This window comes from Oncorhynchus clarkii, chromosome 32 (genome assembly GCF_045791955.1).
Source record: "Oncorhynchus clarkii lewisi isolate Uvic-CL-2024 chromosome 32, UVic_Ocla_1.0, whole genome shotgun sequence".
Classification (NCBI taxonomy): domain Eukaryota; kingdom Metazoa; phylum Chordata; class Actinopteri; order Salmoniformes; family Salmonidae; genus Oncorhynchus; species Oncorhynchus clarkii.
Window position 1 is genome coordinate 5,509,076 of NC_092178.1, and position 72,089 is coordinate 5,581,164.

Genomic DNA, 72,089 nt, shown 5'->3' on the forward strand with positions numbered 1-72,089 from the left:
AGTGCTGCTCAACTCAACTGTGGATGGAGCACCTCATGTAGCCAGTGGTAAACCTACATGTAGATTTCAGAACCGTATGGTAGTCTGTGTATGCCCGTTTATCGTTACTGGTGTGCTGCATCTCTGGCTAGGACTGAGTATATGAAGTTTGTAAAAAAAAAAAATATATATAATTTTAAAAGAATGAATTCCCACAAAGCACAATACTGTCTGAATTAGTATTTATTAAATGTGACAACTCTTTAAATAAGTACATCGATGAATACCAGTTCACAACAGTTTCTGTCAACAAAGATATTTCAAACTTTTACTTACATTCAATATTTACATAATGCACAGGAGGCAGCGTTTTATACATAATGCACAGGAGGCAGCGTTTTATACAAGGTGTGGTCTGAGCTCTCTGTGTCCGTGATCTATAGTGATATTCCCATTTGGATCAGAGCTGAAACATTTGGCTACCACTGCCTCAGAGGCAGGCGGGACTGTCTCCATCTCCGGAGACAGAAGCAGGCGGGACTGTCTCCATCTCCAATCCAATCAATAGAAAATCACCCGTTTTCCTATTTGTAGGAGACTGATCATGTGGGGGGGGCATCTGGTGACTGAAGCTGGATTTGTCACCTTTCTCCCTCTTCCGGCTCTCAAGATGTCCGCCAACTCTGGGTCCAGGGGAGTATTCAGTTACAGATCCAGGCAGATCCCTCCGTTTCATTCCGTTCGCTTCCATAGTCAGAAACCTTTTTTTTTTTTGCAACAGTAATGAATACACCCCAAGTGCATTAGGCCATTCCTCTGTCTAATGTCCTTGACCAGAACTTGACCACAAGAGCCATCCAACAGGACTTCCCTTTCAGAACGGTTGAAGGCACTGCTCAACGTGTATTCACTGTGTGTTTGTGTAACATATGACATAATGTAGGATTATCTTGTCCACAGTACTCTCCCCCCCCCGTAGGTCAATTTAGATACGTGACATGGTAGACACTTTCAATACATTAAACTCAAGACTTCACTCCATTTTCCAATACTTTGACTTTTGTATTCTTCCCTTTTCTTTAAAAGACATCTCCATTTCTTCGTAAAGAGACAAGGTTGAGAATTCAATGTTGTTTTTTTAAATAAAATGGATTTTAAAAATGAAACGTTTTTGAGCTCAATACACAAAGTGAGAAAATTTTAGTACACATCCGGAATGCAACAGCAACCTGAAAGGACTTCTCTTAAATCAGACAAATACATTTTTTACTCATATACTTTAACCTTTCTAGATTAGTACTAGCTGTCGTTATGGGTTTGCCCAACACTAAGTTAATGACTAGCTGTAAAAAAAAAAAAACGTTAATACATGATTGTACAGGCTGTGTAAAATAGTTTGGTTAACAATTATTGTGCTATAGTGGTTCTGGTTTAATGGTGAGACTAAGAACCAGTGTTTTTGAAACATCTTTTACCTACAGTTGGGACCAAATCTCTTCTGGGCATTACTGGGGTGTATTCATTGGTGCACACCGTAGCTAAATGTTTTGCAACAAAGGAGTTACTATTGGACAAATTCAGGTAGGTCCCTCCCCTTGGCATCCTAGTGAATACACCCCTGTTGAATGAGCCAATGAAACGTGAGGAAGGAAACCTTGTGAAACACAAAAAGGAATCCATGATAAGAGAACTCCATTGTAGTGTCAAACAGTCTTAAACATTGTGAATCTTTCAATGCTAGATAGGGTTCTGACTTGTTTTGTACTTGACAGTACCAAACTGAAGTCTGTAGAAACACGTGTTGTAGAAATGTTCTCTCTCTAAATGTTCTATCTCTCTCTACCAAAATAATTAGTCTGGCTTTTTTTGTATTTTTAACCTTTTTAACCGAAATGTAAACCGAAAAGGGAAAAAAAAAGCAAACCATAGGGCCATTTTGTTGACGGTCATCTTCACCATAGAAAGACGGTCATCTTCACCATAGAAAGACGGTCATCTTCACCATAGAAAGACGGTCATCTTCACCATAGAAAGACGGTCGTTCAAGTTTCACACTTGAGGGGGGAGTAGTAGATTGTTCTAAAATGTTTTGGGCTTTTGAAACTAGTACCCACGCTAGATTAAGTTACGACAGAAATATTCAACATTGGCAAAATACACACACACAAAAAAAAAATGGTACACATCACATTAAGGTTTTGTGCAACATTCATGGACAACAACTAAAGGCTGTGTTTTACAGTAGTCCATTGAGTCTCCATAGAGTGCACTTTGAAATCGGTTGCCTTTTGAGACAGCACCCAAAACAATTTCTGAGTTTGTCACAGCTTAAGTGGGCTGGGAAGTGAACCAGGAAGGTCACTCCGTTTTTAGGATTCCTTGCCCTGGCACATCGTCATGACGACATGTGCTCTGAGAGACACGTGAGCAGCAGTGTGATTGGATGGTAGCAGTATCTCCGTCGTGATAGGTCCAGACTCTCATTAGCCCCACCCCGGTGCAAGCAACCGTGTCACTCCAGTGGTCCATGAGTGTTCTAGAATCTACACCATGTTGGTCAGTTCTGTGGAGTCTGTTTCTGAGTCTACTTCATTTTCCCTGTGAGAACAGAACAGAGACCAGGTGTTAGACATGGTACATACAAGCAGCCCATAAAATATCTGAACAGTTCACAACAAAATGTACTTTGGGTAGCCTGGGTACGAGGCATGTCAAGGAGCGGAATTTGGCATCGTTTCCAGATCATACATCTATCCAATCCTTTCAGATATACAGGAAATGCTTGGGGTACAAGGCCCCCGAGTTCCCAAGCCAGACACGGCAGTCTTACCGTTGCTCCTGAAGAAGCTTCCTGTTGCACTGCCTCCTCTCTTCGTCGATTGGATAAGAGCGGAATAAGACCAGGCCAATCAGAATGAGTCCTATGGGCGCCGCGGAGACCAGAACCTTCAGGGTTATATCCACGTTCTCAGGCTGGGTGCAACCTCGAGTCATATACCCTGCAAAACTACACACACACACACACACACACAGAGGTTGATAGTACAAATTAATGTAACCTCATGGCTGATCAACACGCTAACAAGGAGGTTAATGTGACATACACACACTACTAATTTAGATGTGAGAGCCAGGGGAATCATATGGAGTGGATGTGAGAGCCAGGGGAATCATATGGAGTGGATGTGAGAGGCAGGGGAATCATATGGAGTGGATGTGAGAGCCAGGGGAATCATGTGGAGTGGATGTGAGAGCCAGGGGAATCATATGGAGTGGATGTGAGAGCCAGAAGAATCCTATGGAGACTGTAGGGTTTGGCTTATCCTCACACCAACAACATTTACCTATGTACAGTACAACAGGGGCCAGTGTGTTTTCCTTCCAGTGTGTGTGTGTGTGTGTGTGTGTGGGGTAAACTTACTCCAAGCTGAGAGTGGAGATCCCCAGGGAGATTCCAGAGGCAAACTTGGTGAAGAAGACATAGAAAGAATAAAAGATGGCTTCGTGACCCCGAGAGTCTGGGTTCTGGACCTGGAAGTCATCTACCACGTCTGGCAGCATGGACCTAGAGACAGAGACAGGGAGTCAGTAACATCCTCCACGTCTGGCAGCATGGACCTAGAGACAGAGACAGGGAGTCAGTAACATCCACCACATCTGGCAACATGTGGCAGCATGGACCTAGAGACAGACATCTACCACGTCTGCCAGCATGGACCTAGAGACAGAGACATCCACCACATCTGGTAACATGGACCTAGAGACAGACATCTACCACATCTGGTAGCATGGACCTAGAGACAGACATCTACCACATCTGGTAGCATGGACCTAGAGACAGACATCTACCACATCTGGTAGCATGGACCTAGAGACAGACATCTACCACGTCTGGCAGCATGGACCTAGAGACAGAGACATCCACCACATCTGGCAGCATGGACCTAGAGACAGAGACATCCTCCACGTCTGGCAGCATGGACCTAGAGACAGAGACATCCACCACATCTGGCAGCATGGACCTAGAGACAGAGACAGAGACATCCACCATGTCTGGCAACATGGACCTAGAGAGAGACAGTGACATCCACCAACAACCAAACACTAGACACACATAAGAGTGTAGGGGTTAGAAACATAACCGGAGAGGAGGAGACGACAGCCAGAGGGTCCGGTAAGGTAAGAGAGGAAAAACTCCAACTCACCACGGCAACAGGAAGGCAGCAGCGACACCGACACCGGCAGCGAACGACACCATGTAGGTAATGATGAGGTTACTCTTCACACACACCACCAGGATCATGAAGGGGATCACAGACTGTAGACAGGACAGAAACCCCGTATTAGAAACACCACCATCATTATAAACTCAGAGACCCTGGTCCAATAAAAAGCATGTCTCCATGGATTAAGGCAGGGGGTTTCGCCAAACTCGGGTCCTGGGGCCCCCCCACCTGGGTGGTACGTTTTTGTTTTTTTGCCCGAGCACAACACAGCTGATTCAAATCAACGCTTGATGAGAAGTTGGCTATTTGAAAATCAGCTGTGCAAGGCTAGAGCAGAAACCAGGGAGGGGGAGGAGAGTCCCCAGGACCGAGATTGGTAAACCCTGGACTATGGCATGGTGCTGTGCGATCATTCTGCGTAGTCTTACCGAGGTGCCGATGTACACGGCGTTCTTCTTGCCAAACTTGGTGAGGAACCACTGCCAGAAAGGTATGGTGAGCATCGCAGCGAGCTGGAGACAAAGAGGTGTGTCGTTTTCAGTCAAAACACGTCATATAGAAATAGTTGTGTCCATCTTTGAGATGTCCTTTTTCCTGCTTTGACCTAGCCGGGGTTCCAGTCCATGTCTCCTTTTGCCCTATTCCCAAATGTAGGGCACTACTTTTGACCAGGGAACACAGTGGGGCAAAAAAATATTTAGTCAGCCACCAATTGTGCAAGTTCTCCCACTTAAAAAGAGGAGGCCTGTAATTTTCATCATTAGGTACACTTCAACTATGACAGACAAAATGAGAAAAAAAAATCCTGAAAAGGTTGTGGACGGGTGTATTTTATACTGATAACAAGTTCAAACAGGTCCCATTAATACAGGTAACGAGTGGAGGACAAGAGGAGCCTCTTAAAGAAGAAGTTACAGGTCTGTGAGAGCCAGAAATCTTGCTTGTTTGTAGGTGACCAAATACTTATTTTCCACCATAATTTGCAAATTAATTCATTAAAAATCCTACAATGTGATTTTCTGGATTTTTTTTCCCTCATTTTGTCTGTCATAGTTGAAGTGTACCTATGATGAAAATTACAGGCCTCTCATCTTTTTAAGTGGGAGAACTTGCACAATTGGTGGCTGACTAAATCATTTTTTGCCCCACTGTGTGTATTGTATCAGGGAATAGGGTGCCATTTGGGAGGCAACGTTGTGGAATGTTCAGTCTCTGGAACATCTGTCGAGGAAGACTCCCAAACACTCCCCCAAAACACTCTCCAAAACACTCCCCCAAACACTTCTCCCAAACACTCTCCCAAACACTCCCCCAAACACTTCTCCCAAACACTCTCCCAAACACTCTCCCAAACACTCCCCCAAACACTCTCCCAAACACTCCCCCAAACACTCTCCCAAACACTCCCCCAAACACTCCCCCAAACACTCTCCCAAACACTCTCCAAAACACTCCCCCAAACACTTCTCCCAAACACTCTCCCAAACACTCCCCCAAACACTTCTCCCAAACACTCCCCCAAACACTCTCCCAAACACTCCCCCAAACACTCCCCCAAACACTCTCCCAAACACTCTCCCAAACACTCTCCCAAACAAAAAGCAGCAGTTCAGTCTTGTAAATCCTAAACACTAACAAGTATTCTTAATGTTTTACATTTTACAAAATGCAAAAACTGCTTCCCAAAACATTCCAAATGAAGTTAAGGTCAGCTGTTTTTAAACCTCAAAATCAAATAATTTGTGGGTAACAATTAAATACCTTACTGTGACTGTTTAATTAAAACGGTCAAAAATAAACTAAATTAACAAAAAAAAAAAAATGTTGTTGCTAGGACTGTGTGGGTGTGGTCTGAGTAGGGAGGGGGAAAACTGAAGAATAGCCGTCATTGGCAGAGGGGTTCAGAATGCTTTCTTATTGGTCTATTAACCAATTTACCGCCTGGTGATGTCACCATGGAAGGCCAAAACTCCATCCCACCAAAACAGGCAGAAACCCCCGGTGGTCTTTTCAATCAGCTCTTACACTAAAAATGGATTATTATTTTCAAAACGTCACAGTATTAGTGCCAAGGAGCATAAAGGTACAGCTCCCTAAACCTGCTCTAGTAAAATGCAACACACTCAGTCAATCTGAGTCATTTCAGAGACACAGTGCACTATATAAAACTCAGGAATGTTTTATTATATATATTTATTGTACCTTTAACTAGGTAAGTCAGTTAAAGAACAAATTCTTATTTTACAATGACGGCCTAGGAACATTGGGTTAACTGCCTTGTTCAGGGGCAGAACAGAACAGGTTTGTACCTTGTCAGCTTGGGGATTTGAACTTGCAACCTTCCTGTTACTAGTCCCACGCTCTAACCACTAGGCTACCTGCCTCCCCCCTCTCTAACCACTAGGCTACCTGCCTCCCCCCTCTCTAACCACTAGGCTACCTGCCTCCCCCCTCTCTAACCACTAGGCTACCTGCCTCCCCCCTCTCTAACCACTAGGCTACCTGCCTCCCCCCTCTCTAACCACTAGGCTACCTGCCTCCCCCCTCTCTAACCACTAGGCTACCTGCCTCCCCCCCTCTCTAACCACTAGGCTACCTGCCTCCCCCCCTCTCTAACCACTAGGCTACCTGCCTCCCCCCTCTCTAACCACTAGGCTACCTGCCTCCCCCCCTCTCTAACCACTAGGCTACCTGCCTCCCCCCCTCTCTAACCACTAGGCTACCTGCCTCACCCCCCCTCTCTAACCACTAGGCTACCTGCCTCACCCCCCCTCTCTAACCACTAGGCTACCTGCCTCCCCACCCTCTCTAACCACTAGGCTACCTGCCTCCCCCCTCTCTAACCACTAGGCTACCTGCCTCCCCCCTCTCTAACCACTAGGCTACCTGCCTCCCCCCTCTCTAACCACTAGGCTACGCTGGGGGCCATTTGAGGACACTGACCAGAGACAAGGTCTTTTTGTCTTGTCTACTCATGAACCAACGTCCTCTGCATTGGGGACAAGGTCTCGTTTGTTTAACCCCCATCCGTGTTCCCTCTACCCAGTCCAATCTGCCAACCCTATTGGAGTTACACTATTACCAAACAGTGTAGCAATGAAGACTGTGCCCTTGACCAGAGAAGAGCCAAGCTACCTGGAGTGACACCATTAGGGAGGCCAGAGAGACGTGGTGAAAGGCCAGAGAGACGTGCTGAAAGGCCAGAGAGACGTGGTGAGAGGCCAGAGAGACGTGGTGAGAGGCCAGAGAGACGTGGTGAGAGGCCAGAGAGACGTGCTGAGGCCAGAGAGACGTGGTGAGAGGCCAGAGAGACGTGCTGAAAGGCCAGAGAGACGTGGTGAAAGGCCAGAGAGACATGCTGATAGCCAGAGAGACGTGGTGAAAGGCCAGAGAGACGTGCTGATGGCCAGAGAGACGTGGTGAAAGGCCAGAGAGACGTGGTGAAAGGCCAGAGAGACGTGGTGAAAGGCCAGAGAGACGTGCTGAGGCCAGAGAGACGTGGTGAAAGGCCAGAGAGACGTGGTGAAAGGCCAGAGAGACGTGGTGAGGCCAGAGAGACGTGCTGATGGCCAGAGAGACGTGGTGAAAGGCCAGAGAGACGTGGTGAAAGGCCAGAGAGACGTGGTGAAAGGCCAGAGAGACGTGCTGAGGCCAGAGAGACGTGGTGAAAGGCCAGAGAGACGTGCTGAAAGGCCAGAGAGACGTGGTGAGGCCAGAGAGACGTGCTGATGGCCAGAGAGACGTGGTGAAAGGCCAGAGAGACGTGGTGAAAGGCCAGAGAGACGTGCTGAGGCCAGAGAGACGTGGTGAAAGGCCAGAGAGACGTGGTGAAAGGCCAGAGAGACGTGGTGAAAGGCCAGAGAGACGTGGTGAAAGGCCAGAGAGACGTGGTGAAAGGCCAGAGAGACGTGCTGAAAGGCCAGAGAGACGTGCTGAAAGGCCAGAGAGACGTGCTGAAAGGCCAGAGAGACGAGCTGAAAGGCCAGAGAGACGAGCTGAAAGGCCAGAGAGACGTGCTGAAAGGCCAGAGAGACGTGCTGAAAGGCCAGAGAGACGTGCTGAAAGGCCAGAGAGACGTGCTGAAAGGCCAGAGAGACGTGCTGAAAGGCCAGAGAGACGTGCTGAAAGGCCAGAGAGACGTGCTGAAAGGCCAGAGAGACGTGCTGAGGCCAGAGAGACGTGCTGAAAGGCCAGAGAGACGTGCTGAAAGGCCAGAGAGACGTGGTGAAAGGCCAGAGAGACGTGCTGATGGCCAGAGAGACGTGGTGAAAGGCCAGAGAGACGTGCTGATGGCCAGAGAGACGTGGTGAAAGGCCAGAGAGACGTGCTGAGGCCAGAGAGATGTGGTGAAAGGCCAGAGAGACGTGGTGAAAGGCCAGAGAGACGTGGTGAAAGGCCAGAGAGACGTGGTGAAAGGCCAGAGAGATGCTGAATAACATTGAGCTTAAGAATGAAGAAAACAGGTTAAGAACCCGCAATGGCCTTCGAAGGGGTGAATATAGAATAAAGCTGCTCTGAAGTCAGTTTAGTGTGTCTAATAGTAAAGGATTAGGGGAGGGTAAACTGATCCTAGACCTGTGCCTAATGGTAAGGATTTGGGCAGGGTAAACTGATCCTAGACCTGTGCCTAATGGTAAGGATTTGGGCAGGGTAAACTGATCCTAGACCTGTGCCTAGTGGTAAGGATTTGGGCAGGGTAAACTGATCCTAGACCTGTGCCTAGTGGTAAGGATTTGGGCAGGGTAAACTGATCCTAGATCTGTGCCTAATGGTAAGGATTTGGGCAGGGTAAACTGATCCTAGACCTGTGCCTAATGGTAAGGATTTGGGCAGGGTAAACTGATCCTAGACCTGTGCCTAATGGTAAGGATTTGGGCAGGGTATGCATATTTTTCTAAGTAAATTGACTGAGAAGTCATTTCCAGCAACAACCTTGGGAATAGTTACAGGGAAGAATGAGCCAATTGTAAACTGGGGATGATTAGGTGACCATGATGGTATGAAGGCCAGATTGGGAATTTAGCCAAGACTCCGAGGTTAACTCCTCTACTGTTACGATATGTGCCATGGGATCTTTAGTGACCACCGAGTCAGGACACCAGGATATAAGAGTCATGGGATCTTTAGTGACAAGAGTCAGGATACCCGTTTAACATCTGAAAGACAGCACCCTAAACAGGGCAATGTCCCTAATCACTGCCCTGGAAAACAATGATTACTTATTTTTTTACATCAGAGGAAAGAATGCCTCCTATACCACTTCCAGCAGCATCTGCTGTCACATCCAGGGACCAACCCTGCTCATCTTCAGAGGCAAGCCAGCAGAGGCATGTAGGGCGGTATGCTGCTGGCTAGATCTGTGCCTAATGGTGAAGGTAAGGATTAGGGGAGGGTACACTGATCCTAGATCTGTCACTAATGTAAGGATTAGGGGAGGGTAAACTGATCCTAGAACTGTGCCTACGCTCCACTTCAAAGTATGTGCCTCAGGAGTTAACTCAATAAAACCATAATTGAAGGACCTTTTAGGAGTTAATTAAGACTTTACATAAAAGGAAAAGGACATTAAGACAGGTCCACTCTATCCCTTTTATTTATTGAATTAGAGAATTAGCACTAAGAGTTCCCCCCCATAGTTCACAGGCCTACTGTGCTGCAGTCAGGTCATGTGTCAGGCTGACTGCCACACTTACCAACTGCATTCCTGTTAGGATAAAGACGTCATTAAGTCCTTTTAATCATATGACAGAAGAGAGGGATAAATAAGGATGTCAGGGAGGGGGAGGGGGGGGACAGAGAGCGACTTTCATAGCCGTGGTAAACGTCTGTGGGAACAGGCTGGTATTCAGACATTAGCCCTCACTGACACACACACAGAGAGAGACAGAGACAGCGAGAGAGAGAGCGAGAGAGAGAGACAGCGAGAGACAGCGAGAGAGAGAGACAGCGAGAGACAGCGAGAGAGAGAGACAGCGAGAGACAGCGAGAGAGAGAGACAGCGAGAGACAGCGAGAGAGAGAGACAGCGAGAGACAGCGAGAGAGAGAGACCGAGAGAGAGAGACCGAGAGAGAGAGCGAGAGAGAGAGCGAGAGAGAGAGCGAGAGAGAGCGAGAGAGAGAGCGACAGACAGCGAGAGACAGCGAGAGACAGCGAGAGACAGCGAGAGAGAGCGAGAGACAGCGAGAGACAGCGAGAGAGAGCGAGAGAGAGCGAGAGACAGCGAGAGAGAGAGACAGCGAGAGACAGCGAGAGAGAGAGACAGCGAGAGAGAGAGAGAGAGAGAGCGAGCGAGAGAGAGAGAGAGCGAGAGAGAGCGAGAGAGAGAGAGAGAGAGAACAAAAGAGACAGAGAAAGAGCGAGAGCGAGAGAGACAGAGAGAGAGCGAGAGAGACAGAGAGAGAGCGAGAGAGACAGAGAGAGAGTGAGAGAGACAGAGAGAGAGCCAGAGAGACAGAGAGAGAGCCAGAGAGCCAGAGAGAGAGCGAGAGAGCCAGAGAGCCAGAGAGAGCGAGAGAGACAGAGAGAGCGAGAGAGACAGAGAGAGCGAGAGAGACAGAGAGAGCGAGAGAGACAGCGAGAGAGACAGCGAGAGAGACAGCGAGAGAGACAGCGAGAGAGAGAGAGAGAGCTGTTTTGTATAGAAACCTCCTGTCTCCAGTGGTCCAGTCAAGGTTACAGTAACAATAGAGAGGTCAGTGAATGATGTGGGAAAAGAGTCTCAATCTGTCTGTATCAAAACATAAAGGACATTGCCACTGTGTGTCCTCACCATGATGACCAGTAGAATGTTCTGGAAGTCGTTCCTAAAGCCCAGAGTGTAGCAGCAGAACAGAGCAAAGTTCCCTTCCAGGAGCTGCAGCGAGAGAGAGAGAGAGAGAAACACAGACACGCTCAGTTAGACTGGCCCCGCCACACACACACACACACACACACACACACAGGAGCCAAGTGCTCGCTGGCTGGACACTCAACTTTAACATGACAGGCAGGCTTAGCCCAGAGACCACATAAATAAACAGACTACACACTCTAAAAAGGAGCAGAACGGTGGCAGACAGCCTAGCCTAACATGAGGCCATATTGAAGGTTAGCATACGGTTGGGTTTGGAAGCTTAGCTTTATGGTTGGGTTAAGTTTTATTGTAGGTGATGAGGTGGTTATGGGTCAGAGACTAGCATATACTATAAAACCCCACACTACAAAACGTGATGCGTGTCACCACTCACCATTAAGGACATGGGTATATTGTGAACACTAGGTGTCAGCGGTCGTTAGAGAGCTGTGTGGACATGGAACATTTATGATTGGGATATATGCATCAATGACCTGTAAATAAATGGGGGGGAAAGGGGGGGGTTGTAGCGTAGGCGGCGGGGGGGTGTTGTCGTTGTCGTCTGGGGGGGTGTCGTCGTCGTCTGGGGGGGGTGTCGTCGTCGTCTGGGGGGGGGGTGTCGTCGTCGTCGTCTGGGCGGGGGGGTGTCGTCGTCGTCTGGGGGGGGGGGTGTTGTCGTCATCTGGGGGGGGGTGTTGTCGTCGCGTAGGGGGGGGCGGCGGGGTGTTGTCGCGTAGGGGGGGGGGGGGGGGGGGGGTAAGGTGTGTTGTAGTAGGTGTACGTTGACATGCAAATGCAGAGAGCAAAAGTGTGTGTGCCTGGGTGAAGGAGTAATGCCTAAACAAGTGTGTCCCCTGTGTAGTCACCATGAAGGCCAATGAGGTGAAGAGGAAGCCCATCACCAGCCTGACGTAAGGTCCATGGCCCATCACCAGCCCGATACCCTGCCAGAACGACATGAGCTCTGACCGGGGGCGAGACGACTCTATAGAGAGAGAGGGAGAGACCGACAGAGACAGTTATAATATAAATAATAACCTAATAATAATGTGTTTCAACTTTAAGTCAGTGTTTTTTAATTTATGTATTCTTTATTTAACCAAGTCAGTTAAGGACAAATTCTTATTTACAATGACGGCCTAGGAACAGTGGGTTAACTGGCCTGGGAACAGTGGGTTAACTGGCCTGGGAACAGTGGGTTAACTGGCCTGGGAACAGTGGGTTAACTGGCCTGGGAACAGTGGGTTAACTGGTCTGGGAACAGTGGGTTAACTGGCCTGGGAACAGTGGGTTACCTGGCCTGGGAACAGTGGGTTAACTGGCCTGGGAACAGTGGGTTAACTGGCCTGGGAACAGTGGGTTAACTGGCCTGGGAACAGTGGGTTAACTGGCCTGGGAACAGTGGGTTAACTGGTCTAGGAACAGTGGGTTAACTGGTCTAGGAACAGTGGGTTAACTGGCCTGGGAACAGTGGGTTAACTGGCCTGGGAACAGTGGGTTAACTGGCCTGGGAACAGTGGGTTAACTGGCCTGGGAACAGTGGGTTAACTGGTCTAGGAACAGTGGGTTAACTGGTCTAGGAACAGTGGGTTAACTGCCTGTTCAGGGGCAGAACGACAGATTTTTACCTTGTCAGCTCGGGGATTCAATCCAGCAACCTTTCGGGTTACTGGCCCAATGCTCTAACCACCAGGCCACCCCGCAGCCTCTAACCACCAGGCCACCTCGCCGCCTCTAACCACCAGGCCACCCCGCCGCCTCTAACCACCAGGCCACCCCGCAGCCTCTAACCACCAGGCCACCCCGCCGCCTCTAACCACCAGGCCACCCCGCAGCCTCTAACCACCAGGCCACCCCGCCGCCTCTAACCACCAGGCCACCCCGCAGCCTCTAACCACCAGGCCACCCCGCAGCCTCTAACCACCAGGCCACCCCGCAGCCTCTAACCACCAGGCCACCCCGCAGCCTCTAACCACCAGGCCACCCCGCAGCCTCTAACCACCAGGCCACCCCGCAGCCTCTAACCACCAGGCCACCCCGCAGCCTCTAACCACCAGGCCACCCCGCAGCCTCTAACCACCAGGCCACCCCGCAGCCTCTAACCACCAGGCCACCCCGCAGCCTCTAACCACCAGGCCACCCCGCAGCCTCTAACCACCAGGCCACCCCGCAGCCTCTAACCACCAGGCCACCCCGCAGCCTCTAACCACCAGGCCACCCCGCAGCCTCTAACCACCAGGCCACCCCGCAGCCTCTAACCACTAGGCCACCTGCTGCACCTTAGAGTACGTTTCCTAGTAAACCCTCAGATCAGCTGTTAGAGCATCAAGCCACCAGGGCCCATAGTGATACGAGACAGAAACGGCGTACTGCATCAGCACCACACTGCAGAGCTCAATTTAAAAAAAATCCACATTATCCAATAGGTACATTGAAATGAATGACCCAAAGTGAACCCATAATACCGCTGAAATATCAACAGGGATGTGTTGAGTTGAGGGATGGTAGATTTTAAAAAAACAAAATGGTGATCCTGCCTTTTTACCTTTCTTCTCCTTGACTCCGAAGAACAGCACCACGGCACAGAGAACGTAGATGGAACAGATGGCGCCGGAAGCTATCATGTAGGCTGTTTTCTGTGATCGAGGAGAGAGAGAGACAACAGGGTCAGTAGACTATAGTAACCTACGACAGTACGTCTGGTATAACGAACATATAGCAGAACACACACTGGCTTTATCGTATAGTGTAAAATGATCTGGATTTGTGAGCTCAAGTCATCTTCATGAAGATACAAGTATGTAGACGAGATGGGAGGCTAGGGTTAGGCTACGGTCTGTCGGTGTACCGTCTGGTCCAGGGTGATACCGGGAGAGACGGCCGTGGTGTTAACTTCCTGTCCCAGCAGCAGGGAGGAGTTCAGGCCCTCTGTTGTTACATTGTCGCCGGGGGCTACGGGGATACAGGGGGGGTTGGCCATGCCCACAATCTGACCCTGGACGGCTGTGCCAATCACAGTACCCAGAACCTCCACCGTCATTCCTGATTGGGACGAGAGGAGCATACAGATGACACAAACCAACCAATGATCAGCTTTCAATTTTGTCCCCCAAAAAAACTAAACAAAAAAAATGTAACTTAGTTGGTAGAGCGCGGTGCCTGTAAAAACGCCAGGATAGTGGGCTTCATTCCCGGAACCACCCATAACGTAAAAATCGATGCATGCATGGCTTAAGTCGCTTTAGATGAAATAATATTCTAAAACGGCATATATTAAATGTTTATACTGTGTATTATTGACTAAGTTGATTGGGTCCTAATATCCAAATGCACAGACTAAGTTACCAACGACAAACACCACTATCGATAATTCAATGCAGTACTGGTTGATGTCGATATGAGCAAGGCGTATCGTAACAGTTTATCCTAGCTGTTAAACAACCCCCACCCCCCCCCCCCCCCCCACACACACACACACACACACACACACACACACACACGTTCCTCTAGGGACAACTCTCGGACTCAACTTAACATACTGAATAGCCTGCCGATGGGGTTTGTCATCATAGTCACACTGGTTAGACAGGCTTAGGCTCCCAGAGGATTCACAACCAGTGGGCAACCAATAAACAGATGTCTAGCCTTCACAGAGCCTTAAAAATGAATGAACACAGCTGCAGTGTTATTTATGAACCTGATGATATAAATGCTGCTGATAATGGGAAACAGATTTTCCATATATCGGTGCCCATCACTACTACCTAGTATGAAGTACACTATTTGGTCATGTATACTAAGTAGTGTCTAGGTAGTGAGTGAGGTAAGTGTCCATGCATGAGGGGACTTACTGTAAGCAGTGGCAGAGTCCCTCTCCTTCTGATCTTCACTGATGAACATGGTGAGAGCCGAGTAGGGCACATGGAAACACTGGAGAGAGACACAGAGAGACAGAGAGAGACACAGAGAGAGACAGACAGTGACAGAGAGACAGACAGAGAGAGATGCGACATTAACATGAATCCTAATTATTATTTAAAAAAATTACTGATTGTATTGTTCTATACATCTGGTCCAGCTCTTGTAGGCCGTCTGGTGTGTGTGTGTGAATGTCTCCAACCGCTGCTCTACCAGTATGGTGTTGTAGCCAGTAGACTACAGTACTCACTGTCTGAAGGGTCTGGAAGAGGCAGTAGAAGACCAGGTACCAGATGACCTTTCCATTCTCAATCACAGGAACATACCAGATGAGGAAGTAACTGACCACGGCTAGAGGAGTGGAGAACAGGATCCTACAGGGATGGAGAGACAACAGAGGTCAAGTCAGTCGGAGTCTCACATCGTCACAGAGCAGTAACCAGTGTGTTCCCGAGGACAGCCATTATCTAACAATGAATTAGCTGTAGCGCTCACAGTGGGTCAACAGCATTCAGCCTCTGGGTTAGTAAATAAACCATTGCCTCAGCAATTAGGTCTCTCGAAGGATTCACTAAAGCCAAGCGAGGATTACAGAGCAAAAAATCTGCATCCAAGAAGTGTGATACCAAGTGTTGGACGCCTCATTCTTCTGGAAGCAAAAATGCACCTCGATGAGAACGGGTCCATTTCAATAGTCTAGAAGCACGTCCCCTCGTCCCGTCTCCTCCATTAGAACTGATATAGGCCTAGCTTTAAGAATGGGTCCGTTTCAATAGTCTAGAGACTATTCACCTCCTTCACTTCCACTGATCTGATATAGGAGACAAGGACAGACAAGGAGAGGAAGCCATGTCAGACTTCTGAACTGCACCTAATTCTGTCTGTTATTCCCCACTAGTACACAAGGGGGCGGCAGGTAGCCTAGTGGTTAGATCGAAGGTTACTGGATCGAATCCCTGAGCTGACAAGGTAAAAATCTGTCCTTCTGCCCCTGAACAAGGCAGTTAACCCACTGTTCCTAGACCAGTTAACCCACTGTTCCTAGACCAGTTAACCCACTGTTCCTAGACCAGTTAACTCACTGTTCCTAGACCAGTTAACTCACTGTTCCTAGACCAGTTAACCCACTGTTCCTAGACCAGTTAACCCACTGTTCCTAGACCAGTTAACCCACTGTTCCTAGACCAGTTAACCCTCTGTTCCTAGACCAGTTAACCCTCTATTCCTAGACCAGTTAACCCACTGTTCCTAGACCAGTTAACCCACTGTTCCTAGACCAGTTAACCCACTGTTCCTAGACCAGTTAACCCACTGTTCCTAGACCAGTTAACCCACTGTTCCTAGACCAGTTAACCCACTGTTCCTAGACCAGTTAACCCACTGTTCCTAGACCAGTTAACCCACTGTTCCTAGACCAGTTAACCCACTGTTCCTAGACCAGTTAACCCACTGTTCCTAGACCAGTTAACCCACTGTTCCTAGACCAGTTAACCCACTGTTCCTAGACCAGTTAACCCACTGTTCCTAGACAGTCATTGTAAAATAACTATTTGTTCTCAACCGACTTGCCTCGTTAAAATAAAAGCTTACATTTAAATAAATAAAAAAAAACGAGGGGAAGGCATTCCTACAGGTCTTTAGAAACCATCAGCTGTCACTCAACTCCGTTCTTCACCGCTGCCAGAGATGCATTCTCACTGTAAACGTCATGTGTTATGAAAGGGCTGTGTGAGAAGTGTGTCAGACATAAATTAGGAGATGTTCCTATATTCTCCCTGGACACACCCTTCTACATTCTCCCTCACTTTCCGTCTCATGTCCACTCAGATACTCCCCTACACCCCCCCCCCCCCCCCCCCCGTGCTATAGACAGATCCTCAGATACTCCCCTACAGATACTCCCCTACACCAACCCCCCCCCCCCCCCTCTTCTCTCGTGCTACAGACAGATCCTCAGATACTCCCCTACACCAACCCCCCCCCCCTTCCCCTCCCCCTCTCCTCTCGTGCTATAGACAGATCCTCAGATACTCCCCTACACCAACCCCCCCCCTTCCCCCCCTCTTCTCTCGTGCTATAGACAGATCCTCAGATGCCCCTACACCAACCCCCCCCCCCCCTTCCCCTGCCCCTCCTCCTCTTCTCCCGTGCTACAGACAGATCCTCCTACACCAACCCCCCCCTCTTCTCTCGTGCTACAGACAGATCCTCAGACACTCCCCTACACCAACCCCCCCCCCCCCCCCCCCCCCGTGCTATAGACAGATCCTCAGACACTCTTCTTCCTTCTTCCTCCCCGGGCCACACTTTCCCTTGGCACTCCAGACCACGGTGATGTCATCCCTGAGTAATGCGTCACTCAGTGAGAACGGAGGAATGTCTGTGTGTAACTTCCTGTCCCAGTTATGGACTTCCTGTGGCCTGATCGACACGCTCCAACAGAACAAGAGAGAGGGGGCGTGGAGTGTGTGTGTATACATCTGTCCAATGGAGTTAGGTTTCCCCGAGCAGGAAGCGCTTGCATCATATCCGGTCATTGATTGGCTAAAGAGGATACGATGGAAGCCACGATCTCAAAATCGCCCACGGACAGGAAATCACACATGGGAACACAATACGCCATCATGTACAACCTCCCCAGTGTCGATGACAACAGTCCGGCACGGCGGATTAGGACACCCCCAAAAATAAAACATTCCTTCAGAAGTAGATTTGTTTGGCTCCTTCAGGTTCAGCCTGTTGGAGATGCCCTAAGTGGGTGTACCAAAAACTCCCAAAAAATGTTTTCCTCGTCTTGTCTCCTTTTCTTCAAAATCAGCACTAATACATTTTTTTTCTTATTCCCTTTTAAACTGGTCAGGTGAAAAACACCAAAAAGTTGACATTGTTTTTAGTACATTGATTAATGCATTGTTGGGGGTTAGAGCAAGAAAGTGTGCATGTGACACTAAACCTGAACTTGGATTGGCTCAAACTTATTTTGGGACCTACTTTCACATCCACAGAGTTGTCTCCTAAAAGCACTGGGCAGGTGGCAGCTGCCTTTCCTAATGGGACCTAGTGGTCACCAATTAAATCGAATTATATTTGTCACATGCGTCAACTACAACAGACCTTACAGTGAAATGCTTCCTTAAAAAGCCTTTACCCAACAATAGCTAGGCTATATACAGGGGGGGTACCGGTACAGAGTCAATGTGGAGACTATATACAGGGGGTACCGGTACAGAGTCAATGTGGAGGCTATATACAGGGGGTACCGGTACAGAGTCAATGTGGAGGCTATATACAGGGGGTACCGGTACAGAGTCAATGTGGAGGCTATATACAGGGGGTACCGGTACAGAGTCAATGTGGAGGCTATATACAGGGGGTACTGGTACAGAGTCAATGTGGAGGCTATATACAGGGTGTTACGGTACAGAGTCAATGTGGAGGTTATATACAGGGGGGGTACCGGTACAGAGTCAATGTGGAGGCTATATACAGGGGGTACCGGTACAGAGTCAATGTGGAGGCTATATACAGGGTGTTACGGTACAGAGTCAATGTGGAGGCTATATACAGGGTGTTACGGTACAGAGTCAATGTGGAGGCTATATACAGGGTGTTACGGTACAGAGTCAATGTGGAGGCTATATACAGGGGGTACCGGTACAGAGTCAATGTGGAGGCTATATACAGGGTGTTACGGTACAGAGTCAATGTGGAGGCTATATACAGGGTGTTACGGTACAGAGTCAATGTGGAGGCTATATACAGGGGGTACCGGTACAGAGTCAATGTGGAGGCTATATACAGGGGGTACCGGTACAGAGTCAATGTGGAGGCTATATACAGGGGGTACCGGTACAGAGTCAATGTGGAGGCTATATACAGGGGGTACCGGTACAGAGTCAATGTGGAGGCTATATACAGGGTGTTACGGTACAGAGTCAATGTGGAGGCTATATACAGGGGGTACCGGTACAGAGTCAATGTGGAGGCTATATACAGGGTGTTACGGTACAGAGTCAATGTGGAGGCTATATACAGGGGGTACCGGTACAGAGTCAATGTGGAGACTATATACAGGGGGTACCGGTACAGAGTCAATGTGGAGGCTATATACAGGGGGTACCGGTATAGAGTCAATGTGGAGGCTATATACAGGGTATTACGGTACAGAGTCAATGTGGAGGCTATATACAGGGGGTACCGGTACAGAGTCAATGTGGAGGCTATATACATGGGGTACCGGTACAGAGTCAATGTGGAGGCTATATACAGGGGGTACCGGTACAGAGTCAATGTGGAGGCTATATACAGGGGGTACCGGTACAGAGTCAATGTGGAGGCTATATACAGGGGGTACCGGTACAGAGTCAATGTGGAGGCTATATACAGGGGGTACCGGTACAGAGTCAATGTGGAGGCTATATACAGGGGGTACCGGTACAGAGTCAATGTGGAGGCTATATACAGGGGGTACTGGTACAGAGTCAATGTGGAGGCTATATACAGGGTGTTACGGTACAGAGTCAATGTGGAGGTTATATACAGGGGGGGTACCGGTACAGAGTCAATGTGGAGGCTATATACAGGGGGTACCGGTACAGAGTCAATGTGGAGGCTATATACAGGGTGTTACGGTACAGAGTCAATGTGGAGGCTATATACAGGGTGTTACGGTACAGAGTCAATGTGGAGGCTATATACAGGGTGTTACGGTACAGAGTCAATGTGGAGGCTATATACAGGGGGTACCGGTACAGAGTCAATGTGGAGGCTATATACAGGGTGTTACGGTACAGAGTCAATGTGGAGGCTATATACAGGGTGTTACGGTACAGAGTCAATGTGGAGGCTATATACAGGGGGTACCGGTACAGAGTCAATGTGGAGGCTATATACAGGGGGTACCGGTACAGAGTCAATGTGGAGGCTATATACAGGGGGTACCGGTACAGAGTCAATGTGGAGGCTATATACAGGGGGTACCGGTACAGAGTCAATGTGGAGGCTATATACAGGGTGTTACGGTACAGAGTCAATGTGGAGGCTATATACAGGGGGTACCGGTACAGAGTCAATGTGGAGGCTATATACAGGGTGTTACGGTACAGAGTCAATGTGGAGGCTATATACAGGGGGTACCGGTACAGAGTCAATGTGGAGACTATATACAGGGGGTACCGGTACAGAGTCAATGTGGAGGCTATATACAGGGGGTACCGGTATAGAGTCAATGTGGAGGCTATATACAGGGTATTACGGTACAGAGTCAATGTGGAGGCTATATACAGGGGGTACCGGTACAGAGTCAATGTGGAGGCTATATACATGGGGTACCGGTACAGAGTCAATGTGGAGGCTATATACAGGGGGTACCGGTACAGAGTCAATGTGGAGGCTATATACAGGGGGTACCGGTACAGAGTCAATGTGGAGGCTATATACAGGGGGTACCGGTACAGAGTCAATGTGGAGGCTATATACAGGGGGTACCGGTACAGAGTCAATGTGGAGGCTATATACAGGGTGTTACGGTACAGAGTCAATGTGGAGGCTATATACAGGGGGTACCGGTACAGAGTCAATGTGGAGGCTATATACAGGGGGTACCGGTACAGAGTCAATGTGGAGGCTATATACAGGGGGTACCGGTATAGAGTCAATGTGGAGGCTATATACAGGGTATTACGGTACAGAGTCAATGTGGAGGCTATATACAGGGGGTACCGGTACAGAGTCAATGTGGAGGCTATATACAGGGGGTACCGGTACAGAGTCAATGTGGAGGCTATATACAGGGTGTTACGGTACAGAGTCAATGTGGAGGCTATATACAGGGGGTACCGGTACAGAGTCAATGTGGAGGCTATATACAGGGGGTACCGGTACAAAGTCAATGTGGAGGCTATATACAGGGGGTACCGGTACAGAGTCAATGTGGAGGCTATATACAGGGGGTACCGGTACAAAGTCAATGTGGAGGCTATATACAGGGGGTACCGGTACAGAGTCAATGTGGAGGCTATATACAGGGGGTACCGGTACAGAGTCAATGTGGAGGCTATATACAGGGTGTACCGTACAGAGTCAATGTGGAGGCTATATACAGGGTGTACCGTACAGAGTCAATGTGGAGGCTATATACAGGGGGTACCGGTACAGAGTCAATGTGGAGGCTATATACAGGGGGTACCGGTACAGAGTCAATGTGGAGGCTATATACAGGGGGTACCGGTACAGAGTCAATGTGGAGGCTATATACAGGGGGTACCGGTACAGAGTCAATGTGGAGGCTATATACAGGGTGTTACGGTACAGAGTCAATGTGGAGGCTATATACAGGGGGTACCGGTACAGAGTCAATGTGGAGGCTATATACAGGGGGTACCGGTACAGAGTCAATGTGGAGGCTATATACAGGGGGTACCGGTATAGAGTCAATGTGGAGGCTATATACAGGGTATTACGGTACAGAGTCAATGTGGAGGCTATATACAGGGGGTACCGGTACAGAGTCAATGTGGAGGCTATATACAGGGGGTACCGGTACAGAGTCAATGTGGAGGCTATATACAGGGTGTTACGGTACAGAGTCAATGTGGAGGCTATATACAGGGGGTACCGGTACAGAGTCAATGTGGAGGCTATATACAGGGGGTACCGGTACAAAGTCAATGTGGAGGCTATATACAGGGGGTACCGGTACAGAGTCAATGTGGAGGCTATATACAGGGGGTACCGGTACAAAGTCAATGTGGAGGCTATATACAGGGGGTACCGGTACAGAGTCAATGTGGAGGCTATATACAGGGGGTACCGGTACAGAGTCAATGTGGAGGCTATATACAGGGTGTACCGTACAGAGTCAATGTGGAGGCTATATACAGGGTGTACCGTACAGAGTCAATGTGGAGGCTATATACAGGGTGTACCGTACAGAGTCAATGTGGAGGCTATATACAGGGGGTACCGGTACAGAGTCAATGTGGAGGCTATATACAGGGGGTACTGGTACAGAGTCAATGTGGAGGCTATATACAGGGGGTACCGGTACAGAGTCAGTTTTTCAGATCAGTACCTGGGAATGGATAAAATACCCAAGAGAGGAAGGTACTTAAGACAACAGACGCAGCCACCCATAATGGGTACAGTACAGGACTGGTGAAGAGAGAGTGAGTGAGAGTACACCCCACCAACACATGCGTGTTATGTGATTAGTGGCAGGGGCGGGCGGGGGGGGGGATTGTTGTGAAAATGATACATGAGAGGGAGTGTGTGTCAGGTTGGTGTTGTCTCTGGGACACAGAGCAGATGGTGGTTTACATTTAGGGAGTGGCGTGACCACAACCCACCAGGAATGTACTTTACACAAATCCTCGCCGGGAGCCTGCGTTAGCCTTTCTCCGCTCTCTGTGCCACATCAAAGCAGCACTGGTTAAAAAAAAATCTCTTGGGAAGCCAACCCAGGAAAGAATGTGTTGTTTGGTGATAATTGCGTTGTTTGCTCTCTATAACCTGTTAGTTCATATGCCTTGACACTGATATATAATTTGCAAATAAATTCATAAAAAAAAATCCTACAATGTGATTTTCTGGATTTTTTTTTCTCATTTTGTCTGTCATAGTTGAAGTGTACCTATGATGAAAAGGCCTCTCTCATCTTTTTAAGTGGGAGAACTTGCACAATTGGTGGCTGACTAAATACTTTTTTGCCCCACTGTAGGACTAAAGGCTGAGACAATAAGAAGACACTGTGATATACAGGCCTAAAGGCTGAGACAATAAGAAGACACTGTGATATACAGGCCTAAAGGCTGAGACAATGAGAAGACACTGATATATATGACTAAAGACTGAGACAATGAGAAGACACTGTGATATACAGTCCTAAAGGACGAGACAATGAGAAGACACCACAGAATAAATTCAACCAAACCTTTGTTTCATTACAAAACCGTTAGAGCAACATTTGTCCTGTGAAGTCCACAAAATATATTGTAACTAACGGTTATACGACCAAGCACGTTAAAATGTTTTCCACATTTCTTTCAGACTATAAAACGACTTTATTTAGAACCATGGAGCGTTACCACAAGTCGTTCCGTCTCCACGTCTTCCAACATCTGAAATCAACTAAAAAGAAACCAACAACTATTTCAGTCCAATCAACGTAAACTAAATAGGATGTGGCTGTCGATGGTACTGATTTCTCTGTGTGTGTGTGTGTGTGTGTGTGTGTGTGTGTAAAACATGTTAACTCACCCAGAGTTAAACTTATTTAAAGTCAAGTAACTATTAGGAGATTGCTTAGCAACCACTTGTAGCGACATGCTAAATTGTAATTTAAAAAAAAAGGAATGGGTTAAACTCATTTTGAACAAAGCAGAGATGGTGATGATATGAAAACACAAGGACTTTTATGACCTGTAATGATGATAGCAGAGCAGATGCTTGGTTACATTCAGGGAGTGGTGTGACCAACCCACCAGTAATGTACATAAACGCCCCGTCAGGTGCCTGGTTCAGCCAATCTCTGTGCCACATCAAAGGAGCAGTGCTGCGTGGGTAATATCACCGGGGAAGCCAAGCCAGGAAAAAAAAAAAAAATGCCATTTCACAACCGGTGTGATGTGATAATTGTGACGTTTGTTCTGTAACCTGTTAGTTCATATGCCTTGACACTGATATATAGGGACTAAAAGGCTGAGACAATGAGATGACACTGTGATATATAGGGACTAAAAGGCTGAGACAATGAGAAGACTCTGATATATTAGGGACTAAAAGGCTGAGACAATGAGAAGACACCGTGATATATAGGACTAAAAGGCTGAGACAATGATATATAGCACTAAAAGGCTGAGACAATGAGAAGACACTGTGATATATAGGGACTAAAAGGCTGAGACAATGAGAAGACACTGTGATATATAGGGACTAAAAGGCTGAGACAATGAGAAGACACTGTGATATATAGGACTAAAAGGCTGAGACAATGATATATAGCACTAAAAGGCTGAGACAATGAGAAGACACTGATATATAGGGACTAAAAGGCGGAGACAATGAGAAGACACTGATATATAGGGACTAAAAGGGTGAGACAATGAGAAGACACTGATATATAGGGACTAAAAGGCTGAGACAATGAGAAGACACTGTGATATATAGGACTAAAAGGCTGAGACAATGATATATAGCACTAAAAGGCTGAGACAATGAGAAGACACTGTGATATATAGGGACTAAAAGGCGGAGACAATGAGAAGACACTGTGATATATAGGGACTAAAAGGGTGAGACAATGAGAAGACTCTGATATATTAGGGACTAAAAGGCTGAGACAATGAGAAGACACCGTGATATATAGGACTAAAAGGCTGAGACAATGAGAAGACACCGTGATATATAGGACTAAAAGGCTGAGACAATGATATATAGCACTAAAAGGCTGAGACAATGAGAAGACACTGTGATATATAGGGACTAAAAGGCGGAGACAATGAGAAGACACTGTGATATATAGGGACTAAAAGGGTGAGACAATGAGAAGACACTGATATATAGGGACTAAAAGGCTGAGACAATGAAAAGACACCGTGATATATAGGGACTAAAAGGCTGAGACAATGAGAAGACACTGATATATAGGGACTAAAAGGCTGAGACAATGAGAAGACACTGTGATATATAGGACTAAAGGCTGAGACAATGAGAAGACACTGTGATATATAGGGACTAAAAGGCTGAGAATGAGAAGACACTGATATATATGGACTAAAAGGCTGATACAATGAGAAGACACTGATATATAGGACTAAAGGCTGAGACAATGAGAAGACACTGATATATAGGACTAAAAGATGAGAAGACACTGTGATATATAGGACTAAAAGATGAGAAGACACTGTGATATATAGGACTAAAAGGCTGAGACAATGAGAAGACCGTGGCAGCAATCACTTGTAGCGACATGCTAATCATAATACAGGGAAAAAGGTTAAACTCATTTTGAATGAAGCAGAGAATGTTGATGTTTACATACAACTGCCATGTGGGTGAAGAGATCAACTTCTGGTCTACAAGAAATTAGTCATACCTATTCTCAGTAACTATTAGTGTACATACACAATTATTAGATTGATTAAATGTCAAAATCCTTTCTACTAAACATAGCTGTCAGGATAAGTGGACATATGGCTTCTGAAAGCTTAAAATGGGTCATCTCAGTAAAACCAGACTGGAATTCCTGGTAATGTTGACAACAATCAAGATGTTGAAGTCACCGAGTTGTGAAACCCGAGACTCTTAAACAGTGCTGAAATCAGTAAACTAAGAAGACCGGCGTGCTCTTTGACACAGCAGTCAAGGGCGTGTTATTAAAACCTATTATTAGGTGTTAGGAAATGTATAAAATCTGAACTAAATGTATAGGCTGTGTATAAAGCTATGGGCTACTACTCCTATAGTAAAAATCTAGACGTGGAACGCTCTGGGAAGCATTCGCTCGGCCTCGTCGTTCAGTCGCAGCCTTACACTGGAACTCTGACCGGGCTTCGTGCCTTCAGCTCTTTTCCATGTCTCTTGAACTGCAGTAACACCTTCAGATTCCTCAGCTTCCCTTTAAAAAATGCTACACAGACGCCTCTTATTGGTCCAGCCCACAACACACCACCAGTTTCAGCCAATCAGAGCACCCCTACACTCCCCCCTCCTAAAAAATAAAAAAAAACACTGAAGCGTAGAGCGCGCCACTCCCCCCGCTTTCCCTCTTCCTCCCAGCCCCTAGATCACATCTCCTCTAGATCCACATCTGTTCTGAACCAAAACACTCGATTGACTATATTAGTCACTCATCTACCCTCAAAACATAGCTAGCCCCCCCCCCCCTCCTCTCCTCTCCTCCCAGTTAAAGTATGAGACAGATCCTCTCAACAACTAGCAAGGGTCTAACCCGTCAGACTGAACTTCAATCTTCCTCCTTCTTTCCCCTCAGATTAGTTTAGAAAAAGAATGCCAGAGAGAGAGAGAGAGATGAAGGAAACAGATTTGATCAAGCTGCATCCTGCCCAACCAGAGTCACTGAATTCCACTGCATCTTTTAAAAATCGGTCTACATGACTCCGGTTCCTCGGAGGATTCAACGTCTCAGACAGAACCCCCGGGACCAGGGGGTTACACACCTGTTGCTTACCCCTGCATGTGTGCAGTGGTGTCTAAAAACACTATTTTGCTCAAAATGTGTGAACTTTACTGCATTTATAGTAGGAATATCGCTTTACAATAATATATATATATATATATATATATATAGATAACTAAAAGGACGTAGCACTTGTGTCCATCTGCCCCACCCCCATCCTGCACTGATGCAAGTGGACTAGTCAGCATTGGGAAAGAATTAGTCACCCAGCCACCCCAACCCCCTCCCATCCATCCCGCTCAAGGCGCTTCAGGTTCCCTAATTGGGCCTTCTCCCAAATGGCACCCAATCCATCCCTCTGGTCAATATGCACTATTATAGAACGTGGGTTTCCATTTGGGACTAAGCCTATAGGAGGTACAGAGAGACACCTGGTGTTCTGGAACATCCTCTGAAAGGTTCCAGAATGCTACATGACCTACCAGAGACACCTGGTGTTCTGGAACATCCTCTGAAAGGTTCCAGAATGCTACATGACCTACCAGAGACACCTGGTGTTCTGGAACATCCTCTGAAAGGTTCCAGAATGCTACATGACCTACCAGAGACACCTGGTGTTCTGGAACATCCTCTGAAAGGTTCCAGAATCCTACATGACCTACCAGAGACACCTGGTGTTTTGGAACATCCTCTGAAAGGTTCCAGAATCCTACATGACCTACCAGAGACACCTGGTGTTCTGGAACATCCTCTGAAAGGTTCCAGAACGCTACATGACCTACCAGAGACACCTGGTGTTCTGGAACATCCTCTGAAAGGTTCCAGAATGCTACATGACCTACCAGAGACACCTGGTGTTCTGCAACATCCTCTGAAAGGTTCCAGAATGCTACATGACCTACCAGAGGCACTGACAGACTGAGACTGTACCTCGCTCACAGAGGGCCTTTGACTGGAATCAGACCTGCCTGTCCGTTAGGGAATGAGGACCTCTCGGTGTAGGCCAGAGTGTATGAGGGAAGGTGCAGGAATATAGATGACCCACTAAGGCCACAATCTAAAACTTTATTACAAGTGATTTTGGTTCAAATCTCCTACTTTTCAGAATGAAATGTCACCAAAAGCCCCACCTTCTCAGCTCACTGGTCACCATAGCAGCACCCACCCGTAGCACGTGCTCCAGCAGGTATATCTCACTGGTCACACCCAAAGCCAATTCCTCTTTTGGCTGCCTTTCCTTCCAGTTCTCTGCTGCCAATGACTGGAACGAACTACAAAAATCAATGAAGCTGGAGACCCATATCTCCTGCACTAAATTTAAGCACCAGCTGTCAGAGCAGCTCACAGATCACAGCAACCTGTACATAGCCCATCTGTAAACAGCCCATCCAACTACCTCACCCCCATAGTGTATTTATTTATTTATTTATCTTGCTCCTTTGCACCCCAGTATCTCGACTTGCACATTCATCTTCTGCACATCTTCCCCTCCAGTCTCTATCACTCCAGTGTTTAATTGCTATATTATAATTACTTCACCACCATGGACTATTTATTGCCTTACCTCCCTTATCTTACCTCATTTGCACTCACTGTATATATATATACCTTTCTTTTTGTTCTACTGTATTATTGACTACATGTTTGTTTATTCCGTGTGTAACTCTGTGTTGTTGTTGGTGTCGCACTGCTTTGCTTTATCTTGGCCAGGTCGCAGTTGTAAATGAGGACTTGTTCTCAACTAGTATCCCTGGTTAAATAAAGGGTTAGGGTTATATATATAAATACCTGGTTAAATAAAGGGTTATATATATAAATACCTGGTTAAATAAAGGGTTAGGGTTATATATATAAATACCTGGTTAAATAAAGGGTTATATATATAAATACCTGGTTAAATAAAGGGTTATATATATAAATACCTGGTTAAATAAAGGGATATATATATAAATACCTGGTTAAATAAAGGGTTATATATATATAAATACCTGGTTAAATAAAGGGTTATATATATATATAAATACCTGGATAAATAAAGGGTTATATATATAAATACCTGGTTAAATAAAGGGTTATATATATAAATACCTGGTTAAATAAAGGGTTAGGGTTATATATATAAATACCTGGTTAAATAAAGGGTTATATATATAAATACCTGGTTAAATAAAGGGTTATATATATAAATACCTGGTTAAATAAAGGGTTATATATATAAATACCTGGTTAAATAAAGGGTTATATATATAAATACCTGGTTAAATAAAGGGTTATATATATAAATACCTGGTTAAATAAAGGGTTATATATATAAATACCTGGTTAAATAAAGGGTTATATATATAAATACCTGGTTAAATAAAGGGTTATATATATAAATACCTGGTTAAATAAAGGGTTATATATATAAATACCTGGTTAAATAAAGGGTTATATATATAAATACCTGGTTAAATAAAGGGTTATATATATAAATACCTGGTTAAATAAAGGGTTATATATATTAATACCTGGTTAAATAAAGGGTTAAATATATAAATACCTGGTTAAATAAAGGGTAATATATATAAATACCTGGTTAAATAAAGGGTTATATATATAAATACCTGGTTAAATAAAGGGTTATATATATAAATACCTGGTTAAATAAAGGGTTATATATATAAATACCTGGTTAAATAAAGGGTTATATATATAAATACCTGGTTAAATAAAGGGTTATATATATAAATACCTGGTTAAATAAAGGGTTAGGGTTATATATATAAATACCTGGTTAAATAAAGGGTTATATATATAAATACCTGGTTAAATAAAGGGTTAGGGTTATATATATATAAATACCTGGTTAAATAAAGGTGAAATAAATACATAAAAAAAATACACAGAATGTTCTTAACTGACTCGTTAAATTAAAAGGTAACATTAAAACAAATGTAAAAAAAGACTATGAGAGTCGAAATGTAGCTCAGCTGCATCCTGTTTCCATTGATCATCCTTGATGTTTCTACAACTTGATCGGAGTCCACCTGTGGTAAATTCAACTGATTGGACATGATTTGGAAAGGCACACACACACCTGTCTATATAAAAAGGTCCCACAGTTGACAGTTTTATGTCAGAGCGAAAACCAAGCAATGAGGTCTAAGGAACTGTCCATAGAGCTCAGAGATAGGTTTGTGTCGAGGTACAGATCTGGTGAAGGGTACCAAAAGCTTTTCTGCACCATTGAAGATTCCCATAATCCTTAAATGGAAGAGGTTTGGAACCACCAAGACTCATCCTAGAGCTGGCCGCCCAGCAGGGACTGGGAGACTAGTATCGAGGCAAAGATTAACGGAGCAAAGTACAGAGCGATCCTTGATGAAAACCTACTCCAGAGCCCTCAGGACCACAGACTCAGGTGAAGGTTCACCTTCCAACAGGACAACAACCATAAGCACACAGCCTAGACAATGCAGGAGTGGCTTCAGGACAAGTCCTTGAGTGGCCCAGCCAGAGCCTGGACTTGAACCCGATGGAACATCTCTGGAGAGACCTGAAAAGAGCTGTGCGGCGACCCTCCCCATCCAGCAACCCTCCCCATCCAGTAACCCTCCCCATCCAGCAACCCTCCCCATCCAGCAACCCTCCCCATCCAACTTGACAAAGCTTGAGAGGAACTCCAAATACAGCTGTGCCAAGCTTGTAGCGTCAAACCCAAGAAGACTCAAATCTATAGTCCCTGCCAAAATGTGCTTCAACAAAGTACTGAGTAAAAAGGTCTGAATACTTCAGCAAACATTTCTATAAATATATGTTTTGGATGTCATTATGGGGTATTGTGTATAGATTGATGAGGGAACAAATGTTAATTAAATTTAGAATAAGGCTGTAACGTAACAAAATGTGGAAAAAGTCAAGGGGTCTGAATACTTTCCGACGGCACAGTATATCCCAGAAGACGGAGACGCAAAACTCGGCCCTTTTAAAAAGGTTTAAAGAAGAAGCATAAGGAGGCATGTATGAAGGCTGTGTAGATTCACCAAGACCATGTCAAGGAACTCTGTGGGAACTGCAAGGCAAGCAGAAACCTCTGTACTACCTTTGTTAAATAAAAGCCTGACTGCTTGTCGTTTGAAGATGTTTTTTTTTTTTGTCTTCATTTTAGCCCTACAGGAAATGTGGCTTATGTTTCAGAGAATGTTTGAAGAAATCTTCACAGAAAGTAATGTGTGGCGTGTGTGTGTGTGTGTGTGCTCTGAGCAGTAGACAACTGCAGTAACCCTTTCAGAGCTGCAGCTGAAACCTTAATGAAGATGTACTCAAATCGTACCAGGAGGTACTTTCCCCAAAACATCAGACAGTTACAACACAGGTCATAGTGAATGCATGCCAAGAAATGGCCTAACCCGATCCACTTAGCACGCATTCACTACGGCCTAACCCGATCCACTTAGCACGCATTCACTACGGCCTAACCCTATATAGTGCACTACTTTTGACCAGGGCCGATAGGGCTCTGTTTTAATGTAGTATGTTGGAATAGGTGCCATTTGGGATACTTGAGTTTGAAGCACACTTGGCACACCAGTGGGGTTTCAAAATGACCGGGGGACCAATAGAGGGGAAAGGGCCAACACACACAGACATTCCAGCGAGATCTATTGCTAAATCGTCGTTGGTAAAAACGCAGACTATCACCCTTCTGGCTGTCACCAAGTATTCCCGACTCCCGACACTCCCTTACGCTTACACACATACATGTTGTTGCTGCATGGAACCTGTGAATAGTAACACTCCAAAAAAAGAAGACATCTTGTAAGGCAATGTGGATATTTAAAACCGTCTGTTAGCCTGATATCCATCTGCAAAATAGAGGTTGGCCTTTTAGTTACAGCAACAGATGCCACAACGAGGGAATTCTCAACCAAAACGGCTGAATTGGTGGGAAAGAACCTAGAGCCCACAGATGGGAGTTACGTACGCTTTCCTCGGTTCTTTCCTTCCTGACTACCATTCAGAGGGATGAAGTTCACAACCAAACAGGAAAAAAAAAGAGAAAACACATGAAGCTCTGGAAGGCAAAATTGTGACTGATTTGATATGAGAACCGGTAAAAATGGCCGTACCATGGCAGCATTCGTCCGAAGCGTGTCCAGGGAGAGCGGGAGACCATGAAGCCTATGATCGGGTCCGTCACAGCATCCCAGGCCCTCCCCACGAACAGGATGATCGACGCATAGAAGGGGTCCAACTTGAGGGAGGAGAGAGAGAGCAAGTTTAGAGATATGGATGAATGGTTAGAACTAAAAAGGACCAGGCTGGGAGACTTGATGGAAACAGGTCCAACTGAACTGACAGAGGTGGCTCATTTGAAGCATGAAGCGGCCATGTTCAACCTATTGAGTCAGTCCTGTGGGCTACTGAACGTTTTCCCGCATCATGCTACAGAATAACAGGAAACCACAAGATTACAAAAGACTATGTCTAGAGAGCCTAAGGAGATGACTCCATGAATCCTACCACCTGTTCAGGGAGGTTACACTTAAACGTGCACTATGCAGAAACCGCTTCACAATTTCCTGGTAGATAAAATTCAGACAATTTGCGTCACAACAAGCACGTTTAGAGAATCACTGTACCACCTAAACCGCTGTGAAATATAATTTTTCGTAACCAAAAATATTGTTGTTTAATTAAGCAGGTGTTCAAAACTTTACAAAAGTAAAAGACTCACAAAAAAAAAACAACTCAAGAACAGGAAGCATAGAAAGTGGACAGAACAGATCTATGACTTCTTAGAGACTTGTTTTCAGCAAGAATTACAGATCTATAACTCATATTTCTACGTGAATTTAGTCAGGTCTCCCCCACAAAAAAATTGCCTCTTCATCACTGATCTCAGCAGTCGGGGGAGTTGGACGCCATCTTGCCCTCAACATCAAAATTCTACATAAGCGCAGAGTGGAGTCAGTCTAGGCGACTGTTCTCCCCAGGCCAGAGGAGTCAGTCTACTCAACCTCCCAAGCTCTGGCTAAGCCTCAGTGAGCGCTTTGATCCAGTCAGGTCACAACCCACCACTGAGTTAATGACTTCAAAAAGAACTTAATCTGAGTCCCAAATGGCACCCTATTCTCTATATAGTGCACTACACCCCCGGGCCAGAGGAGCCAGCCTACACTCCCGGGCCAGAGGAACCAGCCTACACTCCCGGGCCAGAGGAACCAGCCTACACTCCCGGGCCAGAGGAACCAGCCTACACTCCCGGGCCAGAGGAACCAGCCTACACTCCCGGGCCAGAGGAACCAGCCTACAACCTCCGGGCCAGAGGAACCAGCCTACAACCCCCGGGCCAGAGGAGCCAGCCTACACCCCCGGGCCAGAGGAACCAGCCTACAACCCCCGGGCCAGAGGAACCAGCCTACAACCCCCGGGCCAGAGGAGCCAGCCTACAACCCCCGGGCCAGAGGAGCCAGCCTACACCCCCGGTTCAGAGGAGCCAGCCTACAACCTCCGGGCCAGAGGAACCAGCCTACAACCCCCGGGCCAGAGGAGCCAGCCTACAACCCCCGGGCCAGAGGAGCCAGCCTACACCCCCGGTTCAGAGGAGCCAGCCTACATACGGCAGGTAATCTAGGTGATACAGCACCGTTTCTAAATAAAGAAATGCTAGGAGCATATAATAGGCCAATATAAATTGTTTTCTTGTTTTGTTTTAGCCTGAGGGTATCTGACCAAGATCGTTCTATATTCCTGACCATCTGAAAAGACCACGGTATGCTACATTAGTCATTATGATCTCTGAGGAATTTACACTCAGTTGGGAGTCGAGAACCTAAACACCATTTGAGATAGCAGGACCCATCACTATTCTGCTGGCACTTGCTCTGACAAGCCCTGTCAGATCTGTGAACACTAGGAGGGGGTAGGTCAGTGAAATGGTGATGGGTCCCAAATGATACCCCATTTCCTATACACGCACTTACTTTTGACCAGAGCCCTATGGAATCCTATTCCCTATATATAGTGCACTAATTTTGACCAGAGCACTATGAAATCCTATTCCCTTAATAGTGCACTAATTTTGACCAGAGCACTATGGAATCCTATTCCCTATATATAGTGCACTAATTTTGACCAGAGCCCTATGGCTAGCGCCCTAAATAGAGAGTAAGGGTGCTACTGACTGAAGACTCACCTGTGCCACATCCAGTAGGTATATCTGGAGGAAGAAGCCCAGCGCACAGCCTGTGATCTGATAGGGCGCTCCTCCCACCGCGTAGCACAGCTTGTTGCATATGGACAACCTGTCGCGCTGCTCACGCTGGGAAAGACAGGGGGGAAAAAAGGGGTTTATTCATTACCAACAAGTTGACATGTTTAACAGTTTAGTTTGTTAGGATCCATATTAAAAGGTAGAGGAATGCGCAATGCATGAATGTTGCATTAATTCATTCCTTAAAAAAAAAAATAATAATGTTTCATGCAATAGCTTAGGCCCTGAATGCCTGTTGTCTTAGGCCCTGAATGCCTGTTGTCTTAGGCCCTGAATGCCTGTTGTCTTAGGCCCTGAATGCCTGTTGTCTTAGGCCCTGAATGCCTGTTGTCTTAGGCCCTGAATGCCTGTTGTCTTAGGCCCTGAATGCCTGTTGTCTTAGGCCCTGAATGCCTGTTGTCTTAGGCCCTGAATGCCTGTTGTCTTAGGCCCTGAATGCCTGTTGTCTTAGGCCCTGAATGCCTGTTGTCTTAGGCCCTGAATGCCTGTTGTCTTAGGCCCTGAATGCCTGTTGTCTTAGGCCCTGAATGCCAGTCTGTTGTCTTAGGCCCTGAATGCCAGTCTGTTGTATCAATGGGGTTTGCTACTGCAAAGCAGAAACAAGATGACACCCAGGCTTCCACGGAATGGATTGATACAATAATGAGTCTTGTGAAAGAATTTTTTTTTTTTTTACATCAGACACCAACTGAACTCTATTCAACTCTATTCAACTCTATTCAACTCTATTCAACTCTATTCAACTCTATTCAACTCTATTCAACTCTATTCAACTCTATTCAACTCTATTCAACTCTATTCAACTCTATTCAACTCTATTCAACTCTCTGACTCAACAGAGTCACAAACCAACAAATAACTAAACAGCTCTAATAGAGGGAATTCTAGACAAAGTAGGGATGGGGTGGGGGGGGATACAGTATTGTTACGCCAATATTTTTTAAAGATATAATCAAAATAATTATTCAAAAATCATGATAATAAAATAATTATTCAAAAAACCATAATGTATAACATTTCCTATACAGTGTCTTGCAAAACATTAATCCCGTCTTGTGTTTTCCTATTTTGTTGCATAATGTAATTTAAATGTTTTTTAATTTATTTGGAATTCATGTAATGGACATACACAATATATTCAAAATTGGTGAAGTGAAAAAAAAAAACCTGTTTCAAATATTCTAAACAGAAATGTGTTGAGTGCGTATGTATTCACCCCCTTGGCTGTGAAGCCCCTCCCCTCTGCTGTGAAGCCCCTCCCCTCTGCTATGAAGCCCCTAAATAAGATCGGGAGAACCAATTACCTTCAGAAGTCAAATAATTAGTTAAATAAAGTCCACCTGTGTGCAATCTAAGTGTCACATGATCTCATATATATATACATATATACATATATACATATATATATATACACATATACATATATACATACATATACATATATATACATATATATATACATACACAAACAAAAACACACACACACACACATCTGTTCTGAAGCAAGCGGCACCATGAAGACCAAGGAGCTCTCCGAACATGTCAGAGACAAAGTTGTGCAGAAGTACAGATCATGGTTGAGTTATAAAAAAAAACATCTGAAACTTTGAACATCCCACAGAGCACCATTAAATCCATTACCAAAGAAATTGAAAGAATATGGCACCACAACAAACCTGCCAAAACCCACAAGCCCACCAAAACTCACGGACCAGGCAAGGAGGGCATTAATCAGAGAGGCAACAAAGAGACCAAAGACAACCCCGAAGGAGCTGCAAAGCTCCACGGCGAAGATTGGAGTATCTGTCCATAGGACCGCTAAGCCGTACACTCCACAGAGCTGGGCTTTACGGAAGGGTGGCCAGAAAAAAGCCATTGCTTAAAGATAAAAATAAGCAAACATGTTTGGTGTTCACCAAAAGGCATGTGGGAGACTCCCCAAACATATGGAAGAAGGTACTCTGGTCAGATGACTAAAATTGAGCTTTTTGGCCATCAAGGAAAACACTGTCTGGTGCAAACCAAACACCTCCCATCACCCCCACCGTGAAGCATGGTGGTGGCAGCATCATGCTGTGGGGATGTTTTTCAACTGCAGGGAAACTGGGAAACATTGTCAGAATTGGAGGAATGATGGATGGCACTAAATACAGGGACATTCTTGAGGGAAACCGGTTTCAGTCTTCCAGAGATTTGAGACAGGGACAGAGGTTCACCTTCCAGCAGGACAATGACTAACCATACTGCTAAAACAACACTCGAGTGGATTAAGGGGAAACATTTAAATGTCTTGGAATGGCCTAGTCAAAGCCCAGACCTCAATCCAATTGAGAATCTGTGGTATGAATTAAAGATTGCTGTACACCAGCGGAACCAATCCAACTTGAAGGAGCTGGAGCAGTTTTGCCTGGAAGAATGTACAAAAATCCCAGTGGCTAGATGGGGCATGTCTCTATCAGCTTGGCACAAGAGACTTGCAGCTGTAATTGCTGCAAAAGGTGGCTCTACAAAGTATTGACTTAGAGGGGGAGGGGGGGGGGTGAATAGTTATGTTTTTTTTTGTCTTATTTCTTGCTTGTTTCACAAAAACAATTTTTCATCAAACTGGTAGGCATGTTGTGTAAATTAAAGGATACAAACACCCCCCCCCCCCAAAAAAAAAAAGATTTTAATTCCAGGTTGTAAGGCAACAAAATAGGACAAATGCCAATGGGGTGAATACTAAGCCATTGTATTTGTCTTCATTAAATGGTAAGCCAACATGATTGTAACTTATTTCCATGACTGATTAGAAGTTGTTTTCCATGACACCAATAAATATAGAATAGTAATTCATATAGAATAGTAATAAATATAGAATAGTAATTCATATAGAATAGTAATAAATGTAGAATAGTAATAAATATAGAATAGTAATTCATATAGAATAGTAATTCATATAGAATAGTAATAAATATAGAATAGTAATTCATATAGAATAGTAATAAATATAGAATAGTAATTCATATAGAATAGTAATTCATATAGAATAGTAATAAATATAGAATAGTAATAAATATAGAATAGTAATTCATATAGAATAGTAATTCATATAGAATAGTAATTCATATAGAATAGTAATAAATATAGAATAGTAATAAATATAGAATAGTAATACATATAGAATAGTAATAAATATAGAATAGTAATTCATATAGAATAGTAATTCATATAGAATAGTAATAAATATAGAATAGTAATAAATATAGAATAGTAATTCATATAGAATAGTAATTCATATAGAATAGTAATAAATATAGAATAGTAATTCATATAGAATAGTAATTCATATAGAATAGTAATTCATATAGAATAGTAATTCATATAGAATAGTAATTAATATAGAATAGTAATACATATAGAATTGTAATATATTGCTAAGTATCGTGAAAATATTGTATTGTAAGTTCCCTGGCAATTCCCAGCCCTACTACAAAGATGATCCAACTAACTGGAAAATGTGTCAATAGCTTGAAACAATTAGTGCAAGGTGCATTAACTTATGTAGAGACACACTGGCTAGGGAAGAAAACTTCCTAGAAAATGCAGGAACCCTAGGAAGAAACGTAGAGAGAAGAAGAACCTGGCTTTGAGGGATGGCCAGTCCTCTTCTGGCTGTGCCGGGCTGTGCCGGGGGATAATGAGAGTACATGGCCAGATCTTCAAAGATGTTCAAATGATCAGAAGGGTCAAATAATGAAATCACATCAACTTATTTGCAGAGCTAGCCTAAATACGATTGGATCGACGGTCTCTTTGGCTTAGCATTTAGCAGGCTCTCGTTACAATGGTGATAGGGGTGTATTCTGCTTAGCAGCCTAATCCAAAACAGTCTCTCTCCCATCCCTCCCTCCCTCGTCTGTTTTACTCAAGAGTTCTGGTTTCCAGATCTACCATCCAGCTACAGAACAGGAGGACCAGCGCAGGGATGGGGGCTACAGAACACACCCACAGTAACAGGAGGACCAGTGCTGGGAATCTGGGACAGAGAGGCATTTTGTCATGAGACGGTCCCACGACAGCGTGAGAACAGTGTAACCCAATTATTCTCCCTGTCCCCACAGGTTGTAGACTGGAATCTTTCCCACCTCGATACCAATCACCCTGTCCGCATCCCTGTCCGCATCTGCACCTGTACACAGCCCACCTATAATTTAGCCCAAACAACTGCCTCTTTCCCTACTGTATTTCATTTATTTATTTTGCTCCTTTGCACCCCATTATTTTTATTTCTACTTTGCACATTCTTCCATTGCAAATCTACCATTCCAGTGTTTTACTTGCTATATTGTATTTACTTTGCCACCATGGCCTTTTTTTGCCTTTACTTCCCTTATCTCACCTCATTTGCTCACATCATATAGACTTGTTTATACTGTATTATTGACTGTATGTTTGTTTTACTCCATGTGTAACTCTGTGTCGTTGTGTGTCGAACTGCTTTGCTTTATTTTGGCCAGGTAGCAATTGTAAATGAGAACTTGTTCTCAACTTGCCTACCTGGTTAAATAAAGGTGTTCTCAACTGGCCTACCTGGTTAAATAAAGGTGAAATAAATAAAAAAAAATCCCAAACGGTACTCTATTCCCCATACATAGTGCACTACTTTCATATCAATTCCCTGGCATGAGTGACCTGACAGACTGCCTCCAGAATGGCACCGTATTCTCTACATCACTCTATGGAGCCTGGTCAAAAGTAGTTGGAGCCTGGTCAAAAATAAATACAAAACGGCCAGACTGGTTAGTGTGTCTCCTCACAGGGTTGTCACAATCCCCTGGCGAGAACGAGGGCCTTTCTGCACTTCTCTGGCAGGGAACTTCGCCAGGTTGGCTAGCCAGCTTGAAAGGGAGCCCTCAACGTTTGTCAACCAATAGGCAGTCAGGAGCACAGGCACCCACACCCTCCTCCTAAGCCAATGAAAAGGGCTCTCTGTGGCCGCCACCCGGTTTGCGAGGATCCTGATTGGTGGGATCTGAGACGTCACCTCATTCACACATAGGGGGAAAAAAACACTGGGTACTAAGAACTGCAGGGAACATAAAAGTTTATTTGTGCCCGGGTCCCAAATCAATCCTTATCCTCTGCTAGACTAAGTGGAGTTTTCAGGGCAAGTTCACAGGCCATAAAACAAGTTGAAAATAAAACAACTCCTTGAGAATCTGTGTCTATTATTGTTTGTACTTTGGATCTGGTTAGACACGAGTCACTGTGTGACCATAAACGTCAGATAACCAAGGCTGTTGACGCACCAACACATTCTTTCAGTGACAACTTGTTGGTCTGACTGAAAAAGGATCCTCTCTTAAGTCTGATGTAGGCAACAGGGACATTAAGGCATCTTTCACAGTGTTGTGGACTGACTCACTGGCAACATACAATAACTGGCCAAACACTAGGTTTTAATTCAGGTCAAACACCAATGGTATTGCACAAGTGTAACGGATGTGAAACGGCTAGCTACTTAGCGGTGGTGTGAGCTAAATAGCGTTTCAATCGGTGACGTCACTCGCTCTTGAAGACCTTGAAGTAGTGGTTCCCCTTGCTCTGCAAGGGTCACGGCTTTTGTGGAGCGATGGGTAACGATGCTTCGAGGGTGAGACTGTTGTTGATGTGTGCAGAGGGTCCCTGGTTCGTGCCCGGGTATGGGCAAGGGGATGGTCTAAAGTTATACTGTTACACAAGGTTGAATCTTTCGAAACCAAAACCGTGCCAACCCATTTCCCAACAGACTTATTGGGACTGCTACCCTACACATTACCCATATCAAACCTGTCTGTCTGGCACACAGACTTTAATATGAGTCTGGAAGGAGAGTTCACAGTCTAGCCAGACACCTAGGCATTTGTAGTTGTCCACATATTCTAAGTCGGAACCGTCCAGAGTAGTGATGCTCGTCGGGTGGGCAGCGATTGGTTGAAAAGCATTTAGTTTCACTAGCATTGAAGCTCGTTTGGAGGTTTGTTAACACAGTGTCCAAAGAAGGGCCAGATGTATACAGAATGGTATCGTCTGTGTAGAGGTGGATCAGGGAATCACCCGCAGCAAGAGTGACATCGTTGATTATATACAGAGAAAAGAGTCGGCGCCTGAGAATTGAACCCCGTGGTACCCCATAGAGACAGCCAGAGGTCCAGACAACAGGCCCTCCGATTTGACACACTGAACTCAGAAGTAGTTGGTGAACCAGGCGAGGCAGTCATTTGAGAAACCAAGGCTGTTGAGTCTGCCGATAAGAGTACAGTGATTGACAGAGTTGAAAGCCTTGGCCAAGTCGATGAACCCAGCTGAACAGTATTGTCTTTTATTGATGGCGGCTCTAATATCATTTAGTACCTTGAGCGTGGCTGAGGTGCACCCGTGACCAGCTCGGAAACCGGATTGCACAGTGGAGAAGGTATGGTGGGATTCAAAATGGTCAGGGATCGGTATATTGACATGGTTTTTGAAAGGTAGGGCAGGATGGATATACGTCTGTAACAGTTTGACCACAGATATAGGTCTGTAACAGTTTGACCACAGCAGCTTTCCAATCTTTAGGGGTCTCAGACGATACAAAAGAGAGGTTGAACAGACTGGTAATAGGGGTTGCAACAATGGCGGCGGATAATTTCAGAAAGAGAGGGTCCAGATTGTCTAGCCCAGCTGAATTGTACAGGTCCAGGTTTTGCAGCTCTTTCAAAACATCTGCTATCTGGATTTGGGTGAATAAGCTGGGGAGGCTTGGGCAAGTAGCTGCGGGGGGTGCAGAGCTGTTGGCCGGGGTTGGGGTAGCCAGGAGGAAAGCATGGCCAGCCGTAGAGAAATGCTTATTGAAATTCTCGATTATCGTGGATTTATCGGTGGTGACAGTGTTACCTAGCCTCAGTGCAGTTGGCAGCTTGGGGGAGGTGCTCTTATTCTCCATGGACTTTAGTGTCCCAAAATGTTTTGGAGTTAGAGCTACAGGATGCAAATTTCTGTTTGAAAAAGCTGGCCTTTGCTTTCCTGACTGACGGCGTGTATTGGTTCCTGACTTTACTGAAAAGTTGCATATCGCGGGAACAATTCAATGCTAGTGCAGAACACCACAGGATGTTTTTGTGCTGGTCGAGATCAGTCAGGTCTGGAGTGAACCAAGGGCTATATCTGTTCTTAGTCCTACATTTTTAGAAAGGGGCATGCTTATACAAGATGGTGAGGAAATTACTTTTAAAGAACGACCAGGCATCCTCGACTGACGGGATGAGGTCAATATCCTTCCAGGATACCCGGGCCAGGGCGATTAGAAAGGCCTGCTCGCAGAAGTGTTTTGGGGAGCGTTTGACAGTGATGAGGGGTGGTCGTTTGACCCATAGCGGATGCAGGCAATGAGGCAGTATTTGGAGGGAAAGTTGGTCAGGATAAAATCTAGGAGTGTGCCCATGTTTACGGATTTAGGGTTATACCTGGTGGGTTCCTTGATCATTTGTGTGAGTTTGAGGGCATCTAGCTTAGATTGTAGGACTGCTGGGGTGTTAAGCATATCCCAATTTAGGTCACCTAACAGAACGAAGTCTGAAGATAGATGGGGGGGGGCAATCAATTCACATACGGTGTCCAGGGCACAGCTGGGAGCTGAGGGGGTCTATAACAGGCTGCAACAGTGAGAGACTTATTTCTGGAGAGATTCATTTTTAAAATTAGAAGCTCGAACTGTTTGGGCATAGACCTGGAAAGTATAACAGAACTTTGCAGGCTAACTCCTCCCCCTTTGGCAGTTCTACCTTGATGGAAAATGTTGTAGTTGGAGATGTAAATCTCAGAATTTTTGGTAGCCTTCCTGAGCCAGGATTCAGACAAGGCAATGACATCAGGGTTGGCGGAGTGTGCTAAAGCACTGAGTAAAACAACCTTAGGGAGGAGGCTTCTGATATTAACATATGCAAGGCTTTTACGGTTACAGAAGTCAACAAATGAGAGCGCCTGGGGACACGCAGGGTCTGGGTTAACAAACCTGTCTGTCTGGAATGTGGGCCTACACTTGTAAAGGAGTTAAATGAATTGGAAACTGCAGAACATGGTCATCAAACTTCTACTGCAACAGCTAAACCTTCCTGTGCAATCAACCTCTAGAGAAGAGTGTGCAATAACCCAGGGCTCGACCTTCTTAACCCGGGGCTCGACCTTCTTAACCCGGGGCTCGACCTTCTTAACCCGGGGCTCGACCTTCTTAACCCGGGGCTCGACCTTCTTAACCCGGGGCTCGACCTTCTTAACCCGGGGCTCGACCTTAACAATTGGCCGGGACAAGAAAAATAAATCTGACAAGGAGAATACAGACTGAGGATGCGATGTGTTGCGCACCGACAACTCCCAACCTCTTCACGGAGACACTGTCTATCAGTGCGTAGGCTTCAAGTGGCCTATAGAGATTAGGCGGAAATTAATTGAGCTGCGAGTGGCTCAATTTAAGTGTCTCATCCCGTGTCCTGCAGTTTGACCTTCGTTTTCAGATGTGTGTAGCCTACTCTTGTCAGTGTGATCTCTGGCAGATGGAAGTGTGAATAAAATGTTTCGACAAGCATCGAAAACTGGTCAAAGGCACCAGACAAGCTGGTCAAAGGCACCAGACAAGCTGGTCAAAGGCACCAGACAAGCTGGTCAAAGGCACCAGACAAGCTGGTCAAGGCACCAGACAAGCATCGAAAGCTGGTCAAGGCACCAGAAAGGCTGGCCAAGGCACCAGACAGGCTGGTCAAAGGCACCAGACAAGCTGGTCAAAGGCACCAGACAAGCTGGTCAAAGGCACCAGACAAGCTGGTCAAAGGCACCAGACAAGCTGGTCAAAGGCACCAGACAAGCTGGTCAAGGCACCAGACAAGCTGGTCAAGGCACCAGACAAGCATCGAAAGCTGGTCAAGGCACCAGAAAGGCTGGCCAAGGCACCAGAAAGGCTGGTCAAAGGCACCAGACAAGCTGGTCAAAGGCACCAGACAAGCTGGTCAAAGGCACCAGACAAGCTGGTCAAAGGCACCAGACAAGCTGGTCAAAGGAACCAGACAACCTGGCCAAGGCACCAGACAAGCTGGCCAAGGCACCAGACAAGCTGGTCAAGGCACCACCAAACCTTGAACCAGCTGCTAAAAAGGCCAGTATAGGAGGATAAGACAATTCATTCCGACCTGGAAAGAGGAGTTTATTTCTGCATGCAGTTTGAAGATAATGCAAGTTATCAACTATTGCACTAACATCATTACACAACTATCGGTTAGGCATTTTTCTTAACGTTAAGGATCCCAATTATTTGTTTATGATTCACACCCCTAGTATACACCAAAATCAAGCATGGAAGCGCTCATTCAAACTTTAGAAGAAATCACAGCTCCAGTCCGGGTGAAATGACACGTAGCCTCGCTACTTGTGTTAGCTACATCGAGCAAGACGCTCCTCTGACACGGCGTAGACTACTCCTATATGTTTCCAACCCCCAAAAGCCACATTACAATTCATATATATCCGAGGGGACGGACGTAAAGTCTATATATATATATATTTTTAAATTGCCTAAACCGCATAGCTATTTCTAATCACTTATATAACCTACGCTATTCTCAATAGGTTTTTCAAAGCAAAAAGCATCCTTGCCGTAAATAGCTATAGCTAATCATTTCAATGAATAAAGGGAAGACAGGACGGGGTTTGGTGCTCGCCTTGCGGAATGTAATTGAAACGTGGTGGCTGCTGTCATCAAAGCCGGTGGAAATAAAACGGATTATAGTTTATCATCAATAACTAGACTAATTGATTAGGCTGGACGTATAAAAAGTTAGACATGAGAATATTGTCAAACCGTTCCACCTCTTTGGAATCGCTGTTCAATCAAAGCCGTCTTCCTCTCCAGTTTAGTTCAGGTTGTACATTCATGCATACACATTTACTGCTAATATTGTTGTTCATAAAACTATACATTAATCAACTTACCTTCCCAGCTAATTTGACCACATCTGGGTTGACCGGTTTATTCGTTAATAAACTATTGTTGGAATATTGATCGGCGCCTTCTCCTTTTGCCATCACTTTACGGATAAATAACCTTTTGAAAAACAAATATACTTAACAACAAAAAAATGTAAACGTCTTAAAACACAAATCGGTTACACCTTGTGAGATCCGTTCAGACTACACATGTGAAAGTTTACGACTAGGAGTGTGCCATGATGTAGCAGTAGGACCCCGCCCCTTTCCGGTCAGTATGATTTAACCCCGCCCACAAAGCTGGCGGAGACTCAGACCAAGTTTTAATATGGAATTTATGTAACCTTTATTTAACGAGGCAAGTCAGTTAAGAACACATTCCTGTTTACAAATGACGGCCTACCAAAAGGCCTCCTGCGGGGACCGCGGTTTAGATTAAAAATATATTACATAAAAATATAGGACAAAACACATCACGATAAGAGATACAACGCAACACTACATAAAGAGAGACCTAAGACAACAACACAGCGTGGTAGCAACACAACATGACAACAACAACATGGTAGCAACACAACATGACAACAACAACATGGTAGCAACACAAAACATGGTACGAACATTATTGGGGACAGACAACAGCACAAATGGCAAGAAGGTAGAGACAACAATGCATCACGCAAAGCAGCCACAACTGTCAGTAAGTGTCCATGATTGAGTCTTTGAATGAAGAGATGGAGATAAAACGGTCCAGTTTCAGTGTTTGTTGCAGCTCGTTCCAGTCGCTAGCTGCAGCGAACTGAAAAGAAGAGAGGCCCAGGGATGCGTTTGCTTTGGGGACCTTTAACAGAATGTGACTGGCAGAACGGGGTTGTAATGTGGAGGATGAGGGCTACAGTAGATATCTCAGATATTAGAAGTTAAGGAAATATTATCATACTGTTTATAGATTGTGTAACACAGGAGGTTGGTGGCACCTTAAATGGGGAGGACAGGCTCGTGCTAATGACTGGAGCAGAATTGTTTATTAAATGTAACCTTTATTTAACAAGGCATGTCAGTTAATTAAGAACAAATTCTTATTTACAATGACAGCCTAACAGTGGGTTAACTGCCTTTTTCAGGAGCAGAACAACAGATTTTTTATCTTGTCAGATCAGGGATTCGATCCAGCAAACTTTTGGTTACTAGTCCAACGCTCTAACCACTACGCTATTTCACTGTAAGGTCTACCTACACCTGTTGTATTCAGCATTTCACTGTAAGGTCTACTACACCTGTTGTATTCAGCATTTCACTGTGAGGTCTACTACACCTGTTGTATTCAGCATTTCACTGTAAGGTCTACTACACCTGTTGTATTCAGCATTTCACTGTAAGGTCTACTACACCTGTTGTATTCAGCATTTCACTGTGAGGTCTACTACACCTGTTGTATTCAGCATTTCACTGTAAGGTCTACTACACCTGTTGTATTCAGCATTTCACTGTAAGGTCTACTACATCTGTTGTATTCAGCATTTCACTGTGAGGTCTACTACACCTGTTGTATTCAGCATTTCACTGTGAGGTCTACTACACCTGTTGTATTCAGCATTTCACTGTAAGGTCTACCTACACCTGTTGTAGTCAGCGCATGTGACTAATACATTTTAATTGATTTAATTTGGTTCGATCCCGGTCTTCATCACAACCGGCCTTGATCAGGAGTCCTATAGGGCGGTGCACAATTGGCCCAGCGTCATCCTGCTTAGGAGAGGCGTTTGGCCGGGGGATAGGCCGTCATTGTAGAATAAGTATTTGTTCTTAACTGACTTGCCTAGTTAAATGAAGGTTAAAAAAATATATATATAAAAAAAATGACACACACCACAGGCGGCTGGTGACACCTTCAATGAGGAGGACAGGCTCATATTAATGGCTGGAATGGAATACATGGAATCGTATCCAACACATCACACATATGGTTTCATTGTGTCTGATGGCATACCCAACGCTCCAATCCAGCCAATGTTATGAGCCGTCCTCCCTCTCAGCAGCCTCCTGTGACTCAAACACTGTGACTTTGAACATTGGACCGTGTGTTACTGAGGATCACGGAGGGCCACGTGGAGAGTAATGTATTCACACACACACACACACACACACACACACAAACTCATACAGTATGCCTACACACACACACACATATTTTGATTTAATTTGATATTCACACACACACACATACTGTAATGTCAGCCAGCTTCTTGGAGAGAGAAGTTAATCCATAAATGAACAGAAATTCCTTTGCCCTATTGAACAACTTTTCACTGACCTCTGTAACGCCAACTCTACACTCAAGTTCAGGCAGAATCAGACCATATCAGACCATGGGTTCAAGTACTATCACAGATCAAGTATTTTAAATGATTTCAAATTTGCTTGAACCCAGTTGAAAACCATATAGTCCCAGAGTCAGACTGGGCCATATAGTCCCAGAGTCAGACTGGACCATATAGTCCCAGAGTCAGACTGGACCATATAGTCCCAGAGTCAGACTGGACCATATCGTCCCAGAGTTAGACTGGACCAAATAGTCCCAGAGTCAGACTGGACCATATCGTCCCAGAGTCAGACTGGACCATATAGTCCCAGAGTCAGACTGGACCATATAGTCCCAGAGTCAGACTGGACCATATAGTCCCAGAGTCAGACTGGACCATATCGTCCCAGAGTCAGACTGGACCATATAGTCCCAGAGTCAGACTGGACCATATCGTCCCAGAGTCAGACTGGACCAAATAGTCCCAGAGTCAGACTGGACCATATCGTCCCAGAGTCAGACTGGACCATATCGTCCCAGAGTCAGACTGGGCCAAATAGACCCAGAGTCAGACTGGGCCATATAGTCCCAGAGTCAGACTGGACCATATCGTCCCAGAGTCAGACTGGACCATATCGTCCCAGAGTCAGACTGGACCATATCGTCCCAGAGTCAGACTGGACCATATAGTCCCAGAGTCAGACTGGACCATATCGTCCCAGAGTCAGACTGGACACACACAGTTAATGGCTGTGTTAGTAAACAGTGATGACAGTAACGTTCTGTAACAGCGAAGACACACACTCTCTTTCTCTCTCTTTCTCTCTCTCTCTCTCTCTCTCTCTCTCTCTCTCTCTCTCTCTCTCTGTCTCTCTCTCTCTCTCTCTCTCTCTCTCTCTCTCACACCCACACATAATTCTGCTCACTTTTTCATCTCTGTTAGTCTTGTCCCTGCCAGCCCCCCTACACACACTGAGATTAAGGCTCACATCGTAGTAAATGCAGAGTCTGGATTTCCAAGTCTGTTTCTGTTTCTTATCTTTCACTAAAGTTGCAATACATTTGATAACAATGTTGCAAAAGCTTGCAAGGGAAGCCATGTTGAAATATCATCTACAGTGCATTTGGAAAGTATTCAGACCTATTGACTTAGTTACAGCCTTATTAAAAATGGATTAAATAGATTTTTTTTCCTCATCAATCTACACACAATATCCCATAATGACAATGGGAAAAACAGGTTTTTAGAAATGAAAAAGAGAAATACCTTATTTATATAAGTATTCAGACCCTTTCCTATGAGACTCGAAATTAAGCTCAGGTGCATCCCGTTTCCATTGATCATCCTTGAGAAGTTTCTACAACTTGATCGGAGTCCACCTGTGGTAAATTCAACTGATTGGTCATGATTTGGAAAGGCACACAACTGTCTATATAAGGTCCCACAGTTGGCAGTTTTATGTCAGAGCGAAACCCAAGCCATGAGGTCGAAGGCGAAGGAATTGTCTGTAGACCTCTGAGACAGGATTGTGTCGAGGCACAGATCTGGGGAAGGGTACCAAAACATTTTTGCAGCATTGACAATCCCCAAGAACACAGTGGCCCCCATCATTCTTAACTGGATGAAGTTTGGAACGACCAAGACTCATCCTAGAGCTGGCCGCCCGGCCAAACTGACCAATCAGAGGAGAAGGGCCTCGATCAGGGAGGTGACTGATGAAACTCTTTGGCCTGAATGCCAAGCATCACTTCTGGAGGAAACATGGCACCATCCCTATGGTGACGCATGGTGGTGGCAGCATCATGCTGTGGGGATGTTTTTCAGTGGCAGGGACTGGGAGACTAGTCAGGATCGAGGGAAAGATGAATGGAGCAGAGTACAGAGAGATCCTTGTTGAAAACCTACTCCAGAGCGCTCAGGACCTCAGACTGTGGCCAAGGTTTACATTCCAACAGGACAATGACCCTAAGCACACAGCCAAGACAACGCAGGAGTGGCTTCAGGACAAGTCTGTGAATGTCCTTGAGTGGCCCAGCCAGAGGCCAGACTTGAACCCGAAATGTGTCTCTGGAGAGACTGGAAAATAGCTGTGCGGCGACGCTCCCCATCCAACCTGACAGAGCTTGATAAGATTTGCAGAGAAGAATGGGAGAAACTCCCCAAATAATGATGGGCCAAGCTTGTAGCGTCATACCCAAGAAGACTCGAGAGTGCAATCACTGCCAAAGGTGCTTCAACAAAGTACTGAGTAAAGGGTTTGAATACTTTAAAGTAAAAACCTGTTTTTTTTGTCATTATGGGGTATTGTGTAGATGAATGAGGGGGTGGGGGGGGGGGGGGGAAAACTATGTAATACATTTTAGAATAAGTCTGTAACGTATCAAAATGTGGATAAATTCAAGGGATCTGACTACTTTACGAATGCACTTCTATTTAGTATTTAATCTGCAGCATCGTGTTCACCACAACAAAATATTCTCAAGATTATTAAAGGTCTGTGTGCCTGGGTAGACAAGTCATGATGTTGAAGCTGTTTAATTGTATTACTTTTATTTAACTAGGCAAGTCAGTTAAAGAACACATTCTTATTTTCAATGACAGCTGCCTTGTTCAGGGGCAGAACGACAGATTTGTCAGCTTGGGGATTCTGTCTTGCGACCTTTCAGTTACTCGTCCAACGCTCTAACCACTAGGCTACCTGCCTCTAACCACTAGGCTACCTGCCTCTAACCACTAGGCTACCCTGCCGTCCCTACACTCTAACCACTAGGCTACGCTGCCTCTAACCACTAGGCTACGCTGCCTCTAACCACTAGGCTACGCTGCCTCTAACCACTAGGCTACCTTCCTCTAACCACTAGGCTACGCTGCCTCTAACCACTAGGCTACCTGCCTCTAACCACTAGGCTACGCTGCCTCTAACCACTAGGCTACCTGCCTCTAACCACTAGGTTACGCTGCCTCTAACCACTAGGCTACCTGCCTCTAACCACTAGGCTACCTGCCTCTAACCACTAGGCTACGATGCTTCTAACCACTAGGCTACCTGCCTCTAACCACTTGGCTACGATGCCTCTAACCACTAGGCTACGATGCCTCTAACCACTAGGCTACGATGCCTCTAACCATTAGGCTACGATGCCTCTAACCACTAGGCTACCTGCCGAGCAATAGATTGTAAGGATTGTAAGGATACGTAGGGACTTCTGCTCTCAAAAGTTGAACTTAGCCTTAACTTAGAGAATGTGTATGATATTGCCTGTTAGCATGAGTTTCTGTTCATTTACGGATTAACTTCTCAATCCAAGAAACTGGCTGACATTACAGTGTGTGTGTGTGTGTGTGTGTGTGTGTGTGTGTGTGTGTGTGTGTGTGTGTGTGTGTGTGTGTGTGTGTGTGTGTGTGTGTGTGTGTGTGTGTGAGAACGTTTATGTAAACTACTTTAACATGGTGGGGCTAGTATAAGCCGCCGGGGGATTTACTATTGCCGACTTGGGTTGGAGAGATACAACACACCAAATGCACGCGCATATGCAGGGACACAGACACACACACACACACACACACACACACACACACACACACACACACACACACACACACACACACACACACACACAAATGCAGGTACACACACACACACACAAATGCAGGTACACACACACACACACACACACACATAAATGCAAGTACACACACACACACACACACACATATGCAGGTACACAGACACACACACACACACACACACACGCACACACACACACACACATAAACACATAAACACACACACACACACACACACAAATGCAGGTACACACACACACACACACACACACACACACACACACACACACACACACACACACACACACACACACACACATAAATGCAGGTACACACACACACACACATAAATGCAGGTACACAGACACACACACACGCACACACACACACACACACAAACACATAAACACACACACACACACACACACACACACACACACACAAACACACATATGCAGGTACACAGACACACACACACACACACATATATTTAGGCACACAGACACACAAACACAGACTGTTCTCTACTCTAACTGTTTTCTAGGGGAGTTATTTGGCAGTAACAATGTGTCCTCAAGAGAACTCTCCAGAAGTGGTAGACAGGGAGCAACTCTTGCCTTTCGCTGCGCCAGTAATTACCAAGGGTTAGACACACTGGACAGACTGGCTGAATTACAGATTAAATATTGATTGATTACCTATATCCTTCTGTCTGTGAAAAAAACGGACATCTTTCAAAAATGAGTCTAAAGTTGACACATTCCCACATGATCAAGAAATAACTGCTTTCTATTGGCTGAATATGTTCTGGGGCGGACTATGTGTGATGATTTGGGAGTTGGCCAACCGTGAAGACAGGTTTCCCCGACCTATCACAATGAATCATAAAGTTATATTTTAAATTCTATTCTATATTGCATCATGTTTTTATTTGCATATTCGTTGTGATTATTTCAAACACAATAGCTACATAGAACCCTATCCCCATGGTCAGAAGGAATGTTCTATATAGAACCCTATCCCCATGGTCTAAAGAAATGTTCTATATAAAACCCTATCCCCATGGTCTAAAGGAATGTTCTATATAGAACCCTATCCCCATGGTCTAAAGGAATGTTCTATATAGAACCCTATCCCCACGGTCTAAAATAATGTTCTATATAGAACCTTATCCCCATGGTCTAAAGGAATGTTCTACACAGAACCCTATCCCCATGGTCTAAAGGAATGTTCTACACAGAACCCTATCCCCATGGTCTAAAGGAATGTTCTACACAGAACTCTATCCCCATGGTCAGAAGGGCTCTGGTCTAAATTAGTGTACTACATAGAACCCAATCCCCATGGTCAGAAGGGCTCTGGTCTAAAGTAGTGTACTACATAGAACCCTATCCCCATGGTCAGAAGGGCTCTGGTCTAAAGTAGTGTACTACATAGAACCCTATCCCCATGGTCAGAAGGGCTCTGGTCTAAAGTAGTGTACTACATAGAACCCTATCCCCATGGTCAGAAGGGCTCTGGTCTAAAGTAATGTACTGTATAGGGAACATGGCTCTGGTCTAAAGTAATGTACTGTATAGGGAACAGGGCTCTGGTCTAAAGTAATGTACTGCATAGGACCCTATCCCCATGGTCAGAAGGGCTCTGGTCTAAAGTAATGTACTATATAGGGAACAGGGCTCTGGTCTATAGTAGTGTACTACATAGAACCCTATCCCCATGGTCAGAAGGGCTCTGGTCTATAGTAGTGTACTATATAGGACCCTATCCCCATGGTCAGAAGGGCTCTGGTCTAAAGTAATGTACTATATAGGGAACAGGGCTCTGGTCTAAAGTAATGTACTATATAGGGAACAGGGCTCTGGTCTAAAGTAGTGTACTATATAGGGAATAGGGCTCTGGTCTAAAATAGTGTACTATATAGGGAATAGGGCTCTGGTCTAAAATAGTGTACTATATAGGGAATAGAGTGTCATTTGGGACACAGAGGGTTTGGATCAGTTGTGTTAGTGCTGATACTTTCACACAGGTTTCAAAAAGCCTGGCTGACCTTGACCCCATTAAATACAGAACTTTCTCAGAGGTTCCTTTTGCTCTGCCTCTCTGTGGTGGTTCTTATCTCTCTCCTGCTGTACTGTGGAGAAACTAAAATAATCTCTGTGGTGGTTCTTATCTCTCTCCTGGTGTACTGTGGAGAAACAAACATAATCTCTGTGGTGGTTCTTATCTCTCTCCTGGTGTACTGTGGAGAAACGAACATAATCTCTGTGGTGGTTTTGATCTCTCTCCTGGCGTACTCTGGAGAAACTAACATAATCTCTGTGGTGGTTTTGATCTCTCTCCTGGCGTACTCTGGAGAAAACCACATAATCTCTGTGGTGGTTTTGATCTCTCTCCTGGTGTACTATGGAGAAAACCACATAATCTCTGTGGTGGTTTTGTTCTCTCTCCTGGAGTACTCTGGAGAAAACTACATCATCTCTGTGGTGGTTTTGATCTCTCTCCTGGCGTACTGTGGAGAAACCAACAGGCTGGGACAGACTTATACTCTACCTTACACTGGCCTTCTGGAAACAAATGTAACCGGTCTCAAGGACACACGGACGCACACTAACACAGTAATAATAGGAATATTGACTGTAAAGATATATATAATAATATTGACTGTATGAAGATATATATAGTAATATTGACTGTAAAGATATATATAATATTGACTGTATAAAGATATATATATAATAATATTGACTGTATAAGGAGATATTGACATAATCCAAGGACTTATGTCCACACACCCCATCACTCTTGGAGAGAGACTGAGGAGGCTTTGACCTGAGCAGGCAGGACTGTCAGGGGTCATGCCCCATTGCAACCTCACTAGTAACCTATCAGTGACCTGGTAGCAGAGGTGACTGGGTGTTTAGAGGGTCAGTTGATGATCCCCTAGTCAAGGCCTCTCCAACCATGTTCCTGGAGAGATACCATCCTGTAGGTTTTAACTCCAACCCTGTTCCTGGAAAGAGACCCTCCTGTAGGTTTGAACTCCAACCCTGTTCCTGGAGAGATACCCTCCTGTAGGTTTGAACTCCAACCCTGTTCCTGGAGAGATACCCTCCTGTAGGTTTGAACTCCAACCCTGTTCCTGGAGATCTACCATCCTGTAGGTTTTAACTCCAACCCTGTTCCTGGAGAGCTACTCTCCTGTAGGTTTTAACTCCAACCATGTTCCTGGAGAGATACCCTCCTGTAGGTTTGAACTCCAACCCTGTTCCTGGAGAGATACCCTCCTGTAGGTTTGAACTCCAACCCTGTTCCTGGAGAGATACCCTCCTGTAGGTTTGAACTCCAACCCTGTTCCTGGAGATCTACCATCCTGTAGGTTTTAACTCCAACCCTGTTCCTGGAGAGCTACTCTCCTGTAGGTTTTAACTCCAACCATGTTCCTGGAGAGATACCCTCCTGTAGGTTTGAACTCCAACCCTGTTCCTGGAGAGATACCCTCCTGTAGGTTTGAACTCCAACCCTGTTCCTGGAGAGATACCCTCCTGTAGGTTTGAACTCCAACCCTGTTCCTGGAGATCTACCATCCTGTAGGTTTTAACTCCAACCCTGTTCCTGGAGATCTACCCTCCTGTAGGTTTTAACTCCAACCCTGCTCCTGGAAAGCTAACGTCCTGTAGATTTTCACTCCAACCCTAATCTAGCACACCTGATTCTAATAATTACTTGGTTGATAAACTGAACCAGGTTAGTTACAACTGGCGTTGGAGTGAAAAGCGATAAGATGATAGTTCTCCAGGAACAGGGTTGGAGTTAAAACCTACAGGAGAGTAGTTCTCCAGGAACAGGGTTGGAGTTAAAACCTACAGGAGAGTAGTTCTCCAGGAACAGGGTTGGAGTTAAAACCTACAGGAGAGTAGCTCTCCAGGAACAGGGTTGGAGTTAAAACCTACAGGAGAGTAGCTCTCCAGGAACAGGGTTGGAGTTAAAACCTACAGGAGAGTAGCTCTCCAGGAACAGGGTTGGAGTTAAAACCTACAGGAGAGTAGCTCTCCAGGAACAGGGTTGGAGTTAAAACCTACAGGAGAGTAGCTCTCCAGGAACAGGGTTGGAGACCCCTCGTCCATAGCATCTATTGAGCTGCATGGAGTTATACAACTCACAGGTAAGGGAATCAGTGACAGAAGGGTGTTAGTAATTTCGACTCCGTAAATGATCATATCAGAACTGGTGGTTCCATACCATTGTCAACACACAGTAGTGACCAGGAGGGCAGTGGTAAGAGCTTCAGTATAATTGACCAATGGGTGTGATGCTTGCTGCCAGATCCACTGCACATGTTCTACAACAATACAGCACAATACTGTGACTTCATACAAGCCTAAGTAAAAACATTTATCTATTTTACATGAATGATATGAATGTTCATTTGATTCTTGAAGAATATAACTTTAGAAAAGCCTCATGAGCTTAGTTCCACTGTCTTGCTTAATGTTAATCTCATATTGTTTTGATTCCTAAAACCTTCTCCAGGTTTAAAGGTCCAATCCAGCCATTTTTATCTCAATATCAAATAATTTGTGGGTAACAATGAAATATCTTATTGTGATTGTTTTCAATTTAAAATGGTCCCCCCCCCCCCAAAAAAATAGCTTCTTAGCGAAGAGTGATTTCTCAAGCAAGAAGTTTGCTAGGACGGTCTGGGAGCGGTCTGAGTGGGGAGGGGACAACTGAAAAGTAGCTTGTTATTGGCAGAGAGCTTTGGAACTGTCTTTGTTATTGGTCTATTAACCAATTTACCACTTGGTGATGTCACCGGGCAGGCCAAAACGCCATCCCACCACAACGGGCTGGAATTTCAGGGAGGCTTTTCAAACAGCTCTTAAACTCAAAGAGCATTAATCATTTTCACAGTATTTATTCAACTGCACTGGGACTTTAAGTACTGATTGAATCCAGAGTATTGGTGGGAAAGGTCACAGATTGCTGTACATGGGAAAACTCTTCCACTGTCTGATCCTGTTCATCTCTGGTTTGATCCTGTTTATCTGATCCTGTTTATCTGATCCTGTTTATCTGATCCTGTTTATCTGAACCTGTTCATCTGATCCTGTTTATCTGATCCTGTTTATCTGATCCTGTTTATCTGATCCTGTTCATTTCTGGTCTGATCCTGTTCATTTCTTGTCCGATCCTGTTCATCTGGTTCTCTAATTTTGGACTGATAGTACCTCTAGGCTCAAGTTCAAGTGACTGTCCTCAGTGGCCAATCAGCTGCTGCGGGCACACACGCGCATAAACACATACATGGCTTGTTTAGAAATCTCAGCTGATGGGTGTCAAAGTCCATCAATCCCGTCAATGTACTCAGAGTCATTGAGACACAAATCACTGTACACAACAGGTTCTGAAGTTAATGATGTCACTGTGTTTACATTAGAGGAATGGCGTGTCCGTATGGACTTGTGACCCTTGGGCTACATTCTCCCCGTGTGTCCTGGAATGACATTGACCTCATCCTGACAGTAGAGGATGCCTGGTTATTCTTTAAAAGTGCCGTCCTCACCATCTTAATAAATAAGCATGCTCCATTCAAGACATTTAGATACAGGAACAGATACAGCCCATGGTTCTCTCCAGACCTGTCTGCCCTTGACCAGCACAAAAACATCCTGTGGTGTTCTGCATTAGCATCGAATAACCCCCGTGATATGCAACTTTTCAGGGAAGTTAGGAACCAATATACACAGGCAGTTAGGAAAGCTAAGGCTAGCTTTTTCAAACAGAAATTTGCATCCTGTAGTACAAACTCAAAAAAGTTCTGGGACACTGTAAAGTCTATGGAGAATAAGAGCACCTTCTTCCAGCTGCCCACTGCACTGAGGCTAGGAAACACTGTCACTACCGATAAAGCCACAATAATTAAGAATTTCAATAAGCATTTTTCTACGGCTGGCCATGCTTTCAACCTGGCTACCCCTACTCCTGTCAACAGCCCTGCACCCCCCACAGCAACTCGCCCAAACCTCCCCCTTCTCCTTCACCCAAATCCAAATAGCTGATGTTCTGAAAGAGCTGCAAAATCTGGACCCCTACATATCAGCTGGGCTAGACAATCTGGACCCTTTCTTTCTAAAATGATCTGCCGAAATTATTGCAACCCCAATTATTAGCATGATCAACCTCTTTCGTATTGTCGGAGATCCCCAAAGATTGGAAAGCTGCTGCGGTCGTCCCCCTCTTCAAAGGGGGAGACACTCTAGACCCAAACTGATACAGACCTATATCTATTCTACCCTGCCTTTCAAAGGTCTTCGAAAGCCAAGGTTTTAAACAGATTACCGACCATTTGAATCACTTCATACTCCTCGCCAAACCCACTGGCTCCAGGTCATCTACAAGTCTCTGCTAGGTAAAGCCCTGCCTTATCTCAGCTCACTGGTCACCATAGCAGCACCCACACGTAGCACGCACTCCAGCAGGTGTATCTCACTGGTCACACCCAAAGCCAATTCCTCCTTTGGCTGCCTTTCCTTCCAGTTCTCTGCTGCCAATGACTGGAACGAACTACAAAAATCACTGAAGCTGGAGACTCTTACCTCCCTCACTAGCTTTAAGCACCAGCTGTCAGAGCAGTTCACAGATCACTGCACCTGTACATAGCTCCTTTGGAAATAGCCCATCCAACTACCCCATACTGTATTTATTTATTTATCTTGCTCCTTTGCACCCCAGTATCTCTACTATACATGCTGTATATATATTTTTCTACTGTATTATTGACTGTATGTTTGTTTTACTCCATGTGTAACTCTGTGTTGTTGTTTGTGTCGATCTGCTGTGCTTTATCTTGGCCAGGTCGCAGTTGCAAATGAGAACTTGTTCTCAACTAGCCTACCTGGTTAAATAAAGGTGTTCTCAACTGGCCTACCTGGTTAAATAAAGGTGTTCTCAACTGGCCTACCTGGTTAAATAAAGGTGTTCTCAACTAGCCTACCTGGTTAAATAAAGGTGTTCTCAACTGGCCTACCTGGTTAAATAAAGGTGTTCTCAACTGGCCTACCTGGTTAAATAAAGGTGTTCTCAACTGGCCCTACCTGGTTAAATAAAGGTGTTCTCAACTGGCCTACCTGGTTAAATAAAGGTGTTCTCAACTGGCCTACCTGGTTAAATAAAGGTGTTCTCAACTGGCCCTACCTGGTTAAAGGTGTTCTCAACTGGCCTACCTGGTTAAATAAAGGTGTTCTCAACTGGCCTACCTGGTTAAATAAAGGTGTTCTCAACTGGCCTACCTGGTTAAATAAAGGTGTTCTCAACTGGCCTACCTGGTTAAATAAAGGTGTTCTCAACTGGCCTACCTGGTTAAATAAAGGTGTTCTCAACTGGCCCTACCTGGTTAAAGGTGTTCTCAACTGGCCTACCTGGTTAAATAAAGGTGTTCTCAACTGGCCCTACCTGGTTAAATAAAGGGGAATAAAAAATAAAGTGTGTTTTGTACATGCACAGTACCAGTCAATAGTTTGTATACACCTACTTATTCAAGGCTTTTTCTTTGAAGAATAATAGAGAAGAAACCATGAAATAACGCACATGGAATCATGTAGTAACCCAAACAAGTGTTAAACAAACAATTCTTCAAAGTAGCCGCACTTTGCCTTGGATGACAGCTTTGCACACTCTTGGAATTTTCTCAACCAGCTTCATGAGGTAGTCACCTGGAATGTATTTCAATGAACAGGTGTGCCTTAAGTTAATTTGTGGAATTTCTTTCCTTCTTAATGCACTTCAGCCAATCAGTTGTGTTGTGACAAGGTATGGGTGATATACAGAAGAGAGCCCTATTTGGTAAAAGACCAAGTCCATATTATGGCAAGAACAGCTCAAATAATCAAAGAGAAATGACAGTCCATCATTACTTTAAGACATGAAGGTCCGTCAATATGGAACATTTTAAGAACTTTGAAAGTTTCTTCAAGTGCAGTCGCAAAAACCATCAAGTGCTATGATGAAACTGGCTCTCATGAGGACTGTCACAGGAAAGAAAGACCCAGAGTTACCTCTGCTGCAGAGGATAAGTTCATTAGAGTTACCAGCTTTAGAAATAGCAGCCCAAATAAATGTTTCAGAGTTCAAGTAACAGACACATCTCAACATCAACTGTTCAGAGGAGACTGCGTGAATCAGTCCTTCATGATTGAATTGTTGCAAAGAAACCACTACTAAAAGACACCAATAAGAAGAGAATCTCTTGGGCAACAAACACGAGCAATGGACATTAGACCGGTGGAAATCTGTCCTTTGGTCTGAGTCCAAATGTAAGATTTTTGGGTCCAAACGCCGTGTCTTTGTGAGACGCAGAGTAGGTGAACGGATGATCTCCACATGTGTGGTTCCCACCGTGAAGCATGGAGGTGGAGGTGTGGGGGTGTTTTGCTGGTGACACTGTCAGTGATTTATTTAGAATTCAAGGCACACTTAACCAACATGACTGCCACAGCATTCTGCAGCGATACACCATCACATCTGGTTTGCGCTTAATGGGACTATCATTTGTTTTTCAACAGGACAATGACCTAACATACCTCCAGGCTGTGTAAGGGCTATTTGACCAAGAAGGAGAGTGATGGAGTGCTGCATCAGATGACTTGGCCTCCACAATCACCTGACCTCAACCCAATTGAGATGGATTGGGATGAGTTGGACTGCAGAGTGAAGGTAAAGCAGCCACCAAGTGCACAGGTGGGAACTCCTTCAAGACTGCTGGAAAAGTATTCCAGGTGACTACCCCATGAAGCTGGTTGAGAGGATGCCAAGAGTGTGCAAAGCTGTCATCAAGACAAAGGGTAGCTACTTATATATATTTTGACTTGTTTAACACCTTTTTTTGTGTGTGTGTGTGTGGTTACTACACAATTCCATATATGTTATTTCATAGTTTGAATGCCTTCACTATTATTCTACAATGTAGAAAATAGTGAAAAATAAAGAAAATCCTTGAATGACAAGGGCCACATTATTGACTGGTTATTGATTGATTATCTACATTAACTTTCAATCAGTTCCATGGACGGTTTGGGGTTGTGGATCGTTGGTGGACACGTCTCTCCTTAATCTGGCCAGAGACACGTCTCTCCCTAATCTGGCCAGAGACACGTCTCTCCCTAATCTGGCCAGAGACACGTCTCTCCCTAATCTGGCCAGAGACATGTCTCTCCCCCTCTGGCCATCAGTGGTGGAAAAAGTACCCAATTGTCATACTGTAGTACTTTAGCTGTGATATGTGACAATGCAGGAATCTGTAGTACACTTTGCTGACACCTAGTGGTGAAGTTATGCTATTGCAGGAAGGGCATGGCTGATGTCAGTGTAAACTCAGTGTTTAGCAAAAGTACACTAGATGGCGATACAAAACTTTTCTTGCCACTTAAAGGGGAACTACACCCGCTGATTTGGTCTAGTTTTTTTATTGTCTTGCTTGTCAAAAAATACTGGCGGTCATGACAGAAGCCAAACGTGTGTTGTCTTGAGGGTGTGGTTTGATGTGGATTGTTCTTGGGTGTGTCCTTGCCACCACCAAGACACACTCCTCTCTCAGAACCTTGTCCACAGCTGTTCCCTCTCCTCCACTCAGTCACAACAAACCTCCACCTGCAGGTTGACTTCAATAACTACAGACAGATGTGTGGTGAGATGCCGGAGGAAGCCTTGAATAGGTCAGTAGCCCACAGATGAATATGAGAATAATGCAATTGCTGAATTGATATAGATATCTTTTAACTAAGTGTTTTGATAACTTTCAAATGTAGTAACAGGTCCATGTAAAATAAACAACCTTTTACAGAATACCACAGAAGAAGTGTTCTGGTTATGTAAGAATGTGTAAAATAAACAACCTTTTACAGAATACCACAGAAGAAGTGTTCTGGTTATGTAAGAATGTGTAAAATAAACAACCTTTTACAGAATACCACAGAAGAAGTGTTCTGCTAATATAACAATGTGTACCTTTTCATCTTTCATTGTCATTCCCAGCTGATACAGATACTGTGCCTATTGGCATTTTGTCTGGTGGTAATGGGGTTACCATGGTAACATGTCAAGAGTGGTCATACCTGAGTGGTCATACCTTCCTTTCTAGTGTTAATAGGGTTACCATGGTAACATGTCAGTGTGGTTATACCTTCCTGTATGGTGGTAATGGGGTTACCATGGTAACATGTCAGTGGTCATACCTTCCTGTTTGGTGTCCCAAACAAGGAACAGGAGTTCCCTGATCCTGGTGCAGTATACACAGGGCTTCTCTAAAAAAATACAATACAAGTACAATACAAGTAAAACTCCAATGTGAATGCTGAGTAGCAGGTCTCTCTCTATTCAGAGACATCAGTATCAAGCCTGTTTGTCGGTCTGGACTCCATCACATCATCTTGCAAGTCTCCATGTCCTGGCCCCATACATGTTTCTGTGAAAACATACACAGTCCACTGTTCCATTACCAATGGCACAGACACACACGCACACAGACACGGACACAGACACACACAGACACAGACACGGACACAGACACACACGCACACAGACACACACGCACACAGACACACACGCACACAGACACACACGCACACAGACACACACGCACGCACACAGACACGGACACAGACACAGACACACACAGACACGCACACAGACACACACGCACACAGACACACACGCACGCACACAGACACGGACACAGACACAGACACACACAGACACGCACACAGACACACACGGACACAGACACACACGCACCTAGACACGGACACAGACACACACGGACACAGACACACACGCACACAGACACGGACACAGACACGCACACAGACACACACGGACACAGACACGCACACAGACACACACACACACAGACACGCACACAGACACACACACACACAGACACGGACACAGACACACACGCACACAGACACGGACACAGACACACACACACACAGACACAAACACAGACACACACACAGACACACACACAGACACACACACAGACACACACACAGACACACACACAGACACACACACAGACACACACACGGACACAGACACACAGACACACAGACACACACAGACACACACACAGAGCACTGATGACATTTATCAATGGTGGTTTTGATTAGCCTGTTGGAACCAACCTGATCACTGTGTTCACCTTTTCTATTTCACCTCAGACATCATAACAGTTAAATATAATGGTTCCCACCAGGTCAGGTTATGAGGGTGAATTGGGACAAAATTAAAAACTATTTTGACCTTTTGACTTCATGAAATAGTACCCGCAAAACACCAGTCTCAAAGTCAACAGTGAAGAGGCGACTCTGGGTTTCTGGTCTTCTAGGCAGAGTTCCTCTGTCCGGTGTCTGTGTTCTTTTGCACATCTTAATCTTTTATTTTTATTGGCCAGTCTGAGATTTGGCTTTTTCTTTACAACTCTGCCTAGAAGGTCAGCGTCCTGGAGTTGCTGCTTCACTGTTGACATTGAGACTGGTGTTTTGCGGGTACTATTTAATGAAGCTGCCAGTTGAGGACTTGTGAGGCGTCTGTTTCTTAAACTAGACACTCTAATGTACTTGTCCTCTTGCTCAGTTGTGCACCGGGGCCTCCCACTCCTCTTTCTATTCTGGTTAGAGACAGTATGCACTGTTTTGTGGAGGGAGTAGTACACAGCGTTGTACGAGATCTTCAGTTTCTTGGCAATTTCTCACATGGAAAAGCCTTAATTTCTCAGAACAAGAATAGACTGACGAGTTTCAGAAGAAAGTTATTTGTTTCTGGACATTTTGAGCCCGTAATCAAACCCACAAATGTTGATGCTCCAGATACTCAACTAGTCTAAAGAAGGCCAGTTTTTAGCTTTGTTAACATAATTGCAAAATTGTTTCCTAATGATCAATTAGCCTTTTAAAATGATAAACTTGGATTAGCTAACACAACATGCCATTGGAACACAGGAGTGATGGTTGCTGATAATGGGCCTCTGTACACCTATGTAGATATTCCATTTAAAAAATCAGCCGTTTCCAGCTACAATAGTCATTTACAACATTAACAATGTCTACACTGTATTTCTGATCAATTTAATGTTATTTTAATGGATAAAAAAAAAACGCGCTTCTCTTTTAAAAAACAAGGACATTTCTAAGTGACCCTAAACTTTTGAACGGTAGTGTAAGTACCCCTCAAGAAACATCCTTCATTTTAACTTACTAAATCCTGTGTAATACCTAGTAATTACATCATACTTTTGCAGATTGTACATGTACCCTGTGGTATAATTGTGTGTTTATCCACCCACTCGTATGGTACATATTAACTGTTTTTTTTAATCAAGTTAACCCAGGCGGTACACATTACGAGGGCAAGTACTAGCAACAACACTGAGCGGCCATTTTGGTGTGTGCATTCACGGGTAGGTAATTAAGAGCCTATGTAATCTCGGGACGCCCAGCATATCTGTCCACTACAACTTTGCGATAGTTAATACTGAATCGGAAGCAGCTGAGAAGAAACCAAACATGAAATTGGTGAAGTTAGTGGAAATTGCCCGTTTATAATCATTTGTTGTTACACCTCTGTAATTGCAGACTGCAATTACCACCAGTAACATGTTATGACACTGTACCTATGAGTTATTACAATGAACTATAAGGCTTGTTACAGTGTAATTACACTGTAATAAGGACCCCTTAAAATGAAGTGTTACCAAAGTATCACTTTTTTTCCCTTACACATTTTGCTAGCATATGCTATCTGGGCCCCCTGTCGTTGTTGACGAAGCTCTCTGTGCTCAATGTGTCTCACATTGGATTCGATTCAGGCCATGTTTTGTAATGTCCCCGGGTTTGAGTTGGTTGCTGCTAGTTAGTACACTGTTAGCTAGTAGCACCGTAGCCGCATCCAATACAGACACCTTCAGCAAATACAATGCTGTGCACATGGTCAAACATCGTGACCCTCACCCTCTGACCCTAACCACCCACCCACCCCCCCGCCCACCCCATCCCCCTCTCAATGTTCTGGTCAGCTTGGATAGGGAGGAGGGAGGGAGGGAGGGAGGGAGGGAGGGAGGGAGGGAGGGAGGGAGGGAGGGGTGATGGACGATCGCCTACCTGTCGACATTAAGGATTTACTAATCTGGGGGAAGGGATGGGAGGGGGGATTGGGGGAGAGGACAGATAGGGAGAGGGATGGAGAAGGGGGGGTGGGGAAGGACATCAATCATGTTGATTGACAACCCAAATTCCAGGATGAGGGGAGGGGCAGAGCTGGGCTCTCCCTGAGGGTGCATATTATTCTTCATCATCATCACACACACACACACACACACACACACACACACACACACACACACACACACACACACACACACACACACACACACACACACACACGTGCAATCGCTGACTATGCAACTAGCTCACCCTCTCCCTCCTATTACGCGGTGCTAGATGCAAGAACAATTCTTACTACTCAGAGTTCTTACTAACTCAGATCTTATTCAATCGCTTCAACAGAATCTGGATGACAGCTAGAAAACCGAAGGCATCTAGCAAAAATTATAATAATACTGAAAGAAGCTGCTATCCCAAAGAGGAATATTGATATCAAGGATTTATTGAAATTCTACCTGATGCTTCAGGACCTAATAGGAAAAAAATGGGGAAACCGATTTACAGGAAGAAAATGGGGAAACCGATTTACAGGAAGAAAATGGGGAAACCGATTTACAGGAAGAACATGAGGAGATCCATTGGTCACAGATATGTGAATACCTGTTCCTACAACCTATGACTTAAACTACTGCAATTTATTAAGATAATTCATTCCTGCCAGAATGCATGTCAGTTAATGTAATGTAATGTAATGCACCCAAACATATCTCTGTAGGAGATACAAAACCACAAAGGAACCATATTATCCTGTGTTCCTGTGATACTATGGTCCTGTGATCCTGTGGTCCTGTGATACTATGGTCCTGTGATCCTGTGGTCCTGTGATACTATGGTCCTGTGGTACTGTGGTCCTGTGGTCCTGTGATACTGTGGTCCTGTGGTACTGTGGTACTGTGGTCCTGTGGTACTGTGGTCCTGTGGTCCTATGGTCCTGTGATACTATGGTCCTGTAATACTATGGTCCTGTGATACTGTGGTCCTGTGGTACTATGGTCCTGTGATACTATGGTCCTGTGATACTATGGTCCTGTGATACTATGGTCCTGTGATACTGTGGTCCTGTGGTACTATGGTCCTGTGATACTATGGTCCTGTGATACTGTGGTCCTGTGGTCCTGTGATACTGTGGTCCTGTGGTCCTGTGGTCCTGTGATACTGTGGTCCTGTGGTACTATGGTCCTGTGATACTATGGTCCTGTGATACTATGGTCCTGTGATACTGTGGTCCTGTGGTACTATGGTCCTGTGATACTATGGTCCTGTGATACTATGGTCCTGTGATACTGTGGTCCTGTGGTACTATGGTCCTGTGATACTATGGTCCTGTGATACTGTGGTCCTGTGGTCCTGTGATACTGTGGTCCTGTGGTCCTGTGGTCCTGTGATACTGTGGTCCTGTGGTACTGTGGTCCTGTGGTACTGTGGTCCTGTGGTCCTGTGGTACTGTGGTCCTGTGGTCCTGTGATACTGTGGTTCTGTGATACTGTGGTCCTGTGGTCCTGTGATACTGTGGTCCTGTGGTCCTGTGGTCCTGTGATACTGTGGTCCTGTGGTACTGTGGTCCTGTGGTCCTGTGATACTGTGGTCCTGTGGTACTGTGGTCCTGTGGTACTGTGGTCCTGTGGTCCTGTGATACTGTGGTCCTGTGGTACTGTGGTCCTGTGGTCCTGTGATACTGTGGTCCTGTGATACTGTGATACTGTGGTCCTGTGGTACTATGGTCCTGTGATACTATGGTCCTGTGATACTATGGTCCTGTGGTCCTGTGGTACTATGGTCCTGTGGTCCTGTGATACTATGGTCCTGTGATACTATGGTCCTGTGATAAACTGGCACCATTTTGAGATATTGTATGTGCTATCATTTCATTACATCTAGGAATTTATATCCATCCATCTCCATGATTATGTCTGTTGGGGAATTTCAATATTGGTGATCAATATCAGAGTTTTTTTATCTAGGTCTAATTGCTGATTTAAAAAAAAGCCTCATTCACCATCAATAACCAACTGGAGGACTGAACTATCTAGCTACATGGCGTTGGATTTTGTATATTATAAAGTTGAACAAACCCCCAACCCCTAATGGGAGTAAACTAATGGACAACAATACTTGTTGTTTATTCGTTGTGGTATGTATAATCCACTTCCAGATTATACATACATCAATTTCACTGACAGTATATTTCAAATTAGATTTTTTTGTTTTGTTTTTAGCCCTAGCCTTCAGCTACCCTCAACCCCTCCCATCTATCTCTGAAGACGATCCAGTCCTTCAGCTACCCTCAACCCCTCCCATCTATCTCTGAAGACCATCCAGTCCTAGCCTTCAGCTACCCTCAACCCCTCACATCTGTCTCTGAAGACCATCCAGTCCTAGCCTTCAGATACCCTCAACCCCTCCCATCTATCTCTGAAGACGATCCAGTCCTTCAGCTACCCTCAACCCCTCACATCTGTCTCTGAAGACCATCCAGTCCTAGCCTTCAGATACCCTCAACCCCTCCCATCTATCTCTGAAGACCATCCAGTCCTTCAGCTACCCTCAACCCCTCCCATCTATCTCTGAAGACCATCCAGTCCTAGCCTTCAGCTACCCTCAACCCCTCACATCTGTCTCTGAAGACTATCCAGTCCTAGCCTTCAGCTACCCTCAACCCCTCCCATCTATCTCTGAAGACCATCCAGTCCTAGCCTTCAGCTACTCTCAACCCCTCCCATCTATCTCTGAAGACCATCCAGTCCTTCAGCTACCCTCAACCCCCCCCATATATCTCTGAAGACCATCCAGTCGCAGCCTTCAGCTACCCTCAACTCCTCCATCTATCTCTGAAGACCATCCAGTTTTCTAGCTGTCATCTATTTTTTGACTGTGCTGTGATGTTTCACAAAAGCTCTGAACCTTCGGTTGCTATAAACTCAGCAAAAAAACAAATGTCCTTTTTTCAGGACCCTGTCTTTCAAAGATCATTTGTAAAAATCCAAATAACTTCACAGGTCTTCATTGTAAAGGGTTTAAACACTGTTTCCCATGCTTGTTCAATGAACCATAAACAATTAATGAACATGCACCTCTGGAACGGTCGTTAAGATAATAACAGCTGACAGACTGTAGGCAATTAAGGTCACAGTTATGAAAACTTAGGACACTAAAGAGGCCTTTCTACTGACTCTGAAAAACACCAAAAGAAAGATGCTCAGGGTACCTGCTCATTTGCGTGAATGTGCCTTAGGCATTCTGCAAGGAGGCATGAGGACTGCAAATGTAGCCAGGGCAATAAATTGCAATGTCCGTACTGTGAGACGCCTAAGACAGCGCTACCGGGCGACAGGGTGGACAGCTGATCGTCCTCGCAGTGGCAGACCACGTGTAACAACACCTGCGCAGGATCAGTACATCTGAACATCACACCTGCGGGACAGGTACAGGATGGCAACAACAACTGCCTGAGTTACACTAGGAATGCACAATGCTCAGACTGTCCCCAATAGGCTGAGAGAGGCTGGACTGAGGGCTTGTAGGCCTGTTGTAAGGCAGGTTCTCGCCAGACATCACCAGCAACAACGTTGCCTATGGGCACAAACCCACCATCGCTGGACCAGAAAGGCCTGGAAAAAAGTGCTCTTCACTGACGAGTCGCGGTTTTGTTTCACCAGGAATGATGGTCGGATTAGCGTTTATCGTCGAAGGAATGAGCGTTACACCGAGGCCTGTACTCTGGAACGTGATCGATTTGGAGGTGGACAGTCAATCATGGTCTGGGGCGGTGTGTTACAGCATCATCGGACTGAGCTTATTGTCATTGCACTCAATCTCAATGCTGTGCGTTACAGGGATGACATCCTCCTCCCTCATGTGGTACCCTTCCTGCAGGCTCATTCTGACATGACCCTCCAGCATGACAATACCATTGCTCGTTCTATGCATGATATCCTGCAAGACAGGAATGTCAGGGTTCTGCCATGGCCAGCGACAAGCCCGGATCTCAATCCCATTGAGCACGTTTGGGACCAGAAACTTTTGTTTGCAATTAAAAAGATCATACGTTTCCTGTAGTTCTTGACCAAGTTTGCACACAGTGCAGCAAGGATTTTGGCCCACTCCTCCATACAGACCTTCTCCAGATCCTTCAGGTTTTGGGGCTGTCGCTGGGCAATACCGACTTTCAGCTCCCTCCAAAGATTTTCTATTGGGTTCAGGTCTGGAGACTGACTAGGCCACTCCAGGACCTTGAGATGCTTCTTACGGAGCCACTCATTAGTTGCCCTGGCTGTGTAAGAAGCATCTTCAATGCTCTTACTGAGGGAAGGAGGTTGTTGGCCAAGATCTGGCGATACATGGCCCCATCCATCCTCCCCTCAATACGGTGCAGTCGTTCTGTCACCTTTCCAGAAAATCATCCCCAAAGAATGATGTTTCCACCTCCATGCTTCACGGTTGGGATGGTGTTCTTGGGGTTGTACTCATCCTTCTTCTTCCTCCAAACACGGCGAGTGGAGTTTAGAACAAAAAGCTCTATTTTTGTCTCGTCAGACCACATTACCTTCTCCCATTCCTCCTCTGGATCATACAGATGGTCATTGGCAAACTTCAGATGGGCCTGGACATGCGCTGGCTTGAGCAGGGGGACCTTGCATGCGCTGCAGCATTTTAATCCATGACGGCGTAGTGTGTTACTAATGGTTTTCTTTGAGACTGTGGTCCCAGCTCTCTTCAGGTCATTGACCAGGTCCTGCCGTGTAGTTCTGGGCTGATCCCTCACCTTCCTCATGATCATTGATGCCCCACAGGGTGAGATCTTCATGGAGCCCCAGACCGAGGGTGATTGACCGTCATCTGGAACTTCTTCCATTTTCTAATAATTGCGCCAACAGTTGTTGCCTTCTCACCAAGCTGCTTGCCTATTGTACTGTAGCCCATCCCAGCCTTGTGCAGGTCTACAATTGTATCCCTGCTGTCCTTACACATCTCTCTAGTCTTGGCCATTGTGGAGAGGTTGGACTCTGTTTTATTGAGTGTGTGGACAGGTGTCTTTTATACAGGTAACGAGTTCAAACAGGTGCAGTTAATACAGGTAATGAGTGGAGAACAGGAGGTTTTCTTAAAGAAAAACAAACAGGTCTGTGAGAGACAGAATTCTTACTGGTTGGTAGGTGATCAAATACTTATGTCATGCAATAAAATGCAAATGAATTACTTAAAAATCATACAATGTGATTTTCTGGATTTTTGTTTTAGATTCTGTCTCTCACAGTTGAAGTGTACATATGATACAAAGCATGTAGAGGTCTGTAATTTTTTAAGTAGGAAAACCTGCAAAATCGGCAGTGTATCAAATACTTGTTCTCCCCACTGTGTGTGTGTGTGTGTGTGTGTGTGTGTGTGTGTGTGTGTGTGTGTGTGTGTGTGTGTGTGTGTGTGTGTGTGTGTGTGTGTGTGTGTATATATATATATATACTGCTCAAAAAAATAAAGGGAACACTAAAATAACACATTCTAGATTTGAATGAATGAAATATTCTTATTAAATACTTTTTTCTTTACATAGTTGAATGTGCTGACAACAATATCACACAAATTATCAATGGAAATCAAATTTATCAGCCCATGGAGGTCTGGATTTGGAGTCACACTCAATATGAAAGTGGAAAACCACACTACAGGCTGATCCAACTTTGATGTAATGTCCTTAAAACAAGTCAAAATGAGGCTCAATAGTGTGTGTGGCGTGCCTGTATGACCTCCCCACAACGCCTGGGCATGCTCCTGATGAGGTGGCGGATGGTCTCCTGAGGGATCTCCTCCCAGACCTGGACTAAAGCATCCGCCAACTCCTGGACAGTCTGTGGTGCAACCAACAGTTGGTGGATGGAGCGAGACATGTGCTCAATTGGGTTCAGGACTGGGGAACGAACGGGCCAGTCCATAGCATCAATGCCTTCCTCTTGCAGGAACTGCTGACACACTCCAGCCACATGAGGTCTAGCATTGTCTTGCATTAGGAGGAACCCAGGGCCAACCGCACCAGCATATGGGTCGTAGGATCTCATCTCGGTACCTAATGGCAGTCAGGCTACCTCTGGCGAGCACATGGAGGACTGTGCGGCCCCACAAAGAAATGCCACCCCACACCATGACTGACACACCGCCAAACCGGTCATGCTGGAGGTTGTTGCAGGCAGCAAAACGTTCTCCACGGTGTCTCCAGACTATGTCACATGTGCTCAGTGTGAATCTGCTTTCATCTGTGAAGAGCACAGGGCGCCAGTGGCGAATTTGCTAATCTTGGTGTTCTCTGGCAAATGAAAAACATCCTGCACGGTGTGGCCTGCTGGAGGTCATTTTGCAGGGCTCTGGCAGTGCTCCTCCTGCTCCTCCTTGCACAAAGGTGGAGGTAGCGGTCCTGCTGCTAGGTTGTTGCCCTCCTACGGCCTCCTCCACGTCTCCTGATGTACTGGCCTGTCTCCTGGTAGCGCCTCCATGCTCTGGACACTACGCTGACAGACACAGCAAACCTTCTTGCCACAGCTCGCATTAATGTACCATCCTGGATGAGCTGCACTACCTAATCCACTTGTGTGGGTTGTAGACTCCGTCTCATGCTACCACTAGAGTGAAAGCACCGCCAGCATTCAAAAGTGACCAAAACATCAGCCAGTAAGCATAGGAACTGAGAAGTGGTCTGTGGTCACCACCTGCAGAACCACTCCTTTATTGGGGTGTCTTGCTAATTGCCTATAATTTCCACCTGTTGTCTCTTCCATTTGCACAACAGCATGTGAAATGTATTGTCAATCAGTGTTGCTTCCTAAGTGGACAGTTTGATTTCACAGAAGTGTGATTGACTTGGAGTTACATTTATTTTTTTGAGCAGTGATATATATATATATATATATACACACACACACACAGTGGGGCAAAAAAGTATTTAGTCAGCCACCAATTGTGCAAGTTCTCCCACTTAAAAAGATGAGAGAGGCCTGTAATTTTCATCATAGGTACACTTCAACTATGACAGACAAAATGAAAAAAAAAATAGAAGAATTTTTTATGAATTTATTTGCAAATTATGGTGGAAAATAAGTATTTGGTCAATAACAAAAGTTTATCTCAATACTTTGAGGTTTTCACACACTGTTGCTGGTATTTTGGTCCATACCTCCATACAGATCTCCTCTAGAGCAGTGATGTTTGGGCACTGTTGCTGGGCAACATGGACTTTCAACTCCCTTTTCTATGGGGTTGAGATCTGGAGACTGGCTAGGCCACTCCAGGACCTTGAAATGCTTCTTACGAAGCCACTCCTTCATTGCCCGGGCGGTGTGTTTGGGATCATTGTCATGCTGAAAGACCCAGCCACGTTTAATCTCCAATGCCCTTGCTGAAGGAAGGAGGTTTTTACTCAAAATCTCACGATACATGGCCCCATTCATTCTTTCCTTTACACGGATCAGTCGTCCTGGTCCCTTTGCAGAAAAACATCCCCAAAGCATGATGTTTCCACCCCGATGCTTCACAGTAGGTATGGTGTTCTTTGGATGCAACTCAGCATTCTTTGTCCTCCAAACACGACGAGTTGAGTTTTTACCAAAAAGTTATATTTTGGTTTCATCTGACCATATGACATTCTCCCAATCTTCTTCTGGATCATCCAAATGCTCTCTAGCAAACTTCAGACGGGCCTGGACATGTACTGGCTTAATCCAAGCATCACGTGTTAATGTTGAGAGCAAGCATCACGTGTTAATGTTTAGGTTGAGCGTTGGGGTTCTTAATAACAAAACTCCCCCGACAGAAGACGCCTTCGTCCAATGACTCAGATCTGTAATGTAATGGAACTGAGAGTCAGAATCAAGGGCTAGGGACATCCCTACACCATTGAAATTGAAAATGTTTATGGTTAGGGTAAAGGTTAAGGGTAGGGATGCCCCAAGGACCCCGGATAGCACTGACCATGTTACTTTCCTGCTGTTCGCAGCTGATCTGTGCATGGAGACAGGCGGACTCTGTAACTAGGCAACGGCAAGCGGTTCCCATGGCACCAGTGTGGATAAACAGATGGTGTGAGTGAAGACTGGGAAGGTCTTTTGTTCCAGAATACAACAGGAAATCGTACTTTAACCTAAATATGTTTCTCACTGACACAAACAAAAAATGACAACTTTATTTTTTTACCATAAAATTATATTAGGCTGTTGTAAGTTGTTGTTATATGTGAACAAACAAAGTAATAATAATAGCAAATAATAATAATAATAGCCCCCCAAAAAATCCAATACTAATAATAGCCAATAATAAAAGCCAATGTATTGTCTGTTCTTGACTTCTGGACTAATGGGACTGCTTCTCCTACCAAATCCAGCTCATTCGGGTTACTATGGAAACTGAGGGCAGCAGAGCCACAGTAACTGAAGATGCTTGTTGCCGTGGCAATGAGGCCGCGGTGTGTTTCCGTGGATATGGCGCTTGAAGAGTGGGAGTCGTTGTCACTCACTCACACAGGTGTTGATTTTAAAATACAAGAGAAGACACCTTTCCTCTGAAAATAGCTTGTTTTTCCTCAAACCGCTCAACGTGGGTCAGGAGACCTAGGACCCTACTGACAAGCTTCCTTCAGCAACACAAAATATCAGTGGGTCAGGAGACCTAGGACCCTACTGACAAGCTTCCTTCAGTAACACAACATATCAGTGGGTCAGGAGACCTAGGACCCTACTGACAAGCTTCCTTCAGCAACACAAAATATCAGTGGGTCAGGAGACCTAGGACCCTACTGACAAGCTTCCTTCAGCAACACAACATATCAGTGGGTCAGTAGACCTAGGACCCTACTGACAAGCTTCCTTCAGCAACACAAAATATCAGTGGGTCAGGAGACCTAGGACCCTACTGACAAGCTTCCTTCAGCAACACAACATATCAGTGGGTCAGGAGACCTAGGACCCTACTGACAAGCTTCCTTCAGCAACACAATATATCAGTGGGTCAGGAGACCTAGGACCCTACTGACAAGCTTCCTTCAGCAACACAACATATCAGTGGGTCAGGAGACCTAGGACCCTACTGACAAGCTTCCTTCAGCAACACAACATATCAGTGGGTCAGGAGACCTAGGACCCTACTGACAAGCTTCCTTCAGCAACACAACATATCAGTGGGTCAGGAGACCTAGGACCCTACTGACAAGCTTCCTTCAGCAACACAAAATATCAAAGTGGGTCAGGAGACCTAGGACCATACTGACAAGCTTCCTTCAGCAACACAACATATCAGTGGGTCAGGAGACCTAGGACCCTACTGACAAGATTCCTTCAGCAACACAACATATCAGTGGGTCAGGAGACCTAGGACCCTACTGACAAGCTTCCTTCAGCAACACAACATATCAGTGGGTCAGGAGACCTAGGACCCTACTGACAAGCTTCCTTCAGCAACACAACATATCAGTGGGTCTGGAGACCTAGGACCCTACTGACAAGCTTCCTTCAGAAACACAACATATCAGTGGGTCAGGAGACCTAGAACCCTACTGACAAGCTTCCTTCAGCAACACAACATATCAGTGGGTCAGGAGACCTAGGACCCTACTGACAAGCTTCCTTCAGCAACACAACATATCAGTGGGTCAGGAGACCTAGGACCCTACTGACAAGCTTCCTTCAGCAACACAACA

General features: G+C 45.3%; 1 protein-coding gene across 1 annotated transcript; it reads right to left on the reverse strand.

Moving 5' to 3' along the window:
- Positions 1-204: 204 nt before the first annotated feature.
- Positions 205-43,578, reverse strand: LOC139391834 (sodium-dependent lysophosphatidylcholine symporter 1-B-like). Its single transcript, XM_071139421.1, has 14 exons — positions 43,333-43,578; positions 33,274-33,399; positions 31,205-31,329; positions 15,207-15,330; positions 14,890-14,968; positions 13,887-14,080; positions 13,584-13,674; positions 11,905-12,023; positions 10,976-11,059; positions 4,634-4,717; positions 4,185-4,297; positions 3,401-3,544; positions 2,810-2,986; positions 205-2,577 (listed from the first exon to the last, which is right to left on the reverse strand). Exons 1-14 carry the CDS (start codon positions 43,423-43,425, stop codon positions 2,523-2,525), a joined length of 1,608 nt encoding a protein of 535 aa, XP_070995522.1. The 5' UTR covers positions 43,426-43,578; the 3' UTR covers positions 205-2,522.
- Between the last annotated feature and the right edge of the window lie 28,511 nt (positions 43,579-72,089).

What these genes read in the sequence shown, in the direction of transcription:
- LOC139391834 (XM_071139421.1), bottom strand. Translation starts at nt 43,425, where the DNA reads ATGGCAAAAGGAGAAGGCGCCGATCAATATTCCAACAATAGTTTATTA. An exon ending in TGGTCAAATTAGCTGGGAAG is followed by an intron (nt 33,400 to 43,332) that starts GTAAGTTGATTA and finishes TGTCTTTCCCAG; the next exon opens with CGTGAGCAGCGCGACAGGTT. An exon ending in ACCTACTGGATGTGGCACAG is followed by an intron (nt 31,330 to 33,273) that starts GTGAGTCTTCAG and finishes TCCTCCCTCAAG; the next exon opens with TTGGACCCCTTCTATGCGTC.